Consider the following 53808-nt stretch of genomic DNA (forward strand, 5'->3'; position numbering starts at 1 on the left):
AAATACAAAGGTGGAGCAAAACCTATTAACTCCCTAATGCTCTTGTTTAGTTAAATAGCAGCTGTACACACCACATCTCCCCAGGTGAGGCAGTACGCTGTCCCACCTCCACTTGTATATGCTATGACTACGAGCATCTGAGTAAGTCAGCACCCATGCCTATGAACTTTCACACTTAACACCAATAGTGCTACCCCTACTGGTGGTCTCTACAGCTGTGGTAAGCATCTCTTTCAGTATTCTTGATGTATGCAGCACCCACATGTCTGTAACAGTGAACAGCACACTTGGTGTGAACCTGATGACAACGATAGCAATGGCACACATCCAGAGCCTCTTTGCATTTCAGCTAGGATCTTTGTTTGTCAGCAAAGTTCCTGATCTAGAAATTCATTCATCAAACATCTAAAAGTTTTTAAGTAGGAAAAGACAGCAGTCGCATTTCAAGACCGGCTAATGTTTTGGATAGTTTCCATAACCATTTGAATTTTGATGAGTGTTTTAAAGAGCTACAATTAAAATTAACATTTAAAATATATGTACAAAAAGTATTTGTCTAGGGGTTACAGAAACTTGAACAAGATGTTAACAAATCCTAAAATTCTGAGAGATTCCACTAAGTGCACTACAGAGATACCTATACTGCCTTCAAAGAATACAAGGCACAGAACAATAATCTCAACTGTAAATTTAGTATTGATATACAGAACTTTATTTTAGCATTACATTTTTCACAGATTTAGCTCAGCTACCTCAACAGATTATCACAGTAGACACTAACAAATTAGATTTTCAAGATGGCTGCTTTTGTGAAAGTTTACAGTTTGGACTAAGTGCTAACAGATTCCTGAGCAACTTTCATCATGCACAAAGGAGTCAAAACATCCAAGCTTTAGGGTTTTTTTTTTTAAATCAATTCTATACAAGAAAGAGTGGTCTTATTTAAAGGAGAACACTATTACAGACTTGCTGGCCTGTTTGGTACATCATTACTCTGACTAGCAGCAGGTTCTAGGGGAAATTGTATAACCTTAATTTTAATTCATTTGGTTATTCTGTTTAAAGCTTTATTCTAATTTCAAAGTGAGTGCATGCAACCCTCATTAATACAAATGAAGTTACTTGTGGATATCAACATATCCCTTAATTTCAGGAGCCCATCTCTATTTTAAATGCACTAAAATTAAAATGACGACCAATCAGAATGTTTTCCATTTACTCAAACTGAACTTTTTTGGCATTTAAAAATGCCTTAATTTTCATTTTCCTGTGCCTTTGGGTTTCTGGTGCCAACCAGCTGCTAAAATGTTGAAATGCTGCCAAAGAGCTTATGTTTGCACTATTTCTGGCCCAAACAGATTTAGGAAATACCAGCAATTGTACCAGAGTCCATTCTCATGAGATTTCTAACACAAGTTTGTAAACTCAAGGGGTTAAGATAAGCATCTAAATGTGTGTTTATCTTAAATACTAAATCTGTGAAGGTTTACTCATTGCTAGAATTAGGTCGCACACTGAACTAGCATTTCTGTGTTGTCTTTCATTTCTAGTGGACAGCTTTACGGTAAGAAGTCTTAGACAAAGCAGTTGGAGAAGATTGCATTGTAGCTACCTAAATTATTTCTGGTCCTCTTCCGTTTCAGCTCAGTTTGTCCCTTAATTTTCAGTCACAAAGCTTCTATCTCAAAGTTTTTAAAAAAGAAAAAAATCAGCAGTTATTTAAATGCACTTATAGCCATTGTACTATTTTATAATAAAATTAATGAATTGTTGAATATGTCATAAAATTGGTACTTCATTCAAAGCCATAATCCTTTATTAAGGCTTGTTGAATTGAAAGGCACAGTCTGAGGCTTGCCTGTAACTTACCTCAGTGCTATTTTAATAACCACATTCAAATTTGAATATCTGTGCTTAATCAAGTTTGTTAACCCTCAGGTACTGAATGGTTAAATTTACAATATGGAGGTTTGAACTAAGATTACTGGAATTGTTCAGTTTTGTCTTTTGTTTTTAAACTGAATGTGATAATGTTTCTTTAAACTTCCATATGTAAAATATACAAATATAATTGCAAGACAAACTTTTAGTAAATTATACCACAAAAGCTTTAAAGAAAATATGTCAATTATTTAAGTGAAACACTATGGACCTGATTTGCAAACCCTTAGTCACAAAGTGAAAACTTGTATGAGTAAAGGCCGCAAGGTCTCAAGTTAAAGATGCTATTAATTTGTTTGTGGACTTAATTGCCACAAACTATATAAAGGACTGTGTCATGCTCCCTTGCCCTGGACTCTGCCACTCCATCTGTATAAATCCGTCCTGAGCCAGACTTTTACCATTTTAGAGCCCTCATCCAGAGGGTTCCAATAATTAAACAGAACCTAACACAGTCTCAGCCAATAGTTTGTCTCTCTGGACTCTTGTTCTTCTCTCACCGAGAAACAGTCATGAGCCACCCTGCCACCTCAGAATTGCCTGCTGTTCCCCATCCACACTGGGGTTATCGGTCTCTTGTTCCAAATTGCCTGCGTCAGCTATTCCCTCCCCACAAACTTACTCCTTTCCAAAGGACTTTCCGCCTTCCTACTCCCTCCCCAGAAGCTGCAGCCCTTTCCTGTCCAGAGGCACCCACCAGCTCTTTTTGCAGAGCTAATAGGATTTCTCCTATGGTCCCTCTTCCCTGATAGTTTCCCTCAGACTTCTCCCTACTACTTCCAAGCCCCAGCTCAGTGTTCCCCCCTGCTCTTCCTCATGTAGGATCTTTTCTAATCTGTGGAGATCTCAAGCCTTCCCCAAAGAGAGAACACTCGTGGGTAGCTTCCTTCTTATACTACTCAGACAGTCTCCTTATAGAGTTCAGCTGCTCTGTTACTAATTTGGCTGATGAGGCATCACTTGGGGCACCTCATTGCTCCAAAGTGTAGTTCACAGGGCGGTGGAGGGCAAGTGTTGTGCAAAACTTTGGGATACATCAGTGCATGAGCATTTGCAGTTGTAAACAAGGTTTGAAAATATTTGTATGTAGAATGTAGACTTCCTTTTATTTCTCTTTTGATACAAGTAAGTCTGGCACAGGATAAACTGTAGCTGTAAAATATTTAGTTAACATAATTAAGGTTTGGGGCTCAAACTCGCCAAGGTGTAGGGTGGACTTCAGAACCACTTTCATCTTTCCATTGCCTGCAGTACTTTGTTTAATTACAAGCCTAGTAGGAAAACTAAAGAGAGGTCGTTTCTATACAATTCCTGTAGACCTACGTTTCTCTCATAATTTATGCTTAAATTTTGTGAGAAGTTGATTTTTGGCTTTACAGGAATAAAGCTGTCCTATTGTTTGTTTATATAAAAAATAATTTTGGTGCCACCCACACTGAGGTTGAACTATGATTTCTTAGACATTTCAAAATATGTAACTGTTTGACTATACAATGAAAACTAAGTAATTAAAATATGCAATAACTTGGAAGTTGTTTGTTAATTTTTCTGTAGGAACATTCCTTTTTTCCTATGACTTTAGATCAGTGGTTTTCAACCGTTTTTAAATTTGTGGACCCCTAAAAAATTTCAAATGGAGGTATGGACCTCTTTGGAAATCTTAGCCATAGTCTGTGGACCCCCCAGTGATCCACTGACCACAGGTTGAAAACCATGTTCTATGGTAAAGACAACCTTTCACAGACCCCTTAGACATAGTCTGCAGACCCCAGGGAGGCTGAAAACCACTGCTTTTGATATAGACTAAGACAATCTATATATAGGCCCTGATTCTGCATCCTGTGACTAAGGTACAATTCCATGTTTGCATGGATCTCTTCTAGCAAATCCTGATGCAGGATCAGGCCATAGACACTAAGTTAATTATTTGTAATGGTTAAATTTTATTCTGAAGAATTCAAAAATGACACCCAGGACAAGCACAGTATGTTCTAATTGTTCTAGCCATGATTTATATTTGTTGCTGTTTTGTTTGCAGTACATAATATCACATCTTATAATGTTGGTGCAACTTTAAAATTGTAGATGATATATTATCATCCAAGTTCTCTGTGTTCATCGATGTGTCAAATTTCTATTAAGAACTTATTTGTAAAAGATATACTATGTTTTCTTTTGGTAATCTATTTTTTCTGCACTGGATTAATGGTCTGTGGCAGCAGTAAAGTAAAACCTGCAAAGAGCTACATCAGCTATGTCATGTTATACTGCAACTGTATAATAGATGTGTTTCCTGTTAACTAAAACCATCCCAGGGGCAAGGTGCTTTTCTAAGCAATATCAATGTGTTTAATAGTTTTATTAAGGCTTCTTTCAGTTTCTTAATCTATTTCAATCCTGGCCTCTTTTACCTTTCTTAAGTTTGTCTGCCTGTGAGATCACAATTGCAGGGAAAGATGTAATGGAGCAACAGAATAGCTAATGCTGAAGACACAGGGCCAGATCCTTCAGTCTTGCTGATTTGCCAAGGTAAACACCAAGGTCCCAATCCTCAACAATGTGAGAAGCTTGTACCCATTGGGACTACTTGCCTAAGTAATGACTACTCACAGGAATATTAGTTGCAGGACTGGCCCTGAGTAAGGATTGCAAGATTTGGCCCAATTTATTTAATGTCATTTAAGCATTTTGGAGTATATGCTCCTCTTGATATGCATGTTGGCTCAAATTGTTACACACATTTGACAAATCCTGATTCATGATTGCTGTAAAAGATTATGTGGTGACTCGGAATGTTATCGTTTACCTCCCGGAGGCTACAGTACTTGGGTTTGGAACAATGTTAACCAGCTGAAACACTGACAGTAAGCAAATGGGGCATCCTAATTGACTGCATATGAGTTCAGTAAAAGTATCCACTATCTGTTGTTTATTCTTTTCCCCCTAACTTGGCTTTGTAAGAAGATTTCTGAAACAAAATTGCTGGATTTGTATACAAGTCAACTTCAAATACACATAGCTGTACTTTAATACCGCTGACATATTTACATAGCATAGGTATATTTTGCCACATGGAAGCCAGGACTGCCTTCATGGAGGCTCCACCTCTTCGTACTGCCTCCTGCTTTCCACAGTAAAGCAGAATGGTTATTAACTAGTCTTTCTGCCATGTCCCCCCCCCCCGCCACACACACACACATTGCCAACATTCCCCAGCATTTCTACTCGGGAAGCTTTTACTAATCAGGGTGGCTAATGCTCAACCAGCCAGCATTAATGGGTTAGGGGGAGAATGATGCCATGGAAAGAGGCTTTCATGCATTCCCACTCCTGGAGTTGATTCCCACAGGGTGAGTGTGTGAGGGAAGCATGCTGATGAGCCAGGATTCCATCTCTATGTCCTTGATCCACAGACAGCTACTAAGTATTCCCCTTAGCTTGCAGAAGTGGAAGAGAACATTTAAGCCCTGATTTATTTCCTTGGTAATTACCAGGGCTGCCCAGAGGATTCATGGGGCCTTGGGCAAAGCGGGGGAGCTGCAGCGCTTGTACTCACCTGGTGGTGGTCCGGGTCTTTGGCGGCGGAGGGCCCTTCAGTCGCTCCGCGTCTTTGGCAGCACTGAAGGGCCCCCCGCCGCCGAAATGCCGCCGAAGACCCGGACCACTGCTGGGCCAGGGTTCACGGGGCCCCTGCGGAGCCCAGGGCAAATTGCCCCACCGGGCAGCCCTGGTAATTACAGAGAAATAGTCAAAGTTGTAATGTTACTGATTTCACAAAAGAAATGTCGTCAAACAGTAAAGATCAGTTTTATTGACTTCTCAAAGGATCTGCATTGCAGATTAAAAGTAGTGAAACGGGAGTAGAAACAGCTGTTGAATTATTTTTTTATTAATGTAACACACCAATGTACTTGTATAGTGGTGGTCATTTTAATTTTTTTAGAATGACCTATAGTATCCAACGCGGCACAAAAAAATTATCACTTTTTTGTCAATGCTGCCGTTAATTAAAATCCTAACCTGTGGGGGGTCATAAGTGGTTAACTCAGCACAAATATAGATGTAAAAAACATTTTTATGTCAGGGTTTCCAGTTGCCTGTCAAACTTTTCTTGGGTGCCTTTTACTTGTATTAAATTTACAAAAGTGTAGTGAAAAATGTATCAAACTCATCAGTAGCAGATATTGCTTAGTGGCGAGGAGTCAAAAATAATTATCATGGAGTGATTGTCTTCCTGTAAAGTACCAGTAACTCAGGTTAAATCCCCTAGTACTTTTTAGTCACAACGGTGCAGGTGCTGTTTTAAGAGGGAATGGAAAGCCCTGGTAGCATAGGGACTTGTAGGAAAGACAAAGTTAAGAGGTCTTTTGCACTTCTACAAGCAACAAAAACAGGTTTTTTAATTACTAAATATAATGGATTCTGAATGTTTGTTCTAGAATCAACAGACTGGAAACAGGCCTGTAAATTGAGTTATTTTTTTCTAATTTTTATTTTACATTCTGATTTTTCTCTCCTTAAGAATAAGGGATTGAGCTGATTAGTAATTGTGTCATGACTTGTAAGAACCATATGCGCTTAAAAAGTCATACTGTAAGACTGATGAATGTAAAGATGGTTAATTTAAAGCTATGGTTTTGCCTTAATGGTTTAAAAATAAAATATTTTTAAAAATTGGATCACAAGTTTTAATGAGTGGTGCATCATGAATGGTGTTTGATTTTTCCAAATGTGTCCTGTATTTTTAAAGCAAACAGCTTTGCCACCCTCTGCTGACTGCATCCAGCACTTAATCAGAAAGAGCTGAAAGTCCAAATTGGGTCCCTCATTCTGTAAATACATGTTTATATACACATGAATAACTTTTACACATGTGACTAGCTCTGTTTTAAACTCAGTGGAACTACTCACTTAGCTGTTCACGTGAATCAGTGTTTGCAGGGGTCAGGGCTTGCTTAGGTTAGTATCTCATGAAGCTTTGTCAGATAAAGATTGATAGGTATCACTGGAAAAAACGTGTTCCTTTGCAACATCCTGTACCACTACAATAGAACTGGTTTAATTTGTAATAGAGCTTTATTTTAGTGTTTTTTCCTTCTAGCTTTTGATATGCAAGCCCCAGTGCAGAAATCACTTAAATGCTTAGTGAGTAATCCCACTGATTTCAGTGATGCCACTCATGTGGAGCTGAGCATATAAACAAGTGTTTTCAGGATTGGGGCCCAAATCTTTCATGGTAACATGATGTACTAGTAAAGAAATGTGCTGAGTATGCTTATTACATAACACGACTTATGCACTGTGAGAGCAGTTTTTAAAAGAACAATATCAAGAGTGTATTTAGAAAAATGCATCCTATCTAAAACCTTGGCGCTTGTGTGATAGGCTGCTTCTGAAATGAATGAGACTACTTATGTTAGTAAGCAGCATGGCCCCAATTCAGCAAAGCATTTAATGACATACTAGTCATCCCTGTTCAGCTAACCCCTTAAGCACATCCTTAAAGTGAAGTATGTTCTTAAGTCCTTTGTAGAATAGGGATGACTGTTTGAATCAGGCCTTATGCTGGGTAGTGTTCGCAGACTCAGGCCCCTATTTTGGAATAACAGTGAAGAGAGTCCCTGAAATATCCCAGAGCGTAATTACCAATAGCCAGAACAGTTGCTTGAATTCATTTGCATTTTGTAACTAGAAAAAACTTTAATCAAGTCATTATTCTCCCAGATCTAATTTATATCATCACAAGTTACTGTATTATCGCATCTGCCTGGACCTTTGCTCTAGCTCACTTGTTCAGTGCTAAATATCCTGTTACATCATCAGCACAGATCCTAGAAATCAGTTTGCCCTGGAAAAATGTGGCATTTAACATTTTGTGAAAAAAACAAAAACACATTAACTATTAACTAAGTTTTACTGAAAGTACCAGTGTCACGTCTTATTCAATGTGTGCAACCTCCCCCTCTTGTGGTAGATTGTTGAATGTGCTTTAAATTTACATAGCTAAACATACTCCAATAAACTGCTTCCAGCATGCAAAGCTTACTCAATGGTGTATAGGTGTTCTTGTTTTAATGCATCTCAAATTTCACTTCAGCCTCCAGATATGACTAATTAAAGTTATGAAAAGATGCCAAAAACTTTAAAAATCACCCCTAAAGACTGTCACTGAGCTTGCAAAGGACAAATTTCACATTGCTGGTAATGTTCTGTACGGTATGCAGCAAGGCTGTAGATTACGTTCGAAGGCAGACAATTGTTGAACACATGGAAAGCACTAAACATAAAAAGAAACAAAAATGAGGCTGAAACAGTAGGACCATTGACAACAGTAAAGAAACAATGTGATGGGCTCATTCCAGTGTTTTACAACAGTAAATATATCAATAAAACATTGTGTTCAACTGATATCTCTATATATAGTGGCTAGGGAAACTAAAGTTCAGTGTTTCATTTTAATTGTGGAAAACATGGATTTTTATGGGGGGGTTTATTGAAGAATTTTTGTTTATCACTGAAAACTAGGATCCCTCATCATCAGGTCACTCCTGGCAAAGTTGGAGCATTTATTAGCTAGGAAAGAAGAATGCTGAAGAGAAATCGTCACAGAGGCTGGAGAAGCATGCTGCTGCTCCAACCATGTAGTGATGAGTGGTGGTTGATGGCCTGACTTTCAGCAGTGCTGAGCATCCAGTGACCTCACTGAAACCAATGAGAGCTGTAGTTGCGCAGCAGCTTCTGAAAATCTGGTCATGTGGCTGAGAAATCACAGACGTGGTGTCGGCGGTTTTATGAAACCATATGCAAAATGACACAGGGACTTTAAAACTAATTCAGTAGGGAGAACAAGACTGCCACTATTAGAGCCTGTATATGGCAGTAAGGACGGGTACGCTCCAGGTGTAATTGTCTATGATTTTGGCTTGGAAATTTTTAGTAAATTTCACAGCAAAGATGTGGGGGGAAAGCAAGTCCCTAAAAGTGCAGGGTGGGGGAGAGTTTGGAGAGCGAGTCCACTTCACACTCACTCTGCAGTGGTGGCCTCTGTCCTGCAGGACTGGGCCCAGCTCCAACCATTGCAACCTGGAGCACAGGGTCACAGATCACTTAGGGTTGTTCTAGCCACGCCTCCATCTGAGGCGGGGCAGATGGGTCAAACCTGAGTGACGCTACAATCCTATGCTCTATGTGCAAAACACTACAGCTGTGTGTGCAGGGCCAATGATGAAATGTACCTGTTGTTGATGTGCTGTACCAGAAGATGAACTAGTTTCTGTTTAAAAACTTTAGGATTTTCACATTACTTTCTTTTATCCCAGATACCATTGACAATTGCTTAAAAAAAAGGTTGGGTTGACTGTGAGCATGATGGTTTAAAACTGTTCTTTCAACATGTCTAAGATGATGTGTCCTTTTGAAACCTACATTCAAGACAGCAGCCTTTCTTTTCCCCCATCCACCCCTTCTGTTTTAAATGCTGTCTAATTTGTGTTAAAATCCCTTTGTTTCAGGGTCTTTTAGAAGGATCCCTCCTGGTACAAAATTACCATCCACTTTCACATAAGCTGGCAGACACCAATACATAATTACTATATTTTTTTAAACAAGAAAAGTACATTATTACCTTCCCATCATGTATCTCTCTCTGCTTTTTGCAACCTTAGTTTTAGAGTTAGGTGAGACTTAGTTACCCGCCCACGATTAGCTACAATTTTCAAAGCTTTTTTTCTGACTGTAGACATTTAACATAAATTTGAAATGTAAAGTGGTCTGTTTTACACTCTGGTAAGTTTAACATTCCAGATCTATTTTTTCTGGATGGGAACACCTTCTGTTAATGCAATTTTTCCCATGAAAATTTGACTAAGAAGGAAATCCAAAAGGTTAAGTTCTGGCTTACACACAAGTGTAGATAATGCAAAAGCATGTACATTCTTTGATCTTGTTTGGGTGATGCTGTAGAAATGTGGGATGCTATGCAAAAGCAATTTTTTCCCATAAAAAGCTGATAGCTCAGAAGTTTGCAAGCTAAGTTGTAAATAAAGGTCCTGCTCCTGCAATTGGTCAGCAAACATCTTTGTCTAACTGGAGCCCTGCTGCATTCCATGGAACTCCATGTAGCTCCAAAGATGTCCACACAGAACCAGTTCCAGGACTGTGAGAGGCCTAAGAGTCCAATCCTACAAGCCTTATTCTTGTGAGTATTTGCACTGAGTAGCCTTTGGACTCTGTGTTTGTTTGTTGTAACCACCTGACTTCAACCTTGTAATTTATTCACCAGTGATGATATCACAGTAGAAGCCACCCTCATATCATTATAATAAACAGGTACTGTAGTGATCAAAGAGGCCCTGCTGTTTAAATTACATTTCTTTAGAATGACTGGACACTACTGTTCCTACAAGCAATGTGGAATTGACTAGTCCGCTTTTAAGTTAAGATAGCAAAGCTCTGCTTTCTGTGGGACTAGATGACTCAGAGGAATAGTAATGAGCTCTGGAGTTTGACCTTTAGGCCAGTGGTTCTCAACCAGGAGTTTGGGGCCCTCTGAGGGGCTGCGAGCAAGTTTCAGGGGGTCTGCCAAAATAAACCCGAGAGCAGGGCCAGCGTTAGACTCACTGGGGCCCAGGGCAGAAAGCCGAAGCCTGAGGCCCGCCACCCAGGGCTGAAGACGAAGTCTGAGCAACTTAGCTTTGCGGGGCCCCCTGTGGCATGCAATTGCCCTGCTTGCTACCCTGAATGCCGGCCCTGGCTTTTAATCTACTGGATATGCAGTAAAACAGTTGTTGTGGCACAGGTGGTCCGTGGAATTTTTATAGCATTTTGTGGAGAGGGTCTCTGCAAGAAAAAGATTGAGAACCCCTGATCGAGGCCACTAGCTCAAATCTGGCCTGGGTCAGCCCTGAGTGAAAGTTATCATCTGATTGTTTAATTTACACTGTGTGAATCAGTGGGTAGTCCAGCACTCAGACTGCTGTCAACATACTAGTTTCTGACCACGTTAGTCAATGTAGTATTAATCTGCAGCCCTAGTAGATTAAAATATTGCAGTCAGTGTCCATCTCTCTAAATATTCATTCAACACTGATCTCAAACAAATCGCTTGGTACAGCTAACTCCACTCTGTAATGGATTATTTTGGCAAATTAACCATTTACTTGTTATAAAAAAAAATCAGGTTAAAATTCACATTGACTTTAATTTTTCTATAAAATATCCCATGCAAGTAAAGCAAAATCAATAAAGGCCATCATTTCAATAATAATTGTTTAAACCCGCACAGCCTAATTTAAATCTCTCTTGAATGTCTCTCTAATTGCCCAAGACAGGCAAGGGTTAATCTGACAGAGTATACTGGCTGAACTTTATTATTTCCAAATAAATCATATTGTCCAGTCAAGAACAAAAAATGATCTGGAAAGCATTCTCTTTTTCTAATTTGTAAAGGAAACGCTGCACCTAGGAAGGAATCCTTTCCCACTCTCCCCCCCCACCCCCCCATTCTGTTTCCACATCATTGGAAGTTGGAGTGAAAAGTGGCTGCAGTCTTGTAAGTATCAGCTGATATGTTCCATTGCAAGTTTATCTGCTTGCAGAAGTCATCATGTGGCATTAGTCTTGACGCAATGGCCTCCAGACCACATACTTTTCTATGAATATCCATTCTGATATGCTCTGTGATCGCGTGCTGTAGAACAGAAACTTGGGGGGCGGGGAGGGGAAGAGTCAGAAGGCATCAGGTTCTTTGTCTATCATAACCTTAGTAAAGTGATACTGTCAAGTTAACTATTATGGGCCAGATTCTCAGCTGGTGTAAATCGTCTTCAGTTGCACTATCCTGACAAACGACTGAGAATGTTGCCTGTATTTTTACTAACACTTGCACGTAAATGTCTAACACGCTAGCTCTTAAAAACTGTAAAATTCTGACTTATTTTCCAACCTTTACGCTGTTTAATATTTGCACTACATGTAACCTGGTCAGTGACCACAGGCTTGGCTGCTTCCCTTTCTGGTTCTCCTGCAGTAGCCCAGTGCTGCAGTGCCTGCACTGCAAACACTCAATGGGAATACCTAAATCCAAACTAACTTAAAGAACTGTCATGAAAATACTTGTACTGGTAGTAAATTGCCTAAACATCATCTTTACAAAAATCTACATTTTTAGGTCCAACAAAAAAACCTCTGAGCAGTGTCTCTTCCAGTTGTTTTTAATTTAAGTTCTTGCATCTGTTTTTTTGGAGGGGTGGGATTTTGAATGAGACTTCCTTTTATCCAAGTCTTGTCGTATTTCCAAAGGAAACTCCTGTAGGTTTTCATTAACGCAGGGGAGGCAGAACCTTTTTGAGTAGAATAGACTACATTCCTGTAAAAATATATGTATAATTAGCAGTATAGAAAAATGGAATTGGTTACGTTACAGCTTTTCTAAACAGTGTTTTTCAACCTTTTTGATCCCAGGGACCGGCTTGCTGCCTTCCTAAGCTGCGTCAGGGAGATCTCAGGGACTGGCACCAGTCCATGATCCAGTCATTGAGAAACACTGCTATAAACCATACTTTGTATTCAGTGTTCTCCCTCCTCCATTCAGCTCATGTAGCTTCCCCACTAATGGAGAGATCATTCCTGGTTCATTCAGTGGGGTAGGAAGCTTTCTCCCTCCAACCCCAATTAAGGGTTAAAGGCAATTGTGGTCTTTACACATTGCCACAAAGGAGGTTATGAGAGACACCATTTCTTATGGCAGTGCCCAGCTTTACTGTAACTTCAACTGCGCCGTGGTCCACAGCCCACTACAAAATGTACTATTCTTTGTACTGATCTATATGCTTAGTGTTGCCATGGACACAGAACCAGGTACACAGACATTGTGGTGGTGAACTCCTCAGAAATGCTTTATCAATGAACAATGGAATCTAAAACATAGTTTAATTCAACTGTAAAATTATCCATTTACCACTGCCTTCTTAAATTAGTTCTTTGGGGGGAGAAAAAGGTGGTATTGAGGGGAGAAAACTCTTGTAGCTAAATTGGAGTTGGCCATGTAGATTACTCCTGCTTGAGTTTTTGCTGGGGTACTGCCACATCTGTTGTGAATAAGGCCAATGTTTTCCCTGATTCTATTGTGTGGTGACTCTTGGATCTAGCATATTTCACAGATGATTAGCCAATGCTGTAGGCCCAAAAATGTTGACCCAGTTGGCTCTAGCCAGATACTTGTTATAAAGGAAGAGGTGAAAGCATAGCTAGGATATTTTAATCCAATTTGCAATGCACAAGTTGGCCAACCTTGAAGACAAGGTTATTAATGCATCTGTTTCTTTGCCCTGTAGTGGGACCAAAGTTTATGGTTCTGCTGGTGTAGACCACTAGGTTCCTCCTGGGATTTCATGCATGGAGCTGGCATTGGTATTGCTGGAGGATTATTCTTGGGACTAATGATTATTCTTCAAGGCTAATAAATAATATGCCTTTTTATATGTTTTTCTTACAGGTACTAAGTAAATTTGGTGCTTTCATGCATTCAGTAGTGAGACAGGTTGGTATTACTTTAGGACATACATTTTCAGACCAAGTCTCAGAGATGGGGCTTTCCAGTGTATGGGTATTTGTTATACCATCTAGACAGCCTACTGTCCCTGGCTGCCCTTCATTCTTTATAATGCCACTGACAGAGTGGTGATTTTCAGTTTTTAAATTGGCCCTGCTATTATTATTTTTATTCTAGTAGCACTGACAGGTCACACCTGGGATCAGGGCCTTGTCCCTACATACAGCAAGAGACAATTCCTGCTCTGAAGAGCCTACAAGGTAAGAAGACACGAAGGAAGCCTTGTATCCCCTTTTGGAGATGATGAACCAAGGCCCACAGAGATTGAGACTTGCCTAAGATTACACCCGCAGTCTGGGGCAGAGCTGGGAATTGAACCCAGGCTTCCCAAGTCCATTGCTTTAATCACAAGACTCTGCATCATACTGGTTCTTAAGTCCTCTAAGATGTAGACCCTGGGTGTATTCAAGATCTCTTTCTTTGATGCTTGTCCTGCTGGGAGTCAGCAGTCCATTACCATCTACCATTTAAGGATCCCACAATCATGCCCCCACTCAAGCCTTTGCTGTGGTGAGCATCAAGGAGCAAAATTCACTTCCCAGTCTTTCCAAATATGTATCTGTTCAGCTTTCCTTCTTTTGCAAAATACCCTAAGTGGTCAGATGTTATTTTGAGGGTATGTCTTCACTACCGGCCGGATCAGCGAGCAGCGATAGATCCAGCAGGGATCGATTTATTGCATCTAGTCTAGACACGATAAATTGATCCCCAAGAGCTCTCTCGTTGACTCCTGTACTCCAGCTCGGCGAGAGGTGCAGGTAGAGTCGACGGGGGAGCGGCAGCAGTCGACTCACCGTAGTGAAGACACCATGGTAAGTCGATCTAAGTACGTCAACTTCAGCTACGTTATTCACGTAGCTGAAGTTGCATAATTTAGATCAATTTCCCCCCCCCCCCCCCCCACTGTAGACCAGGCCTTATAATCATAGAATATCAGGGTTGGAAGAGACCTCAGGGGGTCATCTAGTCCAACCCCCTGCTCAAAGCAGGACCAATCCCCAACTAAATCATCCCAGCCAGGGCTCTGTCAAGCCTGACCTTAAAAACCTCTAAGGAAGGAGATTCCGCCACCTCCCTAGGTAACCCATTCCAGTACTTCACCACCCTCCTAGTAAAAAATTTTTTCCTAATATCCAAACTAAACCTCCCCCACTGCAACTTGAGACTATTACTCCTTGTTCTGTCATCAGGTACCACTGAGAAGAGTCTAGATCCATCTTCTTTGGAACCCCTTCAGGTAGTTGAAAGCAGCTATAAAATCCCCCCTCATTCTTCTCTTCTGCAGACTAAATAATCCCAGTTCCCTCAGCCTCTCCTCATAAATCATGTGCTCCAGCCCCCTAAACATTTTTGTTGCCCTCCGCTGGACTCTTTCCAATTTTTCCACATCCTTCTTGTAGTGTGGGGCCCAAAACTGGACACAGTACTCCAGATGAGGCCTCACCAATGTCGAATTGAGGGGAATGATCACCTCCCTCGATCTGCTGGCAATACTCCTACTTATACAGCCCAAAATGCCGTTAGCCTTCTTGGCAACAAGGGCACACTGTTGACTCATATCCAGCTTCTCGTCCACTGTAACCCCTAGGTCCTTTTCTGCAGAACTGCTGCCTAGCCGCTCGGTCCCTAGTCTGTAGCAGTGTATGGGATTCTTCCGACCTAGGTGCAGGACTCTGCACTTGTCCTTGTTGAACCTCATCAGATTTCTTTTGGCCCAATCCTCTAATTTGTCTAAATACCTTTGTATCCTATCCCTACCCTCTAGCGTATCTACCACTCCTCCCAGTTTAGTGTCATCTGCAAACCTGCTGAGGGTGCAATCCACGCCATCCTCCAGATCACTGACGATATGAAACAAAACCGGCCCCAGGACCAACCCTTGGGGCACTCCGCTTGATACTGGCTGCCAACTAGACATGGAGCCATTGACCAGTACCCGTTGAGCCCGATCTAGCCGGCTTTCTATCCATCTTATAGTCCATTCATCCAGCCCATACTTCTTTAACTTGCTGGCAAGAATACTGTGGGAGACCGTATCAAAAGCTTTGCTAAAATCAAGGAATAACACATCCACTGCTTTCCCATCATCCACAGAGCCAGTTATCTTGTCATAGGAGGCAATTAGGTTAGTCAGGCATGACTTGCCCTTGGTGAATCCATGCGGACTGTTCCTGATCACTTTCCTCTCCTCTAAGTGCTTCAAAATTGATTCCTTGAGGACTTGCTCCATGACTTTTCCAGGGACTGAGGTGAGGCTGACTGGCCTGTAGTTCCCCGGATCCTCCTCCTTCCCTTTTTTAAAGATGGGCACTACATTAGCCTTTTTCCAGGACTTCCCCAATCAGCATGAGTTTTCAAAGATAACGGCCAATGGCTCTGCAATCACATCCACCAACTCCTTTAGTGCCCTCGGATGCAGTGCATCCGGCCCCATGAACTTGTGCTTATCCCGCTTTTCTAAATACACCTCTACCTCGATATAACACCGTCCTCGGGAGCCAAAAAATCTTACCATGTTATATCAAACTTGCTTTGATCCACCGGAGTGCGCAGCCCCGCCCGCCTGGAGCGCTGCTTTAGCGCGTTATATCCGAATTCCTGTTATATTGGGTCACTTTATATCAGAGTAGAGATGTAGTCCTGAACCACTTCTTTCTCCACAGAGGGCTGGTCACCTCTTCCCCATACTGTGCTGCCCAGTGCAGTAGTCTGGGAGCTGACCTTGTTCGTAAAGACAGAGGCAAAAAAAGCACTTGGCCATCTATCTATCACTTCTCCTTTTGGACCCCGGGGGTTTTAAAACTGCTTTCTTTGCATGGCATTGTACACCATACTGAGGTACATTGGCCAGGGATGTTTTAAGATATTACTGTTAAGTTACACAACCCACAACAGAGTACAAATAGCTCCTCTGCTGGTTTATTTTTGATTGAAACAGTCCAGAAATGCTGAGTGTTATTGCTAAATGCATTTGATAACCATCTTCACACATTTGGCTTTATATCGAGTCAGGCCAGTTTAGGAGGTATTCCCAGTTCCTTGCACACTTGTGGCCCTGATCCCACTGATTTAGCTAACTTGAACAGGCAAAAGACAGCTATTCAGGTGGGCACGTTTATTGCTATCACTGAGAAGCTCCAGGTTTTTGTTAGGAAAGATACTATCTAGGAAAATCTTGAAAGCTCATACAGAAAAAGGTTCCTAAAAGAACCACAACCCTCTGACTATTAGAAAAGGCTTCTAACAGAAGGCCTAAATGCCTAATGCATTGTTATGCCAAATGAATTCAAATACTTAATAAACTGCACTAATCCTTTAAACTTACAAATGGTAGCTCCCACTTTCCTATTAATGTGTGTTTGGTTGAAACTCCAAATCTGTGATAAATTTAATTGGTGGAATTGAAAATGCCAGTTGAAAATCTTATGTATATCAGCTGTTAAAGTATCCTGAATTTAGGGATGTACTCAGTTAAGTGTGCCTGATTTACTCCTTTACATTGCTAAATAACTCAGCTGCAGACAAACAGCTTCAAGGGTTCAATCCATTTCCCACTGAAGCCCTCAAATGACTCAAGACTTCAGAAGAAGAAACAAATCTGTTTGTCATCTGATAATTTTCTGATTTCCATAAATCTAAGCAATGGAAGAGAATTTCAGAAGGGGAAATAAAGCTATAAGGAGAAAGTCTTAGAAAACTTGTAGTTGTTATGACTTAATTTTGCCCCAGTGAACATAGGGAACCAAATCCATCCCTGGTGTAACTTCTCTGAAGTCAAAAGAGTTATACTTGAACTTGACCCACTGTCGCTGGCCCAAATTTATATATGCTACATTCCTGCAATATTACCTTGATCAATGGAACGTAGAGGAATTTGGCCTCACTATCTTTCTCCTATACAATATTCTGTATTTTCATCTGCTTCCTCAACAAATGCTGCCTTGCATCAGAATTTGAAATGTCTCAATTGCCCATTTGTGCTATCACACCATGCTCCAATCTCCGCTTTGTCCCCTGCCCCAGCATGACTCCTACACCAGGGTTTGCAAGAGGGCAACAGAAAGGACTTATGGAGGCCCTATGCTGTGACTGCACTGGGGATGGAACAAGTCCAGCAAGCTGTGGTACGTTCATCACCCCGATCCACTGCTGGGACAGTAAAGAGGGGGCAGAATTTGTCCCATGGTCTGTTGTAATCGCAAAGGGATCTGAAGGTTTGGAAAGAGATCTACGACTCCCTAGCACTTCTACTCACTGAAAGAGCGCTGCAGTTGGGAGTGTGGATTTCATTCTTTTGAAAGCATGACCTGCAGCAAGTTTGTACACATTCTCATTTAATATATGGAACAACGTTTATGAGAATTGGCAGGACAAAAAGGTAGCTCATTGAAAACAAAAACAAACATACAGACTCTTTGGTTCTCCCCTGTTGCTGTTTGATCTTTCACCAATAGGCTGGAACAAAAATGAGCGCAAAAAATGCACCATGTATCACATGTTACTTACTGTGCCCACACACACCCGTCTGTTACACAAACTGCACTGAGATCCAAGGATAAGGAATTTGTCCTTGTCAGGGACGAAAGGATCTTTCATGACATAGCTTTCTTCCAGGAGGCTAGAAGAAAATAATTCCATGCTTTAAAAAACCAATTTCAACCTGTGTCTGTTCTTTCCACGTGAAGATCTCTTAGCAACCGATTCATTATTATTGCCGTAATAGGTATTCCACACAATTTTTAACCACATTGTTTTAACCTACATTTTTACTATTACATAGCCAAATTAAACACCGTTTCAGTTCAGGCCATTCAACTGTGCGGTTTTTAATTTGGAGTCTGTTTCAAAAGTTCTGCATTTACATATAAATGCCTTTACTACTCCTAGCTATGTCACTTCTGTAAACCTAAAATTCAAACTCTCGTTGGCAAGAGCTGTTGGCAGGCAGCAAAATAGTGATGTAAAATACTCCTGTTTTAACTCTTACCAGCTCAGGCTACCCTGCTGCTCAAGAGAATTAAGGTGATGCATTTCAAGAAGTTGGCAGCTTCAGGAGGGGGAAAGACAAAGGCCTTGGTCTTCCCAGGCATGCCAGATGGCTCCTCAATGAAGTCAATTATGCGTCTGCTCACAGCCTTGCAAGACTGGCTCATTATTGGATGAGTTTGATTTAAATCAGAAATAAATTCACAGTGAAATGGACAACAGAACAGAAAAACCCAAAAGTAGTCTTATACCCCCGTGCTGCCCTTTTTATGTAACTGGTAATGTGGGGGAAGGGAGGTGTTTACTCAAACATTGAACTATCCTGGAATTTAAAGCATTATAGCCATTAGTTCTGGGTAGAAAAGCTGGTCTATAAGCCTTGTAGGACACTAGGCCCCAAAGAATTAATGAATACACAGTGCTTTGCCTAGGTGTAATTAAGACTCATTTACACCCTTAACATAGGGTTTATTTGATGCAAATTCTGGTCTTCGGGCATGTCTTCTGCTCTAGCCTGAATTTTGCCCAGCTTACATTAGAAATAGCAGAACAGAAAAACATGAACAAGGAGAGTATGGGGAATAATTTTTTTGGTACTATGTTGCCATTTCACTGAATAACCCAGTTTTAGCTTCACATTCATGTCCCCATTGCAAAAACATGGTTCTTAGTTCTTCTGACTAGAGGAAGACTAGAAGCCTACTGGCACTTGGATTCATATATGAGGACCATCCTGATGAGGCAAGACTGTCTCCCATTAAGTCATGGTCCAATGCCAGACCAAGCTGGTACTGATCAACAGTTGTTACCATTTTACAATGTGCTCAGCCATCTGGCCTCAACCCAGCCAAGCACGTACTTAACCTTAAGTCCCATTGACTTCAGGCCTCTGCCAGGTAGTCTCATTGACTTGGATGGACTCAATGGATTTACTCATGTTCTTGAAGTTAAGCACATGGGTAAGTGGTTTGCTGGAGAGCTTGGCATTTGGCAAGATTGAATTCTGACTGCACAGTTGTTGGGCCATGCTGTACCTATCTGTTCTAGCAGAGATTTGTCTAATTCAGGCAAATACACTTCTAAAGATCTTCTATATTATATGGAAAACTATTTAAACAACCCTACAAAATGTGGTTTACCACATGCATTTAACCCAGGCATTAATTAAGGCACCAATTAGTTGATATACAAGGCATTTTGTGCAATATTGCATCATTCCCCAGTGTGAGATTTCTAAAATCCAAATACGTTCAACGAGAGCTACCACAGAAGAGATTGTACTTACACAACAGAATGAGTGTTTGGGGGTTTCTGCCCATAATAGCTGTATGGGGCTGTTAGCCCACATAGTTGGCATTCAAAGTCTCCTTTCGGCTGGGCTTCTTTGCGGGAATCCATCTATAAAGCTACATACATGAAAACAAATCCTTTTAGATTCAAAATGCAGTATTGGGAGCACCTATGAAAGGTAATTAAACTGAACTACTCCAGTAGTCCTATCTAGCCTCACCAATATCAGAGAAAGAATTTTGGATAGCAGCACAAAGGGTCTGAAGAGTAAACATCAAAGGGAGATCCTGTTTTTACCTCTCCTCTTCTCACATTGAAAACTAATACTCTCTACCCCCTAAAATAATTTAAAAAACCAGTAAGTGCTTACAGCTAGGGTCCTCAAGCTGTATTTAGGCTCCTACACAAGTGGCCTGATTTTTAAGTGCTGTGTCCCCCAGCAGCTCCCATTAAAGTAAGCAAGCTGCTCATTTAGGGCTTAGATGTCTCAAAGCTGCCTGAGGATTTGAACAGCCTAGGTGTCTAAATCCCCCAGACAGCTTGGAAAATTTCAGCCAACATGCCTAAAAAGGGCTTTAGGGGCCTAACTTTATGCACATGTTTTTCAAAATCTTGACTAATCAACAATAAGAACTGTGTTCTCTCTAGTTTCCATTCACTTTCAACCCAGGCCACATCTTTCTGAGTTTTCAAAAAGCTTGGTTTGGTGCATATTACAGATTGCATTCTGATATAATCAGACACATGCAACCAATTTTAACACAGGCACTGTATGTGTGTATGCACAAAATTAACACACATCCACACCTGGCTACTTGGTTGCACACAAGGTTGCCTGATTGGCATGCACAAATGCACAATTCCATGGGCACAACTATTGTGCCATATTTGAAAGTTATCAAAAATGAGTTCTGTTTTTCCAGTTTCCTACTGCTAACCCCTAACCCTTTCAGGTCTAACAGCAGTACCATCTTGTACTGTGACCCTGACAGATCTGGGCTGGGTCAGCACTGAACGAGACCCTGTCAAAGGATAGCTGGTCTCTGTGGATAGACTTAGCCCAGCGTCCCTGGACTGGAGCAGGTGAGCCTAGTCCAGCTAATTAAAGAGGGTTGGGCTCCATCTGGTCCTATAAAGGGCTGCTAGTGGGCAGTTGTGTGGGGGAATAAATCACAGTGGAGTGGTGTTAGCACTGGTGGTGGGTCCCCAGAGCTAGGGGTTTAGGGAAGTAGCCCTGTAGATGCTGTCCTAGTGAGGAAGCAGAGCTGACTGAGGCTTAGGGTTACCATGTCTGGTTTTCAACCAAAAATTCTGGTCAAAAGGGGACATATACAGTGTCCAATCAGAAGTACTGACTGGACACCAAATGTCTAGTTACTGCCTGCAGGAGTGCTGGAATAGGGGGTTACTTAGGGTGACCGGACAGCAAATGTGAAAAATTGGGACAGGGGGGTGGGGGTAATAGGAGCCTATATAAGAAAAAGACCCAAAAATCAGGACATCTGGTCACCCTAGGGTTACTGCCTGTAAATACTACTGCCAACCTGTTCCCTGCTAGCTGGGTGTGGGGACTGGGAGGGGCCAGTGTGAGGTGCAGAACAGTGAGGGGGGTACCAGTTAATCAACCTGTATCAGTCCCTTCTCACTCAGGGCTGCCTCCAACCTGCATCTCCTGGGCAGGTAGGCTCCATGTTTGCTCCCAGCCTGGCTCTGCAGGCAGCAGGTGAGTCCCAGGGGAGGGGGAGTGAGTAAGTGGGGAAGGGGCCTGTAGCATCTGGTTTTAAGAAATTGGAAAGTTGGTAAACCTACTGAGGCCAGGAGGCTGCTAGGAACTGGAGTGCAAGAGACCCCTGGAAGGGGTGGCCCTGAAACCTGGGCCAAGAATGAAGTTAGGACTGTGTTCTGGTCCTTTTTTTTTTTTGTTTGTTTTTCTTCCCCCCCCCCCCCCCACCTCTGTTTAAAGCACAAACCTCCTTGACTGAGACTGTGTGTTGCAGCATATGCTTTGGCTCCAGGGAGAAGTGGTGGCCCTGGTGACAGATTACCCCCCCCCATGCCCGACACTCACCTTGGTGCTAGTGGTTTGGACCCTTCCTTCGGGGTCAGTACTGTAGGAGTGTCCCAGCAAAGTGTGAGGGAACCGTGGGCTGCTGGAGATTCTATTTTTCAGATGAATTAAGAAGGGGATCCTGCCCACTTGTCATTAAATAGTGTGTGACACTTTCCAAAGGAGGAAGGGGGCTGAATCCTGCACTTGCAAGGATCACAATGGACTGAGGTCAAGGAGACTCCACACAGGTTCAGCAATCTTCCCACACAGATCACAATGCAAGCTTGGGGATTTAGGTGTGTTAATCTCAGTCTCCCAAACAGAGTTCACTTCAGGAACAGACTCATATTCCTCTGTAACTAAAATTCCCCAGCAGTATCAATTGTACAGCCTATTCCTCACTTCATACTCTAATGATGCTACTACCTTCAATGCCTGAGGTGACTTCATCTCTGTGGGAGCCCTCTACATCTTTTAGCTTCCTCATAGGGGCAGTGAGACGCTTTGAGATTTTTGGATTAGATCTGGGCTGTGTATGTGCCATGTATTGTTTCAAGCAGAGGTTCTTAAAGTCAGCTATGTACAAAATGCACTTCAAGGATCTGTTGTGAGGCCTTCATTTTAGATGACCAAAAAACTCCTCCATGTGTAGTTAGTAGCAAAACAAATACCTCCCTGTATCCAAATGAGATTCTATGACCTCATTTAGAGTACTGTATGCAATTTGGGTCACCAAATTAAACAATCATTCAAATAGTGGTAAAGAATGCACAGTGGGCCAATGAGGATCGTTTGAAGTAAGGCATTAAATAAAATCAAATTACAGTATCTATGAGGGGGGTCTCAGATTGTGGAGTGTGAGAGTTCAGATTAAAAGACAAGATAACTCAGGGTTCTGAATTGAAAAATATTAGATACCGAAAGGAGTTGCTGGCATCTAGAATAGACATGGCTCAGGGACTACTAAAGGGGAAGGAATGATGTATATGTAGAAACATTTCTGGCTACGGCAGTTGAAAATCATGTGATCCTGCCTGTGAGGCAGTGACTGGATTAGGTGAACCTATACTGCTTCCATTGCAGTCAAAGCAATGAGCCACTTACATGAAACTTGATGTAGCTGATGCAACTGGAACTGCATTTTTCCTGAGCCTCATACCCTGACCAAACGTCCTCTAGTATTTTCTCAGTTAGGCAGGCTGTAAAATGGCCATGCTAACAAATTCACTATCAGGAAATAGTATCTTCTCTCCACGCAACACATGACGAATCAACCAGAAACTGCTCCTTTGCTGGGCAGGACACAGTGTCTCGACGCTGCAGAGAGCTCCCAAGGAGGAACAACATTTTAAAAATAAACCCTTGGTAATCATTACAGCTGAAGCAGTGGCCTAAAGTGACTCAAAACCTTTCCAGGTGTTGGTATCTGTTTCCTCCTTTAAAATGCCCACATCATCTCAGACAACAGGGAATTTCTGAAGAAGCACCGTATTCCAGTGATGTGTAATATTATCTGGCAAGCTTGTGGTTAATGGAAAACTTGTTAATATTGCTCATTTACAGCTTGATTCTGCAAGGCACGGAGCGTTTTGGTCCTAAGGCAAAGGACTTAAGCACCTACTAACTTTAGGCATGTGAGTACATACATTGAAATGAATGCAACTACTCATGTGCTTAATGTTAAACAGATGTTTATTTAAATGTTTTACTGGATTGGGGTCAGAGTGCCCAGCACCTTGTAGCATCAAGCTACAAGTGCAGTTAGAAACCTGGTGGGGGGAGGTGCCCCGATGCTATGGTGGTGCAATATATATTTTAATTCAATTCCAAGAAAACACTTCTAATTAAGACACAGTTTAGTCTAGTGGAGGGATAAGGGAATGTTTCCTTGACTGATGTATGGTGGATTTGGATGGATGGGTCTAAATGCAGTTCTCTCAGGGCTCCTAACAACTTCTGAGCTGCTCTGCTCGGAGCGTTGTGCTGGGAAGATTGTAAAGCATGCCAGAAATAATAAATCGCCATTAAATGGTCAGGGTCGGTGACAGTAAGGAATCTGACTTTCTAGACTTCTGCTCTCATTAGCACAGGTCTTTACAATGTGTATTTTAAGCACTGACTCTTGATCCTTCAGAGGAGCCCTGAGTGACTGAAGAGCTAGAGAAACTATACAATACATATATTGTTCCCACACAGATAAACAATTTGATAGGGTGTCAAGAAAAACCTTGCACTGACACACCTTTAATCCTTTCAAATTAAGTCTGTTTGGGGGACTTGGTTTACCATGCAGGGTGTTCTCATATTATTTACAGATAGTGATGACCTACCAGAAGAACATTCAGGGCCTAATCCTGCAAGGTGCTCAGTGTCCTCAATTCAAGAGTGCAGGAGCTGCTCAGTACCTTGTGGGCAGGGCCGGCTCCAGCATTTCTGCCGCCCCAAGCAAAAAAAAAAAAGCCGCGATCGGCGGCGGCAGTTCAGCAGCAGGTCCTTCGCTCCCAGAGGGAGTGAGAGACCTGCCACCCCCAAATTGCCACATGTGCCCCCCCTCTCCCTTGGCCGCCCCAAGCACCTGCTTGTTAAGCTGGTGCCTGGAGCCAGCCCTGCTTGTGGGAGCTGGTCCCCAGTCCCTAGCCCAGCTAATGCAGAATTACTCTGGAGTACTTTGTCTAACCCAGAAATCAGCACTGGGGATGCAATCACCTCCCTTAGAAAGCTAATCTGTTGTTCAATAAATCTTATTATTAAAAGCATTTTTCTCTTCCATCCATTATTTCTAGTTAATTCACTCAGAACAGTTCCCTCCCTCCCTGCCCAGCTCCTTCCTGTTGATGCCATTCAGGTACTTGTAGGTCATTTCTTTGCTGTCTCCCTACTTCTCCTATATGAATACGGATCTTCCTTTCACCTGCCCTACCTTGATTTAGGGTAACTAGTCAGGAATTGAGAATAATGGCCAACTGGAGCATAGCCATCATATGGCTTTCAGTTATCCTTTCATTCCAGGAGATCATTTCACGGAATTAAATCCTCCTGTCTCCCTCTATCTGCAGTGTGTGACTCCCTGAGGACAGGAGGCTATTTCAGTGTTGCTATCCATTATTCACTTGCAATGCACAGCCTCCCTCTAGCTGTTGAGTGTATTACCACAGCATACCCTAGCCCCACTACTTAGAGAGCCTGGGGCTAGCCTTACTATGTCTCCCAAGTGGCAACATGACATGCAATCCAGAACGCCATCAGACTAGCCCTGAAGATAGTTTTAAACATGAAAGCAAGCAAAGTAACTGAAAAGTCCTAAGAATCTTCGAATATGCAAAGCGAGTCAAGGGGGTTGGTAAAATATGCTATCAAATCCTTTCCTTGAGTAAAGAACTTTTAAAACACAAGCTACAGCTCAAAAATGTGTCTCTTTAGATGCTGCAGACTCAATGTATATATTTCTTTAAGATTTAACAAGGAAAAGAGAACGTCAACATTTAAAAAGAAAATTGGATAAGGCAGGCATCTCCAAGTAAGAGTATATATACTAAGAAGAATTTCAGTGCATTGTGAGGAGGAGGATTCCATGATGAGGCTAAATGTTGCAGCATACTATAATTAAGTGGTGAGTGTGTATACAGTAAACCTCTACCACGATAGAACGCTGTCCTCGGGAGCCAAAAAATCTTACCGCGTTATAGGTGAAACCACGTTATATCGAACTTGCTTTGATCCGCCGGAGCGCACAGCCCCGCCCCGCCCCCCCCGGAGCACTGCTTTACCGCGTTATATCGGAATTCGTGTTACATCGGGTTGCGTTATATCGGGGTAGAGGTGTATATGTACCTATGTCCTCTAGTGGTTAGAATCAGAATTGCTCAACTGTGTGTTATTGGCTCTATACTGTTAATAGGGATTCTCTGCTAGCTCAAGTGTTTGTCCCCTCCTCATTCCCTTCAAGGGTGAAAATTTTAGGGGAGGCACGTGGTAGGAATAAGAGATAGAATAAGCCCCATAACTAAACCAGCTCAGAAGATTCTCAGCATGTTAGGGAGGTACAGCATCAGGCCACCTCCTTGCTTGAACTGATTTTGTCCTTACTGAAGTTAATTTATGACAGCTTTGTTAAAGCAATTTCCCTGGTGGAAAATAAGGTAGGAATGCTCTATCACAGTGCTTGTTCTCGCCTTCCTCCAGGTTACCATTTAAGAATAGCTACAGTGGGCCACACAAATGCAGATGAAAGTACCACTGGTCTTAAACACAGTCTAAACTTAACACTTTCCAAACTGCAAAAATCATGGTGTGATTTTTTTAAAGCAGAAATATGCAACAAAAGAGAACCTAATGTGTTGAGAAATAAGATACTGGCACTGTTAAAATAATCTTGGCAAGCATAAATCATCGCTCCAGTGATGTAGAAGAGTACATGTGTGTGGATGTTATTAGGCGGTTGCTAAAAAATGCCAGAACTCCTCTGTAGCTAGAGAAAAGTTCAGAGTTAGCATATAGAAGAGATTGGCCCTTTCCACTAAAATCTAAATGAGATGTTCTCTGGTTTGCTTAACACCATCCACTAAGTAGCAAGGACTGAGTTACAGCTGAAAAGCTGCCTGGTTGGTTAAATACACATAAGTGTATATATAAAAAAAAAAAAACTATGAAAAGTATTTAAGGGGCAAGAGTGCCAAACTCAAAACACTGAAAGCCAGTGAAGTTATATCCCTACATATATCATTTTCCACATACACCCACCCTGACTAATATACTCCATCCATTTCCCTAGTACATGAACCCTATTCTAGTATAGCCAAGCACTCTAGCATGTGAGCTAGGGAACATACTCATTCTAGCTGTGTCTCAAATACCAGTGATCAATCCCATCAAGATAGGAATCTGGCCAAGTATGTTTGAGGAGAACACGGATGTTCTCTCCACTCTAACTTTTGAGTTTCCCTTTCCTGGAGAGACGTCTAGAAGTTTGGGGTTCTTGAGCATCTCAAAGCCTTAGTGGAAGAAGTCTGCCAGAAGGATTTGTAAATAGGGTGGAAAAAGTTTGCAGCAAAACTTCAGTCATTCTTTCAGTATGGCTTACAAATGGAGTACTGTACATCCTTCAGTCATGGACTAGTTACTTCAACACCTGCTGAGCTAGGATATGTCTAGACTGCAGTCACTAGGTGTGATTGCAGCTCGAGCTGACCTACCCATGCTAGCCTTTATCCAGCTAGCTCAGGCCCTGGGGCAGTAAAGCCAGGGCAGTGTGAGTTTCAGCATGGGTTAGCCCCACGAGGCAGTACCAAGGGTTCTGGGTTGGTTTGTACAACCCATGCTGAAGCTCATGCTGCCATGGCTTCACTGTGCCAGTACCTGAGCTCACAAGATTGAGTGCCAATAGCACCCAGTGATGTAAGGTAAGTCTCTGTTTTCGGTAGCCACCCACACAATCCATATATGAATTAGTCTCACCCCATAAATAAGCCCCCCCATGTTGTGAATTTTTAAGGTGCTCTGGATAATGCACTTGAATGCCCTTATTCAGCCCTCTATCAGTGTGCTTAGCCAGTCTGCTCATCTAGGAGAGGTTCTTCTCCCCAGCCCTCATTTTAGGGATCCTTTGAGCTATTTGGCCTGGGACAGTACACAGGCATTAAGGTCCAACTGCTTGTTTCAACAACAGTTTCTTGGGTATTGCTGTCAATAAAAGAACCAGGTCTGATAATTGTTTGTTTCCATATTTTACTGTGTGACCTAGATAAGATGTGACCTTAGTATAGGTCATCGCCACTGTCTGAGGCAGAACACCTTTTACTGTAAACCTTAGGGATGTTTCACTCACTATTAGATCTGCACAACCTATTTTCTGAAGTAGAGGTGTCCAAATTCTTCCCTCTACCCTGTCCAAAAGTTATTTTGGCCCAATCCTCAGCTCTGCTTCATCTCCCTTGGTCACAGCCGAGGAGGAGGAGAGCGGATGGGGCCTTTTTATGGCTCTACATAGATGAAAATGTCACCTTTTGGCTTAAAACTGATTGTTGAGGCCCCTAATGGGCCAAGTACCACTAATGCTGCATGGCTGGAATGTTCCCATCTGCTGATGTATTGGAGAGGTGCTGAGCTAGCTCTGGTTAGCCTCCAGCAGGCTTGAGACCCAAGAGTGATAATTCTGCAATAATCTCAAAGAATCAGAGTTACAAGACAAGTAATTTTCCTTTAGCCTCAATTTCTCCCATCTGTAAAGTAGGTAAGGCTAAGGTTACACAGTGAATCAATGGCAAAGGTTAGCATATAGAATCCATGTCTCCGGATTCTCACGCTGTCTCCATTAATTAGTGCTTTTTTTCAGCAAAACCCTCTTCCACTCCCTAAAAGACACAAGACTGATGTGATGTGCCCCTATATAGTGGGGCATCCAGGGTCCTGCTTCATTGCATTGGTTTGAGGGAAGGAGCATTACAATTCTTCTCACTTTCGCACTTCAGTTCCTAGGCTGTGAAATGACAATGCTCAATGTGCCAACTGCTGGGGCTGTTCCCTATCCTGGAAAAACACATCACATCCTCAGCCAGAGCAAAGGGAGAGCACCATTTTTCACTGCACTGTAGGATTGGGGACCCCGAGTGCAGATAAAAGCTTGTCTTTACTTAAAAATGGTACTGCTTTAATTATACCAGTATAGTTATGCTAGTATAATCCCCGAACATGGATGCAGTTATATTGGTATAAAGAAGCTTAGAGCAGTATAATTTATTCCCATTCAGGAGGAGGAATAAACTATACTGATATAAAGGACCTTTTTACTGGTATAACTGCGTCCGAGCTATGGGTGTACCAGTATAATTATATCCATTTTAAAAACAAAATCACACTCCTAACTGACATAGGTATACCACTGCCAATGCAAAACCTAGCAGCAGACCACACATAGTTTGCTGGCATTTTGTAATACGTGTGTAAAGACTCCCCTACCAGCTTAATATGAACCGTTCCAATTCTTTCCATGGAGACAATTTCACAGAAATATACTTGGTAAATAATGGGTCTCCATGGACAGAAGAGAGATAACTAAATAAACCAATAAAAATAACCAGAACTTTTCCCAGGACCAAGAGTTGGGAAAAGAGGGAGATATCTTGGGGCCCTTGTTTAGAAAATCCTGACATCTCTGTGGCCCTTCTCTTATTCAAAGGTGCCTTTTCATCACTTACAACAGCCTCCCATACTGACAGAGATCTACATCCTTCATAATGTTACCCACATCAGTATCTCTTACTAACGGCACTGGAATGAGCATCAATGCCTAACTGTTGTCTAATTGCCCATTCACTTAGGAGACATAGATTCTAACTCCATTAGGCAGTGCCAGCTGCCAGTGCGTAAACTGAATGACACAAACAATATACGCAGTGTGTCAGAATCTACTTAGCATTAGGAACCCAAGGTGCTGCTGTGTATTCAGGCTGTTGCACTACAAGTTAAAAGGGATATTGTCCAGATATTGATAATGTTTTAAAAATAAAACTTACCTTTGTTACTAACAACCCAGTGGAAACTTAACACTGAAATATGCCTGCAAATTCAACAGACCCTCTTGCAGGGATGCAACTTGCTGCTGTTGTGCTGCTGGCTGCAGCCAGTATCTGAGCTGCACACTTCCTGGTTCACGTGCACTACCCATGATGACATCATAGGCTTTTTAAAGGAGCAGTGTTCAGTCAACATCAACAGGGTGGATCAAACTGCTGCTGTGCCAAGCATAGCTAGGGCTTTGTAGCAGAGCAAGAGTCCTAAATTATATATGGAGAAACCTGTCCAGGGCTTCAGGTTAGAATCCAAATAATCTGCATGGTGGTGTATTTTCAGTTCAAAGATTTAGAGAACTTTGGATCAGGTGTGTGTGTGTTTAGAGGATACCAATCTGAATTAAACACGGGAGACAAAAGTACAAGATATAAGTCATTGGTTTCTGCCAGTTTTCCAGTAGCATAGGTCTTTTGCACAGAAAAATGACTGAAATATCTGCCAGTCTGGTAAACTTCCAACATCCCAAACATTTGGGAACTTCTTAGTCACTTTGTGAATTAAATTCAACAGAAGTTTATATCCCCATGCTTCACTCAGCTGCTTTGGAATACACTGAGGAGCCAAACCTTTATTTATTCTGTAATATTTGGTGTTACATTGGCGAAATAACCAGCCTTTCCCTTACACAGGACCAGAATGCACCAGAACCACTATGACCCCCTTCCTTCCCCCCCCCCCCCCACCATCATCAACATTGCCAACAGCCCCATATTACAAGGGATGTCCCTTATTTAAATAGAAAATTACCTGTCCCGTGCTTCACCTCCGTACAACAAGATTGGGAGTTGCAAAAAGCAGCAAGAAATTCCCCTGGCAAATGTAGGTGAGTACTGCTTATTATTAATAATAATAATTAATAATCATGATAATGATAGTGGTGCAGTCCCTCATTTTTGAAATACAACGTTGGAACCCTACCCCCGCACGTGCACACACTCATACCACCAACACTGTCACGGCCACCGCCCCTGCACAGACAGGGGAACTAGCATATGCAGAACCCCACTGAGGTCTGTGCCGCCCCCAACAGGCTGTAGAGCCCAGCGAGGGCTCCCTGTTCTTAATATGCTGTGTAGTGGATTTGGGATAGAGTGGTTTGGAGCCCATGTATCTATGACTGCAGATTCATTGGACGTAGCAACCCCTTTCCTCTCCATGTAGATAGAGCAGCTGTGACGTCTGCTACAGACCTGATGTTCCAGTAGCAGCTGCAGAGCTACACTGAAGCTGCTCTGTAGCCTGGAGGGAGGAATTTGAACTCTCCAAAGCGTATGACCTCCTTAGCATGCAGCCCATTTACTCGGGGCGTGGGTATTGTTGGGATCAGGGTATGACTCATTATATTTGTAAAGTGCTCTCATGATAGTGATCTTACACTAATCTTTCTACACTATAATATGGAAAATATGAGATCATAATGCAAATGATTTCACTCCAAAAATGACTTATTAATCAAGATTTATGGGCACTATTTAAGGGTTAACTGTTAATAGTGTTAATGTGGAAAAAAATTATCTCCAGGAAATTATTGTTGAGTATGAGAGAGATCATTCTTATCATAAACAACATTAATTGTCTAAAAGGAATAGCTGTGATTTCTGAAACGATTGCAGATCATAAGTGTACTAATATAACTGCCAATGAATATCCCATTTCAAATTGCAAATATTGAGGTCAAGAGATTTTTTTATGAATAAATATCAAGGGATTAGGCTAGAGAAGTTAAACAAGGTTGTACATTTTAACCAAACAAGATCCCAAGAAGTAAAAGGTCACAATTTCAGCCTGAAATACGTTACAGTTGTTGAAGTTATTAAAAAGATCCTGGTCACTGAATTTTGTCAAATCATCAACAAATGATGAAATAATTATGGATGAAATCTCAGCAGATGGCATCTCTTATTCCTTGGCTATCATGTTTGAAGTTGGGATATGCAGCCCCAGCCACATCCCTGAGGCACAGAAACAGGCTGATGTAATATTCAACTTGAAGACAAAGTTGGGTATGCCATACATATTTATGAAAAAGTACTTTATTTCCAGAGCTCCGTAGGCCTAGTAGAAACAAATCAGCTAACAGATTACCTAAAACGTCATATAATGATTACAGATGTGACTGATGTGCTGAATGATGTGCATGTGTCTCCAAGGGAGGGGAGGGGGGAATCACAGATGCAAGAGGCAACTCCTTGCCTGAGGAGGTTGTGAAGGCTAGGACTATAACAGGGTTTAAAAAAGAACTAGATAAATTCATGGAGGTTAAGTCCATTAATGGCTATTAGCCAGGATGGGTAAGGAATGGTGTCCCTAGCCTCTGTTTGTCAGAGGGTGGAGATGGATGGCAGGAGAGAGATCACTTGATCATTACCTGTTAGGTTCACTCCCTCTGGGACACCTGGCATTGGTCACTGTCGGTAGACAGAATACTGGGCTGGATGGACCTTTGGTCTGACCCACTATGGCCATTCTTATGTTCTTTTAATTGACCAAAGACTTCTCTGTGATAGTTATTACTCGATTCATTATATTCCCTCAGTACTGATAGACTCTCTTATATTGTCAGTAATTTCCCAGTAATTTGTGACTTTGTGTTGTTGTTTTGAACTTGAAGTACTGAAAGCAGAGTTCCTAATTTGAATACCAGGGCTTCATTCTGTTTCAGTTACAATGGTGTAACTCATGCTATACTCCAGAATAATGCAGCAGATTTTGGTCTCCAATGTCATAAGAGCTATACTGTTTGCAACTGTTAACCAAGTAAACCAAGTTAAAAAAATTCAATAAAACAAATAGTCTCTCCTAGTTTTTAAGCTTGTGTTGTCATTGAGTCCTACTAACTAGAAAAACTGTACACAGGTGGAGAGAAACAGCCATGTATTAAATTGTACATTGTAGGGGCTTGCCCACACACAGAAGTTGTGCTGGTTTAACTTAAATCTATTAAAAAAAAATTAGTTAAACAAGTGCAAATCTCTGTGTGGACACACATATCCATTTAAAACTGGTTATATCAGCTTGGCTTGCTGTAAATTTACAGATACTCATTTATTAAGGGATTCTATAGGTATTTTACCCACCACTGACACACAGCCACCTCTGGGACAGAATGAAGCAGCTGTTTAACATTTCACAGGCAATACTACACAACAGTTCAGGACAGCAAGGTTAGGACTCTCTGCTTTCCTGTATAATTATGGAGCTGCGTTTCCCTCTTCCATTACATCTGCCTCAGTCCCCACGAATAGGAACAGTTTAAATTAGCCTCTGTCTTAACCTCTAGAACACTGCTGCTTTTCAAAGTGCCCATACCTCTGTTACAGAAGGGAGTGGCAGGGAAACCCAGAGGAAATGATTTAGAGACTTAAAATGCAAGTATGAACTACATAACCTCCCTGGAACAGTACTATAGATTCAAATCCCAATAAGATTTACTCAGCTCTTTATCTGTTTGAGGGCGATTACATTGACTACAAAGCAGTGCATAGTGTGGGATCTTTCAGACGAGACCTTGAACAACCAGGAGCCTTTTGCGCTACATGGACATGTAATGATCCCATGGCACTTTTCCTAAGAGAAACTGAGCAAGGTAAGCACCACCATGGAGGGAATAATGTGTGTCAGTGCTCTGCACAAGAGGCAGGAGATCATTATCCTGTGACAAGAATCTATTTCACTGGCATTCTCCTAATTAAAACCAGTGGCTGAAATAAAAACAAAACACAAGTAATAAAAGGAAAGAAAAATGGTTGACGCTAAACATTTGGTACATGGACACTGAACAAACAGAACAGGAGCAAAGCTGAGGATGTCGACAATGGGAAGGGGGAGTGACCACATGGTATAAAAGATTTCCACAAATAACAATAATAACCAAGTTGTTGGTCTTACTGATTCACCTCTGCCTCTCATGACCTTACAGGTAAACCCCTTAGCCGTGGTCTACACTAGGGGGAGGGATCGATTTAAGTTATGCAACTTCAGCTACGTGAATAACATAGCTGAAGTCAACGTACTTAGATCGACTTACCGTGGTGTCTCACCACAGTGAGTCGACTGCTGCCGCTCCCCCGTCGACTCTGCTTGCGCCTCTTGCGGCGCTGGAGTACAGGAGTTGACGGGAGAGCGCTCGGGGGTCGATTTATCGCGTCTAGATTAGACGCGATAAATCGATCCCCGCTGGATCGATCGCTACCCATGCCAATATGTCATCATGTGCCAGCAATGCCCCTCTGCCATGTACACTGGCCAAACCGGACAGTCTCTATGTAAAAGAATAAATGGACACAAATCGGACATCAGGAATGGTAACATTCAAAAGCCAGTAGGAGAACACTTCAGCCTTCCTGGACATTCTATAACAGATTTAAAAGTAGCCATACTTGAACAAAAAACTTCAGAAACAGACTTCAAAGAGAAACTGCAGAACTAAAATTCATTTGCAAATTTAACATCATTAATTTGGGCTTGAGTAGGGACTGGGAGTGGCTGGTTCACTACAAAAGCAGCTTTGCCTTTCCTGGAATTGACACCTCCTCATCAATTATTGGGAGTGGACTACATCCACCCTGATCGAATTGGCCCTGTCAACACTGGTTCTCCACTTGTGAGGTAACTCCCTTCTCGTCATGTGTCCGTATATAATGCCTGTATCTGTAATTTTCACTCCATGCATCTGAAGAAGTGGGTTTTTTGCCCACGAAAGCTTATGCCCAAATAAATCTGTTAGTCTTTAAGGTGCCACCGGACTTCTTGTTGTTTTTGTGGCTACAGACTAACATGGCTACCCACTGATACGTGAGTCCCATTTCAATATAACTCATGAAGGCAAGCAACTGAATATTTACAAAATGTACAAGTGCTATATACACATGCTAGAAATCTAAATACTAAGATGGGTGAACTAGAGTGCTTGGCATTTGTCAAGGCTCCTTCCCCACTCTGAACTTTAGGGTACAGATGTGGGGGCCTGCATGAAAACTTCTAAGCTTAACTACCAGCTTAGATCTGGTCCGCTGCCACCTCTCCCAATGTGTTAATTCCCTTCCCTGGGTAGCCTTGAGAGACTCTTCACCAATTCCCTGGTGAATACAGATCCAAACCCCTTGGATCTTAAAACAAGGAGAAATTAACCATCCCCCCTCCTTTCTCCCACCAACTCCTGGTGGATCAAGATCCAACCCCCTTGGATCTAAAAACAAGGAAAATCAATCAGGTTCTTAAAAATTAAATTAAATTAAATTTTCTTTTTAATTAAAGAAAAAGGTAAAAATCATCTCTGTAAAATCAGGATGGAAAATAACTTTACAGGGTAATCAAACTTAAAGAGTCCAGAGGAACCCCCTCTAGCCTTAGGTTCAAAGTTACAGCAAACAGAGGTAAACACCTTAGTAAAAGGTACATTTACAAGTTGAGAAAACAAAGATAAAACTAACATGCCTTGCCTGGCTGTACTTACAAGTTTGAAATATGAGAGACTTGTTCAGAAAGATTTGGAGAGCATGGATTGATGTCTGGTCCCTCTTAGTCCCAAGAGCGAACAACCCCCAAAACAAAGAGCACAAACAAAAGCCTTCCCCCCACCAAGATTTGAAAGTATCTTGTCCCCTTATTGGTCCTTTGGGTCAGGTGTCAGGTAAAAGGATTTTGGTGTCTCTGGCCAGGAGGGATTATAGTATGGTACACAGGAGGGCTGTTACCCTTCCCTTTATAGTTATGACAGCATTAAATGAGGATATTGATATAATAGGCATCACAGAAATTTGGTGAAATGCGGATAATCAAGGGGACATGGTACTACCAGGGTACAAAATATATAAGAATGACAGAGTAGGTCATGCCCATGGGGCAGTAGTACTATATGTGAAAGAAAGGATAGGGTCAAAGTGAAAAATCTTAAATGAATTAATTGTACCATGGAATCTCTAAGGATAGAAATGCTTGAATAGTAAGAGTATAGCAGTAGGAATATACTGCTGACCACCTGACCAGGTGGTGATTGTGAAATGCTCAGGAAGATTAGACAGGCTACAAAGGCAGAGAACACAATAATAATGGGGGATTTCAACTATTCTCATATTAAACAGGTATATGTTACCTCAGAAAATGCTGCAGCGATAAAACTTCTAGACACCATAAATGACTGCTTCTTGAAGCAGCTTGTCCTGGAACCCACAAGGAGACAGGCAATTCTTGATTTAGTCCTAAGTGAAGCACAGGATCTGGTCCAAGAGGTGAATATAGCTGCACCGCTTGGTAATAGTAACCATAATGTAATTAAATTTAACATACTCATAGGGGGGGAAATGCCAAAGAAACCCACAACGGTAGCATTTAACTTCAAAAAGGGGATTTCACAAAAATGAGGAAGCTAGTTAAATAGAAATTAAAAGGGACAGTCACAAGGGTGAAATGCCTGCAAACTGTGTGGAGACTATTTTAAAACATGCATCAAAGGGGCTCAAACTAAATGTATATCCCAATTAAAAAAACAGTAAGAGGACCACAAATGCCACCATGGCTCAACAGCTGAGTAAAAGAGGTAAAGGCAAAAATACATCCTTTAAAAACTGAAAGCCAAATCCTAGTGACAAAAATAGAAAGGAGCAAAAACTCCGGTAAGTCAAATGTAAAAGTATAATAAGGCAGGCCAAGAAAGAATTTGAAGAGCAACTAGCTAAGGACACAAAAACCACCCAAAAAATGTATTAAATACATCAAAAGCAGGAAGCCTACCAAACAGTCAATGGGGCCACTGGACAATTGAGGTGCTAAAGGACTACTTAAGGAAGACAAGGCTATTGTGGAGAAGCTAAATGAATTCTCTGCACCTGTCTTCATTGCCCTACCAAATTCACAGTCCATTTTGGTCAATTTCACGGTTATAGGATTTTTAAAATCGTAAAATTCATTATTTCAGCTATTTAATTCTGAAATTTCATGGTGTTGTAATTGTAGGGGTCCTGACCCAAAAAGGAGTTGTGGGGGGTTGCAAGGTTATTGTGCGGAGGGTTGCAGTACTGCTACTGGGTAGAGCTGGACAGCTGGATAGTGGTGGCTGCTGGCTGGGAGCCCAGCTCTGAAGGCAGAGCCCCCGTCAGCAGCAGCGCAGAAGTAAGGATGACATGGTATGGTATTGCCACACTTATTTCTGCGATGCTGCTGGCGGGGCGCTGCCTTCAGAGCTGGACAACTGGCCAACAGCCTCCACTCTCCATCTACCCAGCTCTGAAGGCAGTGTCGCCACCTGCAGCAGTGCAGAAGTAAGGGTGGCAATACCGCAACCCCCCTAAAATAACCTTGAGACCCCCCTGCACATTCCTTTTGGGTCAGGATCCCCAATTTGAGAAACGTTGGTCTCCTGTGTGAAATCTGTATAGTATAGGGTAAAAGCACACACAAGACCAGATTTCCCAGTCCGTGAATTTCATAGCCGTGAATTTGGTAGGGCCCTAGATATGGGGGAAATTCTCACACCCAAGCCATTCTTTTTAGGTTACAGATCTGAGGCACTGTCCCAGATTGAAGTGTCAATAAGGGGGTTTTGGAACAAGTTGATAAATTAAACAGTAATAAGTCACCAGGACCAGATGGTATTCACCCAAGAGTTCTGAAGGAACTCAAATGTGAAATTGTGGACCTACAAACTGTGGTATGTAAACTAGCGCTTAAATTAGTCACTTTACCACATGACTGGAAGGTAGCTAATGTGATGCCTGTTTTTTAAAAAGGCTCCAGCCCGGCAATTACAGGCTGGTAAGCCTAACTTCAGAATCAGGCAAGTTGGTTGAAACTATAGTAAAGAACAAAATTATGAGACACATAGATAAACTAGATATGTTGGGGAAGAGTCAACACAGCTTTTGTAAAGTAAATTCATGCCTCTCCAATCCATTCAGATTCTTTGAGGGTGTCTACAAGCATGTGGACAAAGGTGATCCAGTCGAGATAGTTGTGATGGGATCCCCTGGGTGCAGCCTGGGACTGTGGGACTGCTGTGCCCCCTTAACTCTCCAGCCTGGGCTGTCTCTCTCAATGCTTTGCTAGTGACAAGGAGCAAACCCCTCCAGGCACTGTTATCACTCAGCACAACCGCATGTGACGCCCCACACCCAGCTAGATTGCATGAATGCTCCCAGAGCAACTCATGAAACCACACAGAGAGAGGCACCAGCCAAATCTCCCCAGCTCCCAGCCTTGTACCTCAGGAAAATACCATCTTGCACTGTTCAAGACCCTTTCTTGAGCAATGCAAGTTTATTAATTGGTTCACACTTCATCAATGGAAAGTGGATATACACCAGCCTTTGTAAACCTGAGCAGATTTACCAAGCACTTCAGATTTACCAAGCACTCACTGGTAAAGATAAGCAGTAAAACAAGATTATTGATTACAAAAGATAGATTCATAAATTCTAGGACTGGAAGGGACCTCGAGAGGTCATCGAGTCCAGTCCCCTGCCCTCATGGCAGGACCAAATACTGTCTAGACCATCCCTGACAGACATTTATCTAACCTACTCTTAAATATCTCCAGAGATGGAGATTCCACAACCTCCCTAGGCAATTTATTCCAGTGTTTAACCACCCTCACAGTTAGGAACTTTTTCTTAATGTCCAACCTAAACCTCCCTTGCTACAGTTTAAGCCCATTGCTTCTTGTTCTATCCTTAGAGGCTAGGGTGGACAAGTTTTCTCCCTCCTCCTTATGACACCCTTTTAGATACCTGAAAACTGCTATCATGTCCTCTCTCTGTCTTCTCTTTTCCAAACTAAACAAACCCAATTCTTTCAGCCTTCCTTCATAGGTCATGTTCTCAAGACCTTTAATCATTCTTGTTGCTCTTCTCTGGACCCTCTCCAATTTCTCCACATCTTTCTTGAAATGCGGTGCCCAGAACTGGATACAATACTCCAGTTGAGGCCTAACCAGCGCAGAGTAGAGCGGAAGAATGGCTTCTCGTGTCTTGCTCACAACGCACCTGTTAATGCATCCCAGAATCATGTTTGCTTTTTTTGCAACAGCATCACACTGTTGACTCATATTTAGCTTGTGGTCCACTATAACCCCTAGATCCCTTTCTGCTGTACTCCTTCCTAGACAGTCTCTTCCCATTCTGTATGTGTGAAACTGATTGTTCCTTCCTAAGTGGAGCACTTTGCATTTGTCTTTGTTAAACTTCATCCTGTTTAACTCAGACCATTTCTCCAATTTGTCCAGATCATTTTGAATTATGACTCTATCCTCCAAAGCAGTTGCAATCCCTCCCAGTTTGGTATCATCTGCAAATTTAATAAGCGTACTTTCTATGCCAATATCTAAGTCTTTGATGAAGATATTGAACAGAGCCGGTCCCAAAACAGACCCCTGTGGAACCCCACTTGTTATGCCTTTCCAGCAGGATTGGGAACCATTAATAACAACTGAGTACGGTTATCCAGCCAGTTATTCACCCACCTTATAGTAGCCCCATCTAAGTTGTATTTGCCTAGTTTATTGATAAGAATAAACTTTTTCACTTTTTCACTTAAAGATTTTAAGTGATTATAAGTGATAGGCAAAAAGTTAGGGTGGTTACCAAAAGAAAAGAAAATATAAGCATGTAGTCTAAACCTTAACCCTTATCACACTAGACAGTATTTAGATCAAGTAATGTTCTCACCCCATTGGCACTTAAAGTCCTTAATATACAGGTTTGTCTCTTAAACCTGGGCCAGTCTCTTCTGTTGGAGTCTTCAGTTTTCTGAGCATTCTTGTTGCTTGCAGTGTAGGTGGGGGGAGGAGAAAAGACCAGGCATGAGACCACTGTGTTCTGTTTTAAAAAAAAAAAATCTATGGAGATATACCTATCTCATAGAACTGGAAGGGACCCCAAAGGGTCATTGAGTCCAGCCCCCTGCCTTCACTAGCAGGAACAAGTACTGATTTTGCCCCAGATCCCTAAGTGGCCCCCTCAAGAATGGAGCTCACAACCCTGGGTTTAGCAGGCCAATGCTCAAACCACTGAGCTATCCCTCCCCCCTACCCCTATTATATTTTATACCCTTAGTCCATGTGCTTGGAGAAAATAAGTCTAGGCATGTCTGGTGGGCATTGCTGAGTCACCAGGCAAGGTTGAGCAATTCCCCTGGTGTGGCCTTGTACAAGTGAGTCACTGAATTGTAACTCCCTTGCTACACAATGGCTGTTGATGGTTGTTCGACACCTGCCCAGATGTTGGTTAGCTCCCTTGTCCTTGTCTTTGGGGATCTAATATCTGGGCAATTCCCCAACTCACAGCATATTTTAGTGACAACCATACAACACAGTCTCATAACTTCATATGCACTAATGATATACATATTTAGATAGAACAATGGCTTTCCGCAGATCATATCCTTTCCCCTGATACCTCACTTGGCATGCTTTATGTGAAATATCACAATTATATATAAATGATGAATATGGGGGTTACAGGACACTCCCCCGAGGTATAGAGTGTGGCGACGACAGAGGAAAGGAAACAGAACACCAGGTCTGTGGTAGCCAGAAAGCCTTAAAAGCCTCAAGCCAAAAGCCTCCCAGGAAAACTTTTCCTGGGGTTTTTATTTCTTTCCTTACTCTGTTTACAACACTTCTCAGTGGTTAAATTCTTGCGCATAGAAGAGGCATGCAGTGTACAACAACATAAGATAACGAACCCATATCCTGTGCACATGAAAGCCAGCTGCGAGGGAAACAATCAAATCAGCCAAGAAGTTTCCTAATCACAAACGCTGGGATGAAGGCCACTCCTGCCTCGTCGCCATGGAAACAGTGTGCCGTAACCGTGGGCTGACAATTTGGGAGCTATGCGTCCCCACAATAGAGTGTCACAATAGTATACTTGGACTTTCAGAAAACCTTTGACAAGTTTCCTCACCAAAGGCTTTTAAGCAAACTAAGCATGGGAGAAGAGGGAAGGGCCTCTCATTAATCAGTAACTGTTGAAAGACAGGAAACAAAGGGTCAGTTTTCACAGTGGAGAGAGGTAAACAGTGGGGTCACCCAAGAATGTGTATTTGGATTTGTGCTGTCCAACATATTTATAAATGATCTGGAAAAGGGAGTGAATCGTTACAAAATTTGCAGACAAAACAAAATTATTCAAGATGGTTGAGTCCAAAGCTGACTGCAAAGAGTTACAAAGGGATCTCACTAAATTGTGGGATTGGGTGACAAAATGGCAGATGAAATTTAATGTTGAGTCCAAAACAATGCATACTGGAAAAAATAATCCCAACTATACATACAGAATGATGGAGTCTAAATTAGCTGTTGTCACGCAAGAAAGAGATCTGAGAGTCATTGTGGATAGTTCTCTAAAAACATTCATTCAATGTGCAGTGGCAGTCAAAAAAGCCACTATATAAATCCATGGTATGCCCACACCTTGAATACTGCATGCAGTTCTGGTTGCCCATCTCAAAAAAGATATATTAGAATTGGAAAAGGTGCAGAGAAGGACAACAAAAATGATGAGGAATATGGAACAGTTTCCATACGAGGAGAGATTAAAAAACTGGGACTGTTCAGTTCAGAAAAGAGATGAGTAAGAGGGGGGGTATGATAGAGAGTTTATAAAATCATGAATGATATGGAGCACATAAATAAGGAAGTGTTATTTACCTCTTTACATAACACCAGACCTAAGGTGTCACCCGATAAAATTAATAGGCAGCAGGTTTGAAACAAACACACTGTCAATGTGGGATTTTGTTAAGGCCAAAAAATATAACTGGGTTCAAAAAAGAATTAGATAAATACACAGAGGATAGGTCCATCAATGGCTATTGGCCAACATGGTCAGGGATGCAACCTCATGCTCTGGATGTCCCTAACCTTCCAACTGCTAGAAGCTGGGATTGGATGGCGGGGAATAGATCACTGCAAATTGCCCTGTTCTGTTCATTAGCCCTGAAATATCAACCACTGGCCACTGTCAGAGGCACAATACTGTGCTAGATGGACCATTGGTCTGACCGAGTATGGCTGTTCTTATGCTCTGATATGGCCAATGTCATGATTTTATGTGACTTACATGCTGATATGCCATGATTTGACATGTCCCTAAAGTCAGCAACATTTAAAAATATTCTGATTAGAAAATGCAGCTTCCAATGTTTGAGAAATTTACTGATACCAAATGTCCTGGTTTTGAAATACAGCTACAGTCAAGGGTAATTTTTTCCAAATCTGAAAATCTAAATATGCAACTTTCATTCATATATTTTATGTCCAGCTCTCTGAGGGCTTGTACACACTACCACTTATGTCGGTATAACTTATGTTGCTCAGAGGTGTGAATAAGGCACCCCCTGATTGACGTAACACCAACCTAAGTGCCTGTGTGGCCAGCACTCTGTTGGCATTAGAGCTTCTCCTGCCAATATAGCTACCCATCGCTTGCAGACATGGTTTTATTATGGTGATGGGAGAGCTCTCTTCCGTCATCATAGAGCGTCTTCACCTGACATGCTATAGCGTCACAGCTGCATCAGCGCAGCTGCACTGCTGTATCGCTTCTAGTGTAGACTAGTCCATGGATATAGAAATCTCTAATTTTTATCTTCAGGTAAAGGGTCTGATTTTCATTTACTCTAAGGCCACTGCTCAGACAGCATAAAAGGGTCAGAAAGTAGGCATAAATTATATATACTCACTTTAAGGCCCCTTTACATTGCCAGAGAGGTGTAAGTTTCCTTGGTGTAAATGCAAATTGGACCTTAAATGTTTTGAATTCCTAGATCAACAAAGACATCAAGGGAAATAGAGGGTTATTCCTGGAGCCATACCTCTAATCTTGAGCCTAGTTGCTTCCCAAATAAAAGTTCTTAAAGGAAAACCAAGGATGCTGAAGGTATGCTGTTTGTGATTCAGGAGGTATCACTCTTGTCTTTGTGTTATCATTGAACAAATTCCCCAGCATGATGTTATGGAAAACTGTGTTGCTGGAGGTATTGTTTTTCAGAGAAATCGTAAATGCAAGGTCCTCACAACTTATAGTTACTGAAGATGCAACTATTGAGGTCCTGGCCAAAATCTCATTTGAGTCATTTACATTTCAAATAGCTAGACTTCTTTACCCTTTAATGTCCGGTGTATAAGTTATTCCGTGCACTCCTAAACTGTTGTTCACTATTGTGTACTGTTGAAAAGTTGCACTTTTTTACCTTGGTTATGGCTGCATTCCTGGGGTGAATGAATAGATTCCTTTGTACAGCTTTAAAAAAAGGTAACGTTTTAAAGAATAAAAACTACAAAAATAGTCTTACACAAAACCACATACCCATCACATTAGAGAAACATACCACTGAAACCAGGGGGAGAGGGGGAAGTTATAAATATATCATTACATTGAAACACCCAAAAATGCAGTCATGGTGTGGCAGACATAAAAAATCAATTGCACAGAGAAACATTTTCCATATAGAAAGTAAAATATTACTAAAGCTAATGTTAAAATTATGTAATACACAGGTTGAAAAAAGAGTTTCTGTACATCTGGGTATAGCACTTAGGGTATGTCTACACTATGAGAGTAGTTCGATTTTACTTAAATCGAATATGTGGAATCGATATTACAAAGTCGAACGTGTGTGTCCACACTAAGGACAGTAATTCAACTTTGTGAGTCCACACTAATGGGGAAAGCGTCGACATTGGAAGCGCTGCACTGTGGGCAGCTATCCCACAGTTCCCGCAGTCCCCGCTGCCCACTGGAATTCTGGGTCGAGCCGCCAATGCCTTCTGGGTAAAAAAATGTGTCGAGGGTGCTTTTGGGTAACTGTCATCATCCGACCGTCACTCCCGCCCTCCCTCCCTGAAAGCGCCGGCGGGAAATCAGTTCGCGCACTTTTCTGGTCAGTGACAGCGCGGACGCCACAGCACTGCGAGCATGGAGCCCGCTGCGACCATCGCTGCAGTTATGGCCGTTGTCAACACCTCGCAGCTTATCATCCACCTTTCCCAGAGGCAGATGCTGAGAAATCGGGCGAGGAGGCTATGGCAGCACGGTGAGGACCTGAAGTCTGAGAGTGGCACAGACCTGTCACAAAGCACGGGACCCCGCGCCGAGGACATCGTGGTGGCAATGGGTCATGTTGATGTTGTGGAACGGCGATTCTGGGCCCGGGAAACAAGCATGGACTGGTGGGACCGCATAGTGCTGCAGGTCTGGGATAAATCCCAGTGGCTGCGAAACTTTCGCATGCGGAAGGGGACTTTCATGGAACTTTGTGAGTTGCTGTCCCCTGCCCTGAAGCGCAATGACACCCGGATGCGAGCAGCCCTGACTGTCCAGAAGCGAATAGCCATAGCCCTCTGGAAGCTTGCAACGCCAGACAGCTACCAGTCAGTCGTGAACCACTTTGGCGTGGGCAAATCTACCGTGGGGGTTGTTGTGATGCAAGTAGCCAACGCAATCGTTGAGGTACTGCTCTCAAAGGTAGTGACCCTGGGAAACGCGCAAGTCATCATAGATGGCTTCGCCGCGATGGGATTCCCAAACTGCGGTGGGGCTATAGATGGAACTCACATCCCTATCCTGGGACCAGACCACCAGGCCAGCCAGTACATCAATCGAAAGGGCTACTTTTCAATGGTGCTGCAAGCACTGGTGGACCATAGGGGACGTTTTACAAACATCAACGTCGGATGGCCGAGCAAGGTTCATGACGCTCGTGTTTTCAGGAACTCAGGTCTGTTTAGATGGCTGCAGGAAGGTATTTACTTCCCGGACCACAAAATAACTCTTGGGGATGTGGAGATGCCTATAGTCATCCTCGGGGACCCAGCCTACCCACTAATGCCCTGGCTCATGAAGCCCTATACTGGCGCTCTGGACACTGAAAAAGAACTCTTCAACTACCAGCTGAGCAAGTGCAGAATGGTGGTGGAGTGTGCTTTTGGCCGTCTCAAGGGGAGATGGAGAAGCTTACTGACTCGCTGTGATCTCAGCGAAACCAATATCCCCATTGTTATTGCAGCTTGCTGTGTGCTCCACAATCTCTGTGAGAGCAAGGGGGAGACCTTTATGGCGGGGTGGGAGGTTGAGGCAAACAGCCTGGCTGCTGATTACGCCCAGCCAGACAGCCGGGCGATTAGAAGAGCCCAGCGGGACGCGCTGTGCATCCGGGAGGCTTTGAAAGCTAGGTTCCTGAGTGAGCAGGGTAACCTGTGACTTTTAAGTTTGTGTACAGAGAAGCTGAACCTGCCCCCGTTTCTTTACCCAGTAAATGTTCACTATCCTCTCCAGTTACATACCCCGTTCCCCCCCTTCCAACACACGTTTAAAAATAAAATCACTTGAATTTTGTTAATGAACACCGTTTTCTTTATTACTGTTTTCGCGGGAAAGTGTTGAACCTGGGACGCAGACTGTGGTGGGGAGTGGGTGTAGTGTAGTGATGCAAATGACGCTTCTAAACTCGAGGAATGACAGGCTCCGCAGTGGTGGACTGGTTGTTTCAACGGAGCCTGCCACCCCTCCTGTTCGGGACTCTGTGTGTGTGGGGGCTATGTGACTTTGTGGCAGGGGGAGGACGGTTACAGATCCCCTGCTGCGTGGCTCTGTGATCCAGGATAAGGACCGCTGCATAAGATCTCTAACTGCCCTCCCCCGCCACAAAGTCACAGAGCGCCCCCCCCCCCCACAGAACATGAAAACCACCTCCCAGACTGACCAGGGTAACTAGTGACTGCAATGTGTGTGTGCCCTGCTGCTGAACCTGCCCCTGCCTCTGTACCCTGGTAAAGGTGACTGTCCTGTCCAATTACCAACCCCCTTCCCCCCCTTCAGACAGACTCTCCTCTAAAAGAACATGATGGAAACAGTAATTAACAGAAACGTATTTTTTATTAGCAACTACACATGAAACTGGGGGGTGAAACTTGGACAGGGGCTTGGGTGAGGCGGGAAGGAAAGGACTTGTCAAATTTTGGGGAATGAGAGCCTTCTGGTACTTGAGCAGTCTGCAGGGGTGGAGTGAGAGTTTTCACGGACTCTGCCGCCCCTCCTTCTTTGGACTTTGGGTGAGGGGGGTATGGGACTTGGTGGCGGGGGAGGGCAGTTACAGATAGACTGCAGCGGGGCTCTGTCCTCCTGTCTCCGGTCCTGCAGAACATCCACAAGGCGCCGGAGCGTGTCCGTTTGCTCCCTCATTAGTCCAAGCAGCGTTTGAGTCGCTTGCTGGTCTTCCTGCCGCCACCTCTCCTCCCGTTCCATGTGTGATCGGTGCATTTGGGACAAGTTCTCCCTCCACTGGGTCTGCTGGGCTGCCTGGGCTCGGGAGCAGCCCATAAGTTCCGAGAACATGTCCTCCCGTGTCCTCTTCTTCCTACGCCTAATCTGTGCTAGCCTCTGGGAGTGTGATGCCAGGCTAGGTCGGGAGACAGTCGCAGCTGTGAGAATGGGAAAAAGGGAGTGAATTCCTCAGAAAGATAAATTTCGTTGTGAACAAAGAACATAGTCTTTCTCTGTGAACAAGACCATGCACAGCACCTATCACATGCGCACTCAGGACAAGGTCGAATTTTCGGCCGTCACATTCAGTGCCTGGGGTCTTGCAGTGCAGATCAGAGAAGCAGGGCAGGACACCGGAATTTGTGTAGCAGGCCGACATGGTAAGCCGTAGACTTGTGGCTGCTTAAAACTTTAATAATAGCACTGGCCTCCTTTCACGTTGAAAGCAATGCCAGTCCCTGCTGCCAGTAATCCGGCAAGCATGAACTCTGCCCCTGTCCCACCCCCTCGCGGCTGTCCCAGGGAAAGATCCCTGTATGCTGCCCCTCTCCCGCCTCCACCGCATGGCTGTAAACCGCCGGTTACAGTTCTGTAAAGAAACAGGCAAGCAGTCCCAATACTAACATTCCCCTACCTAATTCAAAGCAGGTCACCATGAGCGACATCACTCTGATGAGAATTTCAGAGACGGAAAAAGAAAGGATGCTTCAGGAAAGCCTGCAAAGACCAGGGCCGTATGCCGCCATGCTCTGCAGGGCAATGATCCCGGAGTACTTGCTTGTCTCCTCGCACGGAAATGTTTCCTACTACAGAGGACCCAATAAGGCCGCTCTCCCCAGGAACCTGATGCAAAGGCTTTCCAATTACCTCCAGGAGAGCTTCGTGGAGATGTCCATGGAGGATTTCAGCTCTATCCCCGGACATACAGACCGGATTTTACTGTAGCTGCACTGGCAGGGACTAAACAGTAGAGCGGCTTGGGCAGAACAATCATGCTAAACCGGACATTGTTAGATTTTTTTCAGTAGTTGCACTGCCAGGGACTGAAACGTTAAGCGCCTAGGGCAAAGTAATCATGCAAAACCCATTGTTAATATTGTTCATATTCCTGTTCTGTTAAAAATAAATGTTTACATGTTTAAAACACTTACTGGCTGATCCTTCCCCTGATTCTGTGTCCGGGTTAACGCCTGGGGACGGTTGGTAGGGGATCTCTGTAAGGGTGATGAAGAGATCCTGGCTGTCGGGGAAATCAGCGTTGTAAGCGCTGTCGACTGCCTCGTCCTCCTCATCTCCTTCCTCATCTTCCCCGTCCGCTAACATGTCCGAGGAAGCGGCCGTCGACAATATCCCATCCTCAGAGTCCACGGTCAGTGGTGGGGTAGTGGTGGCGGCCGCACCTAGGATGGAATGCAGTGCCTCGTAGAAACGGGATGTCTGGGGCTGGGATCCGGAGCGTCCGTTTGCCTCTTTGGTCTTCTGGTAGCCTTGTCTCAGCTCCTTGATTTTCACGCGGCACTGCGTTGCATCCCGACTGTATCCTCTCTCTGCCATGGCTTTAGAGATCTTCTCGTAGATCTTTGCATTCCGTCTTTTCGATCGCAGCTCGGAAAGCACTGACTCATCGCCCCACACAGCGATCAGATCCAAGACTTCCCGATCAGTCCATGCTGGGGCCCTCTTTCTATTCTGAGATTGCATGGCCATCTCTGCTGGAGAGCTCTGCATCGTTGCCAGTCCTGCTGAGCTCGCCACGATGTCCAAACAGGAAATGAGATTCAAACTGCCCAGAGAGGAAAAGGAATTCAAATTTTCCCGGGGCTTTTCCTGTGTGGCTGGTCAGAGCATCCGAGCTCGGACTGCTGTCCAGAGTGTCAACAGAGTGCTGTACTGTGGGATAGCTCCCGGAGCTATTAGCGTCGATTTCCATCCACTCCTAGCCTAATTTGACATGGCCATGTCAAATTTAGCGCTACTCCCCTCGTTGGGGAGGAGTACAGAAGTCGAATTTAAGAGACATCTATGTCGAACTAAATAGGTTCGTGGTGTGGACGGGTGCAGAGTTAATTCGATGTAACAGCACTAAATTCGACATAAACTCCTAGTGTAGACCAGGCCTTAGATTATCCACAAATACAAAGTTTGTTTTTAAAAGTCATATGATACGTATAGTACATAATCAGCACTAACCTAAATTTAGGTGAATACATTTAAGAATTCAGTTTAGAGATTAGCATCCAAGTATTCGGGTACCTCACTCATGAGAAGTTGTACAGAGAGTTGGTTGTGGAAAGCAAAATATATCAAGGAGTGGAGATTGTCCCTCAGTAATTGAGAATTAGGGTAGGTTGTCCATTTAGAAAATACAATCTATCAGGGAAGTATTTCAGTTACTTTCCTTACTGTGCTTCTCATCGGCACTCCAGCTCATCCCTCTTGGTATCGCTGATGTCCAGTGATGTATTCTGTGTAGAGGTCCCGCGACCATCTAATGGCATCCGACACCATGAGTTGCTGCATCAATATTAAAGCCTAATAAAGTCCAAAGAGGTGTTTGACTGAAAATTCAGAAATCAGGAAGATATTTTTAGGAATTTCATATGTATTAATTTCATAACAATTGGCCCATAGTTGAAAAGTGCAAGGGGCACATAGTAGTAAAAACATGTAACCCCTTTGGAGGGGGTTGTGACAGGTTGGGTCACAGAAACTCCCTCAAGACTGTCATTAGATGTGCTGGGATACCACTGAGAACAAACCCCCCTGTCAGAGAAGGCATCACTCCACTCCCGTCTTGCTGAGTTAGACACTTCAGACAGTTACAGCACAGACCAAGGGGTTTGGCCACGCCCCCCTGCAGTTCACTGAAACTGAGATCCACGCAGCTCAGGGGCTTCCTAGTTAACAGAGACTTTCCCAGCTCCCAGTATTCAGTCTTTCTGGGAGCCTAAACCCCAAATAAATCAGTTTTAGTCTGTATAAAGCTTATATAGGGTAAACTCATAAATTGTCCACCCTCTATAACACTGATAGAGAGATATGCACAGCTGTTTGCTCCCCTAGGTATTAATTGCTTACTCTGGGTTAATTAATAAGCAAAAGTGATTTTATTAAGTATAAAAAGTAGGATTTAAGTGGTTCCAAGTAATAACAGACAGAACAAAGTAAGATACCAAGCAAAATAAAACAAAACACGCAAGTCTAAGCCTAATACAGTAGGAAACTGAATACAGGTAACTCTCGCCCTCAAAGATGTCCCAATAAACTTCTTTCACAGACTAGACTTCTTCCTAGTCTGTGCCCAATCCTTTTTCAGACCAACGTTGTGGTTTATGGCCTGGGTCCAGCAATCACTCACACCCCCGTAGTTACAGTCCTTTGTCCTAGTTTCCTTCAGGCATCTCTTTGGGGTGGAAAGGCCATCTCTTGAGCCAGATGAAGACAAAATGGAGAGGCTTCCAGGGCCTTTTATCTTCTCAGCGGAAACCCCTTTGTTGTTCTGTGCAATATTACTGCAACAAGATGGAGTTTGTAGCCACCTAGGCAAGTCACATGTCCATGAATGATTCAGCTTTTTACAGGTAGAGCAGCCATTGCTCACATGCTACCTTGAACGTTCCCAGGAAGGTTCCTCATATGTGGATTGGAGTCTCCTCAGGTCCATTGTCAGTTAAGTGTTTCTTGATTGGGCACTTAATCTGAAGAGTCCCTTCACAATAAGCTGGCCAAATGCTTCACTGGTACTACTTAGAATCAAACACATTGAGATACAAGTACATAGCCAATATTCATAACTTTAAATATAAAAATGGTACATATATACAAATAGGATGAATATATTCAGTAGATCATAACCTTTGCAAAGATATGGTACATGGCATATCTAGCATAAAACATATTCCAGTTATATCATATTTACACTCATAAGCATATTTCTATGAAGCATAATGGAGTGCAGCGCCACAGGGGTGATCTGAAATACTACACCAAACCTTCAAGGGACTCACCCCAGAACTACAGCAGTAATGGTGGCAGAGGCCAAGGACTCTGTTTCCCAATTTGCCTCGGTCCAGGCCAGAGATAGAACTGGCAGCTACTGGGAACAATCATGAGCCGGGACTCAGAATAAAGGGTCTGACTTTACTTTCAGTGTGCTGTGTTTGGAGTGTAGCAGGGAAAGGAGCTATTCAGCTGGGGAGGACCCTTCTACCCTCCACATTCCTACCCAAGGGGAGACTTTGAGCTCTTATAGGATTTCTGGGACATTGAACAGGGTCATTGCAGCAGAGACCAGAAACCCATGAGACTAAGGAGAAAGTCACAGTGAGGCTACCAAGAGCTAGTCTAATTCATTTGAATCCAAAGAGTCACAAGGATGATCTGACCAATCTTGGTATGGATACGCTGTAAGAACACCCTTGTTTATTTAGTGATATTGTGTTTTAAGCTGGCTCCTGATTTCAGTGTTTCTCCACCCATCACGGACTGTGTCTAAACTCATCATATGCGTAGATAAGTGCTGGGAGGGAGCAGTGTGGCTGTAAATGTTGGGGGTGGGTTAGAGTTTATGTATTGTTAATTTTGCCTTTTATTATCCTAATCTTTTTTCCCATTGTTCCCTATCCTGAGTTTCCCATACATAATAAAGCCCCTGTTACTGTTTTATCACTCTAGGAATTGTGGTAGGTGTTTAATTTTATTTTTTGTGCTCTGACTGACACTCCTATGTATGAGATTGGATGATGAATATTTTCCTAAGGTTCAGGCCCTCTGTGTTCACTGAACTAGGGGGCGTTTCCTTGGGTGGAGGCACTGGATGCCCTTATAGCCAAACCCAGGACCCATATCCCTGAGGAGAAAAGGGAGAGGCTGCAGCCATGCCTCAGGATGGGGTTACAAAATGGAGGCACTGCTGGGATTCTAACTACAACAGGATTTTGATTGATAAGAAGAGTAGGACTTGTCTATATGTACAGCGCTGTACCACTTAATGAAGATACTACCTATGCTGATGGGAGAGCTTCTTCTGTTGGCGTAGATAAGGTGGTATTTTGTATCAGGTGATCTTATCACCTGACGTAGGGCTTGTCTATACTGGCAATTTACAGCTCTGCAACTTTCTCGCTCGGGGTGTGAAAAAAAAAAAACCCTGAGTACAGCAAGTTTCAGCACTGTAAAGTGCCAGTGTAGACAGTGCACCAGCGCTGGCAGCCGCGCTCCCAGCGCTGGGAGCTATTCCTCTTGTGGAGGTGGTTTGCTGTAACTACACATGCCACGTTAAAACTGCCGCGGCAGTGCTTTAATGTTGCAAGTGAAGACGTGCCCTTAGTAGTATCACAGCTACGACCCAGGACGCCTCTAAGGAAGGAGAGAGATTAGTATCTTCACAGTGTTATTGTTTCTTCTTAAATGGCTCATTCAGGATGATTGCTTACTGTCTGATGGGCGTTTTCCCAAGTACACACACAGTTGTAATTGTTACATAGTCAATATTCCTAACTTCAAATACAGAAATGATACATGCATACAGATTGGATAATCACATTCAGTAAATCATAACCTTTCCAATGATAACTTACATGAGCCATCTTGCATAAAGTATATCTTAGTTATGCCATATTCATATCATAACCATATTTCTATGAAGAATATGGGGTGTAACGCCACAGACGTGTTAACATCAGCTAAGTTTGATGCTACAGGGCACGGATGGTTTTCAGCCTTGTCTGCTTAGGACTTCAGTCTTCAGTACTGACCCAATTTGAACAACACTGTTGTGGATGCTCTGGCTCAGAACAGGACACACTAGATTCCTGCCCCTGGGGTAAAGGCTGTGTGACTAGCTGGGAGCCTGTCCAGAAGTTATCCCTATCACTTATGCCCATTTCACCCATCTGGTCATGACTTCTTTACTGTAGCTAAGCACGTCCACCCTGAGAAAAGCTCAAAAAACAGACCACAGTTTAAGAGACTTTATTTATGCTCTAGAGAAGGGAAAACCAGAGATGTCAGTAATCTTCTCACCAAGATGCACCCTTTCTTTTAAGATAATGGAGTAGGCTTACCCCCATAAATGGTCTGTTACGTTGCACAAGTCAGTGTTCAACAGCCCTGAAGAAATAACTAGTGCTTCTGGTTAAGTTTAGGAGGATTGTCCTACATTCGCTCCATGAAGAAATGGGACAGCTGGGAGTGGACAAGACACTTGATTTAGTGAAATCCCAGTTCTGTTGGTCATGTATAGCTAATTATGTGGGAAAGCATTGCAAGGCTTGTTTTAGATGTCTACAGAGGATGACATTGCCAAAGAAATCTGCCCCTTTGGTTAACATCACCAGCAGTGAACCCCTAGATCTTTTATACATGGACTGTTTAAGTGTGGAAAGTGATACTAAGAACAAGGAAACATACTTGTGGTAATGGATCATTTCACCTGATACATGCAGGCTTTCACCACCAGGCACCAGAAATCCACTACTATTGCTAAGGTGTGGTGGAAAAGTTGTTTGTACACTATAGATTACCTTGTAGAATCCATTCAGATCAAGGAACAGACTTCAAGAGTAGGTTTATTAAAGAACTATTGCAAATGGCAGCTGTGAGGAAATCCAGAACCACGCCATATCATCACCAAGGAGACCCTCAACTGGAGAGATTTAACAGAACACCATTAAACATGTTTGGGCACATTAAGACCTAATCAAAAACCCAAATGGAGTCAGCAAATCAGCTTTCTGGTGCATGCCTATAACTGTACAAAAAATGAGTCTACAGGATATTGTCTGTTACTTAATATTTGGAAGAGAAGCCAGACTTCTGGTTGATTTGTGCTTCAAGGTGTCAGCTGATGGAGTTTACTTTTAGACATGTCTTCAGTATGTCAATTGAATAAGAGCCGTTGAAGGAGGCCTATAAAACAGCGACAGATGCTATAAGAAAATGCAGAGAATCTAACAAGGCCTGCTATGATTCCCAAATAAGAGATCATGCCCTGCAACCAGGGAATCGGATCTTAATAAGGAATTTTGGACTCCCAGGAAAACATAAAATTGCAGATTGATGGAAGGCTGACACCTCTTTCATTGTACAAAAGTTACTGGACCTACCTGTTTATAAAGTTTGCTCTGAGGATGGGAGAGAATCTATCAAGACTGCACAGGAACCATCTGCTACCTGTTAGACAACTTACCCCAAGCAGTAACCCTGTACCAAAAACATCTGTCAAAAGAATTCCTGTCATTAGGAGAAGAAATAAAGACAAGAGAGTGTTACTGTATCATCTCCTGATATAGTGTATTCAGCTACAGCTGAAGAATCAGTTGTTTCATATACTGATAGTGGGTATCGTTTCCTGTGTGGGGAAATGGTTTATGAGCATATCAGCCTGATGATGTTCGTAAGGGCCAAGTTTTATGATGAAACTAAAGTCCCAGTTTCAACAAAATCTCCATATCTGATCGGTCTAATCCTGCTACCACTATAAATTAGTTAAACCCTTTGGAAGAACCGTTCTTTCCACCACAAAATCCAGAAGATATGACTATGGTTATAGAGGAAGAGCCCCACTGAGAGAGAAGTTGCAGACCCATACATGGAACCTGAGATGAGGAATGCATGACTTACTGCTGCTGAAAATCCAGCTGTATCCAGACACTCTGGATGAAAGGTGAAACCTACTGTAAAGTTAACCTAGGATTCTGCTAGTGTCTCCTCCAAAGCGCTTCTTCAGATACTTCGTAAGTGGGTATCAGGAGTGTACTGTCCAGTATTGGAAAGACCTCTATGTTGTCCTTGGGTTTTAGTAAGACATTGTGTTTGTCTGTATTGATGTTTTATTATGTATTATTTTAAATGTTTTGAATTAAGTTCTTGATGGGGACCTCAAGGGTACGTCTTCACTACCTGCCGTATCGGCGGGTAGCAATCGATTTATCCGGGATCGATATATCGCGTCTCGTTAAGACGCGATATATCGATCCCCGAATGCGCTCACCGTCGACTCCGGAACTTCACCAGAGCGAGCGGCGGTAGCGTAGTCGACGGGGGAGCTGCGGCCGTCGATCCCGCGCCGTGTGGACCCCAGGTAATTCGATCCAAGATAC

The 53808-nt window shown here is 42.9% G+C and overlaps 1 protein-coding gene across 2 annotated transcripts; it reads right to left on the minus strand.

Moving 5' to 3' along the window:
* Positions 1 to 11450: 11450 nt before the first annotated feature.
* On the minus strand, positions 11451 to 29502 carry CDPF1 (cysteine rich DPF motif domain containing 1). 2 transcript variants are annotated; one of them, XM_024218910.3, is made up of 5 exons: positions 29390 to 29502; positions 19824 to 19944; positions 18059 to 18170; positions 12125 to 12307; positions 11451 to 11643 (listed from the first exon to the last, which is right to left on the minus strand). In XM_024218910.3, the coding sequence occupies exons 2-4, from the start codon at positions 19934 to 19936 to the stop codon at positions 12158 to 12160; spliced, it is 375 nt and encodes a 124-aa protein (XP_024074678.2). In that variant the 5' UTR covers positions 19937 to 19944; positions 29390 to 29502; the 3' UTR covers positions 11451 to 11643; positions 12125 to 12157. The 2 variants fall into 2 exon arrangements, with proteins under 2 accessions (XP_024074678.2, XP_024074677.2); XM_024218909.3 differs by having other exon boundaries at positions 11451 to 12307.
* Positions 29503 to 53808: the final 24306 nt, after the last annotated feature.

This window comes from Terrapene carolina, unplaced genomic scaffold (assembly GCF_002925995.2).
Source record: "Terrapene carolina triunguis isolate 2854851 unplaced genomic scaffold, T_m_triunguis-2.0 Scaffold112, whole genome shotgun sequence".
In the NCBI taxonomy this organism is placed as follows: Eukaryota; Metazoa; Chordata; order Testudines; family Emydidae; genus Terrapene; species Terrapene triunguis.

Bases quoted from the DNA above. Each gene is read 5' to 3' on its own strand.
- CDPF1 (XM_024218910.3), bottom strand. From the start codon at position 19,936: ATGGATTCCCGCAAAGAAGCCCAGCCGAAAGGAGACTTTGAATGCCAA. The intron at 18,171-19,823 runs GTAAGTACAATC...ATTTTCTTCTAG, and splicing joins CCAAACACTCATTCTGTTGT to CCTCCTGGAAGAAAGCTATG. The intron at 12,308-18,058 runs GTAAGTAACATG...ATATTTTTACAG, and splicing joins GACGGGTGTGTGTGGGCACA to GAATGTAGTCTATTCTACTC.